Raw genomic sequence first — 59,367 nt, forward strand, 5'->3', positions numbered from 1 at the left:
TTGATTTTGCATCCTTATCTAAATGTCAGGAGATATGAAGGTACGGAAGCTTGCGCTCGCTCCTCTGTCAGCCATCCTGCAGATCCAGAATCTTCTTTGTGTATTTTGAAACTCTGCTCCATTGAAATGTTGTTCAAACCTCAACACTCAGAGTAAATACCTTTACGCTGACATCAGCTGTCACTGTGTACAAATCATCTCGACAACTCCCTCCGTCTTCCCTGCACACACCCAGCCTGTGAGAACCCTAACGCTTGTTTCAAACTAATGAGCAGTGACGGATGAGAGAACAGACCTGACTGTAAACACATGAGGTGTGTGAGAATGTGCTGCATGCTCGGTGTGTTTTAGAGGTGTGTCACAATCTGCACTTTAACATTTCTCTGGATCAGATTCATTCAGATACAGAAATCTTTATTCACTCTACAGAAGAGGTTGTTTATGTTTATGTCTGCATGTTATCTTTGAATCCACAGTGTAGGAGTCAGGCAAGCAGATTAAAGCTCCTGTGAGGGGTCTTACCTGATCACACAACAGACTTATATTTATATTTATGCCCCTATATGACTTTAAAATTAAAACAAGACCGTCAGCATGTTATTTATTATCATTAAGGGTTCCCAAACTTTTCAACCCACAACCCCCAAAATAGCAGTGCCAGAGACCAGAGACCAGAGACCAGAGACCAGAGACCAGAGACCAGAGACCAAAGACCAGAGACCAGAGACTCACACTGACCCCTGAGGAGGTTAAATGTTCCTCACTGTGAAGTTATACACTTCCAATCTAAAATGTACAAAATTGAAAAATAAAATAAAATCATTACAAAAAAATCATTAAAATAAAATAAAATAAATACCAGAAAATAAATATAAAATATAGAGAAATAAAATGAATTGAAATAAAATAAAAATAAAATAAAATTAAATTAAATTAAATTAAATTAAATTAAATTAAATTAAATTAAATTAAATTAAATTAAATTAAATAAATTAAATTAAAATAAAATGAAATAAAATAAAATAAAATAAAATAAAATAAAATAAAATAAAATGATGTTAAAACTATGGTCATAGTGGTTATAATTCAGTCCAGGGCTATAATTACTCAAAGTTAAAAACCAGATTAAAAGCTGAGTCTTAAGTTGCCTTTTAAAAACACCCAGCGAGTTCTCTGTTTTAGTGTCCAGAGGCAGAGAGTTCAGAGTTTAGAAAAGAGAAAGCTTTCTCTCTCTTTATGAGGAACTTTTAAAAAGGAAGCATTCAAGGACCTCAGAGATCATGCTGGAACATAAAAAGACAGGAGATCTGTGATGTATGGAGGAGCTTTAGAATCAAGTGAAAGAAACAGGTAACCAGTGCAGAGTTTTAAGACGAGGGTTATGTGATCAGATTTCTTTCTCGCTGTTTAAACTCTGGCAGCAGCGTTTTGAATGGGTTGCAGTTTTTCAGAGACTTTTTTCCAGTGCTGCTGTAAATTAAAGCTGTTGTTAATCTGGCATAGTCCCTTCAGAGGTCATGTGGCAACAAAGAAAAGTCAAAACCAATATATGTATTTTTTTATTTGCATGGTTTAGTTTAAAATTCAACCACTATTTTCATTCCTACTTTTAGAACTACATATAAAACATACCATTTCAAATTATTTATGAAATAGGGAGGCATTCGCGACCCCTCTATCAGTGTTTCATGACCCCTCAATGGGACCCAACCCTCACTTTGGGAACCACTGATCCAACATTTGATCCTCTATGTCTCTGTTACAGAGAAAATTTAATTTCACAGCATAAAAATGTTGTATCGTTTGAATGATCTTAAAGTTTTATTACATTTTTCCTCTAAATTCAGTCTGAATCAAAGCCTCTGCTTGGATCTAGATTGTCTGGATGTTATCTGGATGAATTTATCCCAATCTGTCTCAAAGGTTGAATAACTCAAACCGGGTCTATTTTCTAAAGAACTCCACTTCTCAAGATATGAACCGACCCGATGGCGTTAATCTGATACCGTTTAAAGATCTGGGTCGTGGCGTGTTACATAACCTGAAACAGGAGTTCCCTTCTCTTTGACTAACCTGTGAAACCTTTGTGTTCAGGTGACTGCTGGCTCCTTGCAGCTATCGCATCCCTGACCCTCAACAAACAGGTTCTGGCTCGTGTCGTCCCCCACGACCAGAGCTTTGACGAGGAGTACGCTGGAATCTTTCACTTTGAGGTAGATAATAAGTGGACACACTTCAGTCTCATTCTCTCAGAGATGAACTCACACATGAAGGTCTGACTCTTCTTTGTGTCTCTCAGTTCTGGCAGTTCGGTGAGTGGGTGGATGTTGTGGTTGACGACCGCCTGCCGACCAAAGATGGAGAGCTGCTGTTCGTCCACTCTGCAGAGGGTTCAGAGTTCTGGAGCGCACTCCTGGAGAAGGCCTACGCCAAGTAATGACATCCCAGCTACACTTTCCTTTCAGTCTATCTACATGTTCCTATAACACATTAACCACTTCACCCTGCAGGGTCAATGGATGCTATGAGGCCCTCTCTGGAGGAAGCACCACTGAAGGTTTCGAGGACTTCACCGGAGGGATCGCAGAGAGGCACGACCTGGGAAAGGCCGATCCCCACCTCTTCCACATCATCAGGAAGGCCTTGGAGAGAGGCTCCCTGCTGGGATGCTCCATTGATGTATGTTTGAGCTTTCTGGTTCTCTTTTTTACGTCGTGTGGTTGGCTTCCTTTTTGCTCTCACACTTTTCCTTTTTACATCCCAGATCACGAGCTCGGCCGACTCTGAAGCCATCACGCATCGGAAGCTGGTGAAGGGCCACGCGTATTCAGTGACGGGAGCCGAGCTGGTGAGGAGATACTCGGGTCTTTACATCACCCATTAGTTTGTTCGTCTGCCTTGTTGAAGCCTTGAGTTCAGCCTTCCTGCTGCTTTTCTGGAGCTAAACAGAGACCATGTTTGGATAAGAAGTCGGCCTATAAGATATGATACAATCGACATGGAACAAAACAACCCGATACGATCCTGTTCAGTGAGATATGATAACATATGATATGATGAGAAAGAGTACAAGGAGAGAGGAGACTTGAGAACAAACTACTTTGAAAGCCACAGAGAGAAATGTTTCTAGACTGATTAAATCTCCAAAAAGGAGCGACTGAATGACTGAGTTAGCTAGGGTGGGACCTTGCAGTACCCGCCTGTCACTTTAAGGAACCAAACCTCCAATTATCAATCAATCAATCTTTATTTGTATAGCGCCAAATCACAACAAACGTTATCTCAAGACGCTTTTACAAACATAGGAGGTCTAGACCACTCTATGTCAAATTATGAACAGAGACCCAACACCAAGACAGGGTAAGACTCAGTCTGACCCCACCTTAATCCATCATGAGCATTGCACATCGCAGTATTTAGCTAGTTACAGTGGTGAGGAAAAACTTCCTTTAACAGGCAGAAACCTCAGGCAGAACCAGACTCATGTTAGACAGCCATCATGCCTCGACTGAGTTGGGTCTGGAAAGACAGATAGAGGGGAGTAAGAGAGAGAGGTGATAGTGATGAGACGAGTCGTAGAAGCTGTTGCCGCTGGAGTCCAGCACGTCCACAGCAGGAGGACGTCTACGGCAGCTCAGAGGAATCTACGAGACAATGGAGCTCAGGGACTCCAGAAAGGTCTATGGTTAGTAACTTTAATGGGACAGGCAGAGTTAAAGTAAGTGATGAAGGGGTTGGGGGGAAGAAGGTGAGCTAGGATCCCAGTGTGTCAGTGTGCCAGTTCCCCCGGCAGTCTAGGCCTATAGCAGCATGACAAAAGCTGGTCCAAGCCTGATCCAGCAATTATGCTTTACTTTGAGCCTTTAGAATTTAAAAGGTCAAGTGAAATTTAATTTGTATAGCAACAAAGACTGAAACAGATTTGCAACAGGCCTTGTGGGGAATGACTCACTTTTGGAGGCAGCCTCAAGTGGCCACAAGAGAAACTGCAATAGATAATAGATAATAATAATAATAATTATACATTTTATTTATAAAGCCCTTCTCTGAATACTCAACCGTTTTCAAATGTTTAGTGGTAAGGTGTTCCAGAGGGTTGGGCCAACAACCAGGGCCTGGTCATGGAGGGCTTTGTGGGGGAGGAGGAGGATTTTAAAATGTATTTGCTGTTTGATAGGGAGCCAGTGGAGGTTTTGGGGTCCGGGGATGATGTAGGTCACTCGTTGAGCAGGTAGAGCGGGCGGCAGAGTTCTGGATATGTTGTAGTTTGTTGAGTTGTTTTGAAGGAAGGCCGTAGAAGATGCTGTTACAGTAGTTGGGTCTGGAAGGTGGAAGAAGGTGGTTTTGGTGATGTGGTTGATGTTCCAGACTGAGATGGGAGTCCAAAATAATACTGAGGTCGTGAACATGTGAGGACGGAGTGAGGGAAGCGTGGATGGAGAGGTTGAAGTTGTTTTTGTATGGTGAGGGATTTGGGGCCGATGATTTACTTGTGTGTTGGAAGTCGGTAATAGATAATAAATTAATAAATTAATTAATTAATGAATAATAGTAGGATAAGATAGGATGGGCACTTTATTGACATTGTAAAAAGAAGTACAGCGAGACTTTGTTTGGCAGCTTTTCAGTCTGATAAAAAACACCTTAAAATATAAATATACCCATAAAAATACAAGTTTATTTACATTCTGGCTTTTAAAAAGACTGACAGTTATGCACAGATGATAGTGATAAAGTAGCTGGAGTTTATTTAAATGTATGAATAATTTTAAATAAATAAATTAACAGTTATTTCTAAGTGAGTGAATAAATGAACAGTAATTAAATAAATTAATTAACTGTACAGGTTAGTAGGAGGCAGCGTCTAGTGATAAATAGAGAGCGTTAAAATGAAGTGAGTATAAATCCAATAACCTTTGTGAGTAAAGCTGTAGCTATAAATGTTAAATTACAACATAAAGGGAAGGAGAATTGTCTTCAAGTGTTCTTTAAGCAGCTTCCTTTGAGCCACATACTGAAGCAGAAAATCAGAGCGATGAATCCATAACTGAGACGCCATCGATGCTGCGCAGGCCCTTTTGACCTCCTTCACCACACCTCCTGTTTTTGATGTCTCTTTATTGTCTCTTCAGGACTAAACTAATCAACACTTTATGTTTTTGTCAGGTGGAGTTCAGAGGGAGGAGGGAACAGCTGATCAGGATCAGAAACCCGTGGGGTCAGGTGGAGTGGAACGGAGCCTGGAGTGACAAGTGAGTACGGCTACACTTCAGTAAATATACAATAAAGTACACTACCAGTCAAACGTGTGGACACACCTTCTCATTCAATGTTTATTTATTTTAATTATTTTCAACATTGTAGATTAACACTGAAGACATCAACACTATGAAATAATCTGGTTTAACCATAATCTGGATTACAACAGGATTCAAATAGGGCTATCCATTGTGTACTAACCCTACCTCTGAACAACACAACTGATGGTCTCAAACACATTAAGAAGGCAAGTCATTCTACAAATGAACTCTTGACAAGGCTCATGTTATTTAGAAACCATTCCAGGAGACCACTTCATGAAGAGGACTGAGAGAAACCATTCCAGGAGACCACTTCATGAAGCGGACTGAGAGAATACAAAGAGTGTGCAAAGATGTCATGAAGGAAAAAGGGGGCTACTTTACAGAATCTAAAATCTAAAACAGATTCTGCTTTATTTAACACTTTTTAAAAAATTAAATAATTCCATATATATTCTTTCATAGTTTTGATGTCTTCAGTATTAATCTACAGTGTTACAATAATTAAAATAAATACAAACCCTTGAATGAGAAGGTGTTTCCAAGACGTGAATGTGGATCTCCAAAAACCTGACTTGAAGAGAGACTAAAGGAGATTTTTAAACCTCTGCCTCTGGTGTTGTTCCAAAGAGGACCCAGCCTTAATGAAGCATGAGTGTGGATGTGTGTCTGTCACACACAGAGACAAACACACCCAGTGGAATGACTCGTAATACCTGTGGTAGATAATCTGTTTCACACACTCAGGCTCTATAGTGTGTTATGTGCATTGTAAGTGTAGGACGTCCTGTTCAGTCAGGGTCTCTAGTTCATGCACAGGCTATCAATCAACGACAGTCACTAGTTAGTCGATGTTGTTAGGTTAGCATCTTGGTGGTCCCCATGTTGGTTTTCTAGCGTCTGACTTGACAAAATGTGTCCCTGAGGGTGGAGCTGGAGACGAGTGAATGTCAGGTAACAAAAGGTAAACACTCTGTGCCTGTGGCTCATTCCTTCACCAACAATGAGCAAGTTAACCTTCCTGTTTTCACAGAATGATTTTTTTTCGGGGGAGTCAGAAAACAGAACTTGAATGTGTAAAAGATAAAATCTGCAAAGAGATTAAAGGCGTCACAAAATCAATGCATCCAGAAACAAAACAAAGTAAACTGCATCAACAAGGATCTTTAAAACAACCAGACTTCTCCTAATCCCAATGTCAGGGTCGGGGGAAAGTGGGATGCAGTTGTGTGCCAAGGAGTTTTAAAAGTTGTCCTGAAGGAGTAACAACTAAACTGCGAGCAATAAGAAGGATTGAGGGACATGACAAAATATTGAGCCGAGACAAATATGCTCCTTAAAAAACAAAACTCAGAGCAGCTGACCAGAACTCAGAGTAACCACTCCTTATACAAAACAAAGGTGGCACAAAATACACAACAAGGTTGGGGATGAAAAGAGACCCAGTGACAACAACTACTGTCTTAAAGAAACTGGAGGCTCAAGCCAAACACAGGGAGACACAGAGGGAGGAGTGGTGCTTCAGCAGAGAACCCTCTCTCACTACCTCAGAAGGCGAGTCAACTGGAGCACAAGAGTATATATAAGCTTCCCACACCTGCAACAAATCAGAGGCAATCAGACACACACACCTGACCCTGCTCTGGGATGATTACCTGACCTCACCTGACCAGACTGAGAGCCCCTCACAGTGAAGTCTTCTCTGCAAACAAAAGCCCAAAACAACCCAGACGATTACTTACAGAGAAGCAGGATTATTAGTAAAGTCAAACCAAACAGCAAGTATTGATCTGACGTTTGCAAAGAACACAACAAACACAGCTGATAGGTCAATAAAATGAACCATGTTTCTAACTATTCCGGACTGTAAGCCTGAACACAGTAATATAAGAGGATGAGTCTATATAGCATAATTCTTTACTGCTGTAAAGATACATTTCTCACTATATGTATTATTGGGGATTGACTCACTTTGAGAGCCAGCCTCTAGTGGCAGCTGAAGGAACTGCAGTGTGGAGCACTTCATGTTCTGGCCTGAGTTAGTTGTGGAGCTTTTTTTGCCTTTGTTAGATTGGACAGCTGAAGAGAGAGAGGACATGTGAGGAGGAGAGAGTGAGGGAAGCCATGCAGCAAAGTGTTGTTGTTGGGAGTTGAACCTGCGAGTGCTGCAAGGAGGACTACGGCCTCTGGAGCACGCGCTTTAACTGCTACTCTGAACCTGGTGCCTGAACAGTTCTAATCCACACTGTTTGTTTCTCCAGGTCTTCTGAGTGGAGATACGTGAGCAGTGATGACAGAGAAAGGCTGGTTAACCGCTGTGAGGATGGAGAGTTCTGGTAATCCCTCTTCAAGCTCCTCCTAACGTAATCTGAACGTCTGCGTTGATAATCTGACGACAGGAACAGAGGATTTAAAGATGAGTGCTGTTTTCCTCACACAGGATGTCCTATTCTGACTTCCTGCGTCAATACTCTCGTCTGGAGATCTGCAACCTCACCCCTGACGCGCTGACCGGTGATGACTTCAAGAAATGGGCGGAGACAGAATTTGAAGAAACATGGAGGAGAGGAACGACTGCTGGTGGATGCAGGAACTTTCCGAGTAGGACCAGTTCTTCAATGGACACTAAATCTGAATCCAGCTTTGTTTTCAATCAATCAATCAATCAATCAATCAACCAATCAATCAATCAATCAATCAATCAATCAACCAATCAATCAATCAATCAATCAATCAATCAATCAACCAATCAATCAATCAATCAATCAATCAATCAATCAATCAACCAACCAACCAATCAATCAATCAATCAATCAATCAATCACTCACTCACTCACTCACTCACTCACTCACTCACTCACTCACTCACTCACTCACTCACTCACTCAATCAATCAATCACTCACTCACTCACTCACTCACTCACTCACTCACTCACTCACTCAATCAATCAATCAATCAATCAATCAATCAATCACTCACTCACTCACTCACTCACTCACTCACTCACTCAATCACTCACTCACTCACTCAATCACTCACTCAATCAATCAACCAATCAATCAATCAATCAATCAACCAATCAACCAATCACTCACTCACTCACTCACTCAATCACTCACTCACTCACTCACTCACTCACTCACTCACTCACTCACTCAATCAATCAATCAATCAATCAACCAATCAATCAATCAATCAATCAATCAATCAATCAATCAATCAATCAACCAACCAATCAATCAATCAATCAATCAATCAATCAATCAACCAATCACTCACTCACTCACTCACTCACTCACTCACTCACTCACTCACTCACTCACTCACTCACTCACTCACTCACTCAATCAATCAATCAATCTTTATTTATAAAGTGCCAAATCACAACAAACGTTATCTCAAGACTCTTTTACAAACAGAGCAGGTCTAGACCACTCTATGTCAAATTATGAACAGAGACCCAACACCAAGACAGGATCAGACTCAGTCTGACCCCACCTTAATCCACCATGAGCATTACACCTCACAGTATTTAGCTAGTTACAGCGGAGAGGACAAACTTCCTTTAACAGGCAGAAACCTCCAGCAGGACCAGACTCATGTTAGACACACATCTGCTGAGACTGTGTTGGGTCTGGAAAGAGGGATAGAGGGGAGTAAGAGAGAGAGGGAGAGGTGATAGTGATGAGATGAGTAGTAGAAGCTGTTGCCGCTGGAGTCCAGAACGTCCGCAGCAGGAGGAGGTCTACGGCAGCTCAGAGGAACCTACGAGACAAGGGAGCTCAGGGACTTCAGAAAGGTCTGTGTGTGCTTTTATAATGCTAACCCTTCTCTTCCACAGATACCTTCTGGATGAATCCTCAGTTTGTCATGAAACTGGAAGAGGTGGATGATGACCCTGATGAGGGTCAGGAGGGCTGCACCTTCATGGTGGGTTTGATGCAGAAGAACAGGCGCAGGATGAGGAAAATGGGGGAGGACATGGAGACCATCGGCTTCGCCATCTATGAGGTAGAAAACTTCACTTAGACTATAACTTGATGTTTGAATGAATGATAACTATTCTAACATAGATCTATACTGTGGTGGTTTAGGTTTAAAGATGAAACAGCTATGAGTCTGAAACACCTCCTCCCTCTCTAACTCTTGTGTTCTGTCTCTCTTCCAGCTGCCTGAAGAGGTAAGTTCACTTCCTTCATTCTTCCTCCTGAATAAATATTCAAGGTTCACTCAACAGGTAAGGACCAATGAGCGTTCTGTGTCCCTCTGCAGTACTCTGGCCTGAAGCAAGTCCACCTGAAGAGAAACTTCTTCCTGAGGAACAGCTCGTCTGCTCGCTCCGAGACCTTCATCAACCTGAGAGAGGTGAGCAACCACTTCTGCCTTCCCCCCGGAGAGTACCTCATCATCCCGTCCACCTTTGAGCCCAACAAGTCCGGAGACTTCTATGTGCGGGTGTTTTCTGAGAAACCGGCAGATTTCCAGTACGTCATCTTTTTATAAGTGGAATTGAATCTTTAGAAATCATTATAGATTATTAATGATCACGTCTTTCTGCTTCTAGTGAGATCGATGATCCTGTTGAGAGCCATGTGGAGGAGGTAAAATACATCCTGTCCCTTTTTTAAACACTGACATCTAAACACAGAAGATGAACTGACCTCTCCTTCATCTCTAGTCTGACATCGATGAAGACGACATCAGCGACAGATTCAAGAAACTGTTTGGACAGCTTGCCGGACATGTGAGTACGCTACCATTTAACTTCTTATTGAGTCAAGTCAGTGTGTGTTATAAGTCACAAAGTGTGTGTGTTGTGTTATAAGTCACAAAGTGTGTGTGTTGTGTTATAAGTCACAAAGTGTGTGTGTTGTGTTATAAGTCACAAAGTGTGTGTGTTGTGTTCTCCTCAGGACGTGGAGATCTGTTTGTTTGAGCTGCAGAAGATCCTCAACAAAGTGGTGACGAGGAGTAAGAGAAGTCATCCTCTCCTGTCTCAGACTGATGGAGTTTTCTAAGAGCAGTCATGTGACATTAATCTGTTTGGTTCTTCTTCTTCTTTTCCAGGAAAGGATATCAAAACAGACGGCTTCAGCCTGGCAACCTGCCGTAACATGGTCAATCTGCTGGATGTATCCTTCCTTATGATGCTTCTTTACTGCAGGAGAAATCCAGCGTATCGGTCACCTTAACTCATCCTGTGTTTATCTTTATTTCCCCTTGCGAGGAACAACGAGGCATCCTGGAGAATGTGCTAGTTTAGGGAAACAGCTTCAAATACCTTTACTGAGTGAGTCTAGTCCTCACAAAAACCTCAGTGTAAAACAAAGTTGACGTACCCAGTCTAAGGTCACTGACTGGTTTGTGAACCTCTGTTAACATCCTCATGTTTCACCATCGTCATCTCGTACTTCTTTTTGCAAGTAGCTGATTTGTCTGCTACCAGGAACTTCTCTTCAAGGAACTAAAGGTGCATTTGGACCAAATCTTAATTTTAGCCCCCAGAAATACTTTACAAGGTTCCTGGTCCCCCATTGTTGTCTGCGTTTCGACCACAGGCTGAAGTCCCGGGTAGATTGTGTAAATCAGGCCAGTGACGTATGGAGGAAAAAAAAAGTAAATGCACTACACCACCAGACCAGTAGAGGGCAGTAACACAAAGAGGAATGCCATTCATCACAGATGACACCATAGAAGCAGACGGACAGGCAGGTATCATTCTGAGCAACACAACAGTTAGCCTGTTAGCATGAAGAGACTCAGCTGGTCTGTTTTAGATGGCGCTATATTTCATCACAGATGGATTCACTGAATCAACACGTGAGAGGAGATAAGCGCGAGTAGCAAAGACGTTTCAACACGGCTTTAAAATCCTTTTGAACTCAAAAAGCCGTGATCGCAGAGATCGGCCGGTGTTTTGGTTTAAACAGCGACCCTGTTAACTGGAGACTCCAAAGATTGACAAAAAAAAATTTGACAAAAAAAATGGACAAAATTTTTTTTTACAAAATAATTTTTTTTTTTCACACAATAAAAAAATTTGACAAAAAAAAATGTTTTAAACAAAGTTTTAAAAAAAAACTTGGAAAAAAAAAATTTGAAAAAAAACTTGGAAAAAAAAATTAGAAAAAAAGAAATTGAAAAAAAAAATTGAAAAAAAAAAATTGAAAAAAAAACTGAAAAAAAAAAGTTTTTTGCAAAAAAAATGTTGACAAAAAAAATTGACAAAAAAGTTGAACCTGTCGAAAAAAGTTAATTTTCCTCAAATTTGAAATTGTGCTCCAAAAGCAGAAAAACATGAAAAAAAGTGAAAATGTTGTGCCTGAAGTTAAAAACATGGAAAAAGCAAAGAATGAATCAACACAACAGTTAGCCTGTTAGCATGAAGAGACTCAGCTGGTCTGTTTTAGATGGTGCTATATTTCATCACAGATGGATTCACTGAATCAACACGTGAGAGGAGATAAGCGTGAGTAGCAAAGACGTTTCAACACGGCTTTAAAATCCTTTGGCACTACACCACCAGACCAGTAGAGGGAAGTAAAACAGAGACGAATGCCATTCATCACAGATGGAGAAAACAATGACTGTGAATGGTTTTTGGAAAAGTTTGAAAAAAAAAATATCGAAAAAAAAAAAATGTTGAAAAAAAATAATTGGAAAAAAAAAATTTTGAAAAAAAAAAAAAGTCAAAATTTTTTTTTGAAAATTTTTTTGAAGAAATGTTTTTGAAAAACCATTTTTGACAAAAAAAATTGAAAAAAAAAAATTGACAACAAGAATTTGACAAAAAATTTGACCCGGAGCCTGTCGAAAATATTTATTTTCCTCAAATTTGAAATTGTGCTCCAAAAGCAGAAAAACATCAAAGAAATGAAAATGTTGTGCCTGCGGTTAAAAACATGGAAAAAGCAAAGAATGAATCAACACGTGAGAGGAGATAAGCGCGAGTAGCAAAGACGTTTCAACACGGCTTTAAAATCCTTCTGAACTCAAAAAGCCGTGATCGCAGAGATCCACCGGTGTTTTGGTCTAAACAGCGACCCTGTGCTCTCCTGTTTTCAGTGTGTTATATATCATCCTTAATGTTTCCTTCAAAGAAAGATGGAAGCGGCAAGCTTGGGCTGGTAGAGTTTAAGATCCTGTGGACAAAGATTGAGAAGTTTCTGGTGTGTTCCTCGTCTCTAAATGTTAACCTTTAATAAGAGTTTATGAGGAGAGGTTCTAACTCCTGTGTCTGTGTTAGGATCTGTACAAAGAGAGAGACGTAGACCAGAGTGGATGCATGAACTCCGCTGAGATGCGGATCGCTGTGGAGGCTGGAGGTGAGGAGTCTCTTCATCATGTGCACACACACACACACACACACACATGTGTCATGTGGTGTTACAGTAAAACATTACCTCTTTTGTTTAGGTTTCTCTCTCAACAACCCTCTGCATCAGATCATCGTGGCCCGCTACAGCGACCCAGACCTCAGCATTGACTTTGACAACTTTGTGTGCTGCCTGGTCCGCTTAGAGTCCCTCTTCAGTATGTTTTTAACATTAATACCACTTTTTAAAATCTTAAATCCACATAGAAATGACATAAAGGTATGTGTTCTTTCTCTTCAACAGAAACCTTCAAGGGGCTGGACAAGAATGGGTCTGGTGTGATAACGCTGGGATTCATGGAAGTGAGGCTAACTGTGGAAATGACACACAAACACAAAGCAGGAAGCAGCCATTCATTGACCTAACTCTGACTCTGTTTCCATCCACAGTGGCTGAATCTGTCGATGCTGTAGACGAGCTCTCAGCGGTCAGAGTCAAGAATCCAAACTTCTGATGAAGAGTCGAGTTACCTGAATGTTTACGGTGTGTTTTAGAGCAGCTTCTGGTTTGTAAAGGTTAATCAATGGATGCAGGACTTGAGGGCAAATAATTTATGAGCGATTCAAATGAAGCAACAAACAAGAATAAACAAATAAAATGCAAGTCACTTCTCTGTGTTCTCTCTTTTCTCTCAAGCACAAACTTCAGATATTTAACATTTCATGCATTATGTTTCAGTCGTTCTAACATAGAGCGACAAAGTGGAATAAAAAGTGCTGAAATCTGCTGGGAAGGAATAAAGTGACCATTAGCTGTTTGCTCTATAGCTTAGCATCAAGGTGCATCAACCCCAGATTCATTTCCAACTCTAGCCACTAATGTCATCCCCTTCCTTTCCCACTTCCTGGTCTCCTGATTATGAAATGATTATCTAGAATTAAGTCATAAAAAATGAAGCAAGACTTAAAACAATTACCAAAGTCCATCAATGGATGATAAAGGAGTAAGACAGCTGATGTGACGACTACTTCTGTGCTGATGGTGCGTGAGAGGTCAGTGACAGGCGCAGAAAGAAGGTGAGATGATCAGCAGGAGCTGTTACATGAATCCTGCGTGTTAGACTAGAAACCTCTGCAGCAGAACGGAGAAAGAAGACATATTCAGACTTCTGACTCCAAACTTCTCACTGATCTAAAAACAGGGGGAGAGGTGGAGCTGAGGTTACAGATGAGTTGAGAGAGATCACAACTATTATTGTGCTAGGCGGTACACATGTTTATTTCTGCAGTGACATCAGTTTTAAAGAGGCCTCCTGGGTTTTTGGAGCGAGCCTCCAGTGGACACTTCAGGTACTGCAGTTCTTTTTTGGAAGTATGCATTGACTTCATTTTTTTTTTACACAAATGTACAGAAGAGGAGGAGGACCACTGGACAAAAATAAATAAAGTGCAATATTTTTTTTGTATTGTGAGGTTCAAGTCATGGGCTGCACGGTGGTGCAGTGGGTAGCTCTGTTGCCTCACAGCTAGAAGGTTCCTGGTTCAAATCCTTCAGTTTTGCCACATAAACCCCTTCAATATGTAGCTTAGTTTCCCAGTCAGGACTCCAGGTAGCTTCTTCTCCATCCACTATCCTGACTACAGACATTGGGCCTCACACAACCCTACTTAAAGTATCTGAATGTTCCTTTGTATGTGGGATTCTAACAAAGCTGCAAAATGCTCCCTAAATAACTGCTTTATATTCTTTCTAACATGCAGTATGTGTTCGTTTTTGTTCAAGCTGTCACCACTGATCCAAGAGGGAAGCCTCATGAAGCCTGACTATAAACAGGGCCTTCTTTATTCCAGTAGATGGCAGAGTTTTCACAGTTTTGGGTTTCCTGCTTTGACGTCACTGACCGGGTGTTACCAGTACTTGTGCCTGCAGCAGCTCGAGGTGGTATACTGACAGAGTTATGCAGCAGCCATTTCCTGCTCTGCGTGGTTCAGGCCTGTGTTTCCTCTTTTCCTGCTTTGTCATGTAGCTGCCAGCCAGTAACCAGGCCCTATCCCTGTTACTATTACAAACCCTGAGGTCACTAAAAAATGAGCTCTCTCTGTACTCGTTTTTCTCCTCACACTGCCAGCTCTCTGCGTTTACATAATACAGGATCCCTCTCTTCCTCAAGTCACTGATTCAAGTGGCTGCAATAAAAGCACATAGCAGGCAAGCTATGACATGTGCTGACATTTCTGCAGGAAGCTTTTTGCAGCCGAAGCGAGTCCGGATGTTGGGCGGGACTCTAACTCTGAAAACCACTAATCCACAGAGAGGGAGGAAAGCCACTGTGATGCTGAAACAGAGTATCTGGATTTAAAAATAGTCGCCGTGGAGGAAGGGTCGAAAAGAAAAGGATCTGTGCGTCATCTGAAAATGTGAAGAACATCACTCTTCAATGAGCCAGTTTGACAGTTCAGTAGTTCAGTCGCTGGTAGTTGTAGTATTCATGTATTCAAACACAAGGGACATAAAGCTGAGGGAAACACTTTGCACATGAAGAGAGATCTGCAAGTTAAATCAGAATCTGTAGGCGTGGGGGAAGAGTTATGGTGTCCCTGGCATGCTGATTTCTTAGTGCAATATGAACACAGTGTAACAGGGATTCAGCCTGTCTGCAGGAAAACAGTCTGTGTGGAGCAAAAGAGGCAGAAACCATTGACAGGAAGACAGCCCTAAAACTCATGCCATTGTCTGAGCAACATTTCCCTGATCATTGTTTTCAGACAGCTGAGCAGAGGAGCCAAGGAAAACAGAATCTGCATCGTAAACAACGAGAGGCCGACTAGAAAGAGTGAAGAGCCTTCACAGAAACGTTCACATCCCTTGATTGAATCATTGATTGTTAACTCTTTGAATCGATGCATTGATGACCTTTGGCCTCTGACACTAAAAGAAGAACCTTAGACTGTGTTGAAGTACAGAAGCCCTGAAAGGACTTGATTGAATACATTTAATTTTCACCCTTTCCTCGTTATCTCGAGGAAACAAAGCTTGTTATCTAAGTTGGGAGAGGGGGTCTGCCTCCCGGACCCTGTCTGGTACATGATTCCAAAGGAGAGTGGCCTGATAACTGAAGGCTCTACCTCCCATACTAGGGTGTCTGACCATTAAGAGCTTCGTAGGTCAGAGGAAGGATTTTAAATTCTAGATTCTATGAGGAGACAAACACGACTGGGTTTGAATGTATCACTCTTCCTTCTTCCCCTCTGTTGTGTATCCTTGACTTTTAATATTTTGAATCAATGCAGATTTTTAAAGGCCTCACACTGACAGGATATATATTTATAATTACACTTCTTCCTGAATGATTCTGTGCTCATGAGAGTAAAAGAAAATCATAAACTGCACACTGAGTGTTGTACTTCAGCATTTTGGCTGTCCTCATAATCAGAATGATAATAATGCATTTTATTTATAGAGGGCTTTCCAGAACACTCAAAGACACTTTACAGATAAAACTACGGAAGCCCTGAAAGGACAAGATTAAATGCATTTTATTTTCTCTGTTTTCTTGAGATAATGAGTTCATTTCACTTGTTTTGTCAAGATCTCAACGTATACAAGCTTTTTTTTCTCAAGATAACGAGAAAAATAAGGTCTGCAATTTGAGAAATAAAATGTATTTAATCATGTCCTTTTAGGGCTTCCGTACATACGGTAACCAAGTAACATCAGGTAAAAGGAAAGGCCTGTTTTCAGTTTCTTTAACTGTTTTGTTTTCTTGTTTTTTTCACAAGCATTGTTATTAGAAAATTTTGCCTCGGTATAGAATAAAAATATATTTTATTCTCTCACAGGTTGAAGATCAAAAACACAAAACTGAGCTTTGCTCTCTGGATAAGACGAGATCAATGATCTCAAGGTAACAAGCTTTGTTTACTCAAGATAACGAGGAAAATAAAACCAGAAAATTAAGAAATAAAATGTATTTAATCTTATCCCTTTCACAGCAGTACTGATATGACCAGTGTACACACCTGTACAGACACACAGTGCAATCAATAATATAAACAGTGCAATTTATTCTATTCTATTTTCTTAATTCATTTCATCATTTTAGAGCGCCTTGTTTTTATTTCTATTGTCATATTGTGTTTTTTAAATGTTAGATTCTGTGCTGTTATTTTGAAGAGGTGCTAAACGACCTTTCATTGTTTCACAACAAGGACTATAAAGATCTATTCTGTCCTTTTAGGGCTTCTGTTCACATGGAAACCAAGTAACTTCAGGTAACAGGAAAGGCCTGTTTTCACTTTCTTTAATTGTTTTGTTTTCTTGTTTTTTTCACAAACATTGTTATTAGAAAATTTTGCCTCAGTGAAGAGTAAAAATACATTTTGTTACGAGACATTGCAACACAAAAACTGAGCTTTGTTCTCTGGATAATACGAGGTAAATGATCTGAAGGGGCGCTGGTGGCCTAGTGGTCTAGGCGCCCCATGTATAGAGGTTACAGTCCTCGTCACAGAGGTCGCCGGTTCTATTCCCAGTGGGTCGACCATGTGCTGCACGTCTTCCCCCACTCTCTACTCCCCACGCTTCCCATCTTTCTACAGCTGTCCTGTCAATAAAGGCAAAAAAAGCCCAAAATATAAATTAATAATAAATGATCTCAAGATAACAAGATTTGTTTTCTCCTGATTAGACAAAATGAACTCGTTATAGAAAATAACATGTATTTAATCATGTCCTTCCAGGGCTTCTGTACAAAGACATTGTAAGATGTATAAATAAATGTTGTGTCTGCTGGGTGTCTTCCTTAACATTTCCTTATTACCGCTTCCTGATTATCTCACTCCTTGTGTTTTATGTCCTTGGTCACTTTCTCAAAGACGGTCGTGTCATCTCCTGATGTAGCTGTTAGTCATTCTAATCATATGCTGCTATTTATACTTTTCTTTTCTTCTTTTCTCTTTTTGTTGTTGTTTGTGTTTTAGTTTCTCCCCTCCCTTCTTATTCTCATTTACTTTATTTCATTTTTTTGTTAAATCTTGATCTTTTTAGGAAGCCTTTTTTAACATCTGGGAAGGGACTACAGATGTAAACTAGCCTTTTGACTAATTCTGGCATATTAACAGAAGTGTTCATTAATATGCACGGCCCTTTTAAATGAAAAATAAATAAATAAATAAATAAAAACATTGTGACAGTGTGTAAACTAAACCAGAGATGACCAAATGTGGACATGAGTGTACACACATTGCTTCACTTTAATCCTAATAATCAATCTCAGGTAGCCCCACCCTGAGGCTCACTGTAGGAGCCATAGCGTGTTTTTCTTTGGCTGATTGTTAATCATGATTCTTTCCTTTTATGGTTATGACTTAATTTCCACTAACCCTAACCCCGAGCTGGACTTTAACACTCTTCCCTGTTGGATTATGTTTTGATGTGGCAACATCCAGGCGTTGAATAAAGGTGCCAATGCTGAAAGGCAAAAAAAATGCAGTGACCCAAATGTGGCTGTCTCAAAGATCCATAGACAGCCTCGGTGGAGTTCGTATGGAAACGTCCTTTGTGCATAATTAGGCATAATATGGGGTGTGGATGATTTGACTCACAGGTGGATGTGGTGTAGCCGTGTGTCAGGCTGCTGGGCTATGACTAAGGATGTAACAATTAAATCTCATCACCCCAGCAACGTCACTTAAGTTTCCACCAGTGTTTTTGTAGGCCTGTTATATAGTCATATGCTGTGTTATGGCTACAGTGCTCTACTACCTGGATGTAAACAAACACAGATGACAGGTGGCGTCTCGTAGCGCAGCGTGGTTTGTCAGTCTTTGATCTGTATGGAGATGAAGTTGTACGCAGGCTGTGTCTTGTTAACTTGAGCAGAGGAGCCTGAAAGGACGACCGAAGGTTTGTGGGGCTAGCTCTGCTAACTGTAGCCACCCTCACAGACTCCGTGATCCTGTGTTTAGCTGCGTTACATACATTGTCGTTTTAAGTTTTTTGGAACCTTAAGTCTGAATTAAAATGTGCATGATGAGGAAATGAGTCGCTTTTAGTTAGTCAACACCAAACGGCAACCTCCGGTCTAAAAATATGAGTCCAATGTGGAAGTGTTAAAACTGCAGTTCATGGAGGATCCACTAGAGGCTGGCTCTGGAAGTACAGGAAACCACACACACACCCATTCAAAGAAGCCGATATTCACAGCAGAAATAAACATGTTTACAGCCTGGTTCAAAAAACAAGTGGAGTCTGGATAGATCATTTCTCGATCGGCTCACACTGTGAGGGGGGTGAGGTAAAGATATTGAGATTACAAGTCTTCCAATGAGAGGCACAGCTGACTTGATTGACAGGCAGGAACACTGTAGCTTATGGCGAGGAGGCTCAAAGCCCCGCCTCTTTACACCACAATCTCTCGACAGCAGCAATATGGCTGCCGCCGCCGACTAGCCTCAAACAGCGCTTCAGAAACAGATGGGTGACGTCACGGAGACTACGCCCATATTTATACAGTCTATAGTTAACACTTACACTTTTTAAAGCTTGATCTGAAAAGGCGACTGCATCAGATTGAAGTATCAGGACCCCGGATGACTAAGAAGCTTCAAAAACATCGCTCAGACTTCCTTTTCAATGAGTGGTGTCGCCCCCTGCTGGTCATAAGAAGGTTGCATGTTAAAGACTCTTCCACATTGGTTATATTTTCGGCTATTAAAGGCCATGTCCCTCTCTTATTCACAAGTAATCAGAGCAACAAGCCGGCGATGAGTCTGCATGATTACTTTGTGCACTCCTGTGTTGTTTCTTTGTAAATGAAATAACTGACTCATCCTTTAAGTGAGACCGTGATGCTCTGACTAAGATACCAAGCTGACATCCTAAACTTGCACTTTAAGTTCCTATCATCTGACTAGTCTGGGAATGTGTAGTCAAGACTTGATTGAAACTAAAACATGATTTTTTGCATCTTTATGGATAATAAATATTGGAATCCAGTCCAGGTGCACCACCTGTCCACATATGTAAGGATAAATCCTTTTGACACATCTATGCACTCTTTCTAACTTTTACCTTATAAGGCCACTGAGCCGCCTCTCCACAGCAGATTAGCTCAAAAATGTGGACAGGTTTGTTCTCCATATATGGATGTTAAGTGCCGCTCCCACCTGTGGCTGTCTCATGCTCACCTGAGCTTTCACCTAAAGAAGCAGACCTCTACCTGAAGCAGATTTTAGAAGAAGGGTACGAGGGAAAACTGTTTTGTTTTGTGCCAGACAAAGAGCCACACGGATCTGTTGTTTTTAGCCTTTAGATATGATGTGATTAAATGCAAATGCTGAGGTTGCAGCAGAAACTGCCACACCTGAGAAGAGGGGGCGGAGCCTAGTTTGGAGGTGTGCTCATTTACCCACAGCTCCTCCTCTATGAGTCAACCTGCTCTCCTTACTTATGACCCTTCAGCAGTTTGGCTGCTATTGCCACTTCTCTCTACTGCTTGTTTCCTCCACACATCAGAGGCAAAATGGTGAGTAACTTCCTCAGAGAGCTGAGCTGTGCTGAATTGTCAGTTAACAACTTCTTCTTTGTGTTGTGTGTGCCACTCTGCTTGTGTAATCTTGAGCTGCTTCAAAAGTGCCTCAGCTTTGTTTTAAAACGGGAAAGAGTGTAACCTCAGTGGAGCCTTGTTGTAAATCTTTCAGGAGAGCAGGATTCTGACTTTATGTGTCTTTGAGGGAGCAGTTTGCCGTGTGAACAGAGAGCTAAGTGTTAGTGAAAGGGCTTGTTCAAGGTGTGGTTTTGCCTCCAAAATGGAGGGAGCTTTGTCTGTGCTTCAAACTTGTTCTGAGACAATCCCTCGGGGCGGTCTTTCTTGTGCTAACTTGTTCCACAATGACTGGAATGTGACACAGCCATGGCCTTGCGAATCACAGGGAAACTACACCCAGAGCATGTTGCTGCTTCAAAGATGTCAGAAAATGTGCACATTGAACAGCTTAAAGAGTGCTAAAACTTCTCTCCACAGCCTACTTTTGAACAACTTCCTGTTTCTTAATCTTTCTGTTCTGCTTTTAGTCTCCAAACTAGAGTGCACAAGAGCAACATTTGTTCAGGAAGAAGCTCAATTACTTCCAAACTTTTATAGCTGCGCTGCTGTTTTTAATCATTCCCCCATTTTAAAAGAATGAAACACTGCACAGACAAATTCAACTCCGTCTCATTGAATCACACGAGCAGTCTTCACAGGTCGGAGCTGCTTTTTCCTCCTTTTGAGTTGAGTTGAATGAAATCACTCCGTTTAAATCCTCTCTGAAGTAAAGGGATCTTTGTTTAATGTCAGTAAATAAGACCCATGCTCTGATTCACTTTAAACACTGTGACCACAAGTTACAAAGCAATTCAGAGCTGTCTTTTTTTGGTCTGTATTTTCCGGTGTTCGGTTTATCTAATTCAAAATGGATGGATCTTCAGAAACCGTTGCAATTCATTAGCTCAAAACATGTGGGGTAAATATCTCCCAAAGGTAGCACTAATAAAATGTCAGTGAGGCAAGACCAGTCAGTAGTTTTGTCCCATTTCTCTTAACCCAATGCTGACTGCTCTTTTTGTCTGTTTTCTCCAAAAAGGCATCCGGAATAGCTGTCACCGACAAAGTGAAGACCCTGGTCGAGAATATGAAAGTGGTCAAAAGTAGTGACGATTCAGCCCGGCGTTTGAGAATTGCGACATTTACCATCCAGGATGAACAGATTGATGTGGACAGGACTTTCAGCGAATGCGACCTGGACGGACAGGATGCCTTCCAAGTGTTCAAGAGTCTGCTGACCGACAAAAGCTGTTTCTACTTTCTGTACGACTGCCACTTCGAAACCAAGGAGGGAATTAAAAAAGAGGAGATGGTCTTTGGGTCGTGGTAGGTCCCTGTTTTGGATTAGCCCGTCTGAATCCTCGACTATCTTCAGACTGTAGAAAAGAACTGTTTATATAATCTGTGTGTAGAGCTTCTTGTATTCAGAAGTAGAGTCTTTATGTTGGAGGACACTTAAGTAATGATTTTTCTTTCTACCAGGGTTCCTGAAGACACTGTGGTCAAATTAAGAATGAAGTACGCCTCTTCAAGAAGTTCAATAAAGAACATAATGAAGGGTAAGTTTGTTTTCTTAATATTTCACACACATTGAAAACGTCCCTATAGAAGTTGAATGTGGTTCCTTCCTTGTTAAGCAGCTTTAATGTCTTCCACAGGTACGAAACATGATCTGCAGATGAACGACCCATCAGATTTCCAGAACAGGGCTGCATTCGCCGAACTGTTGGAAAAAAATGCACCGGCTATTAAAGAGATCGAGGGCATTGCACTGTGAGAATGAGTGTGGTCGCAACCAAACCAAATCCTTCCCTCCGTTTCATCACAGGATCAATTTAAAGGCAGTTGAGAGGCTGGTTTCAAAGTTTGAAAAGGGCTCTGTTTCTTGGATGGTTCAAAAGGCCTGAAAGGGAAGGGTTGAGTTCTGTCAGTCATATTCAAATGTCTTTTTTTTTTCATTCATTGCTATACTTACATGTCAGTTTGGGATTCTTGGTACATTTTTATTTCTCAAATTAGTAATCTGCTATTTTTTTTGTAGTTTAAAGCACCTGTGAGGAACTGTTGGTTTGTATTAAATGTGCTGCCCCATGTGGACAAAGTTGTCTTTGCTGATTTTGTCCTGTTGCACGTTTAGTGTGTCCTGACAAAAAGTCTCATCCAGCTTCGTATTAACAACTAAAAGTATCATCAAAATTGGGGGGCTATATCATCAGCCTGCGGTGCATCACTGTGACTGACACCTACCCCTCGTCAGTGGTTTCACCCATTTAAACGTAACCATAGAAACAGTCACTCTTCTTATTGATGGTATGAGATGATGCTTTTCAGTCATGTAAACACTTCAGTAATAATTTCATAACCAACTAAAGACTCCTCACAGGAGCTTTAAATACAAATGTTTGGATCCCAACATACTCAAATGTGCATCTTTTTTTCTTTTTGATTGGTTAACCAAGACAGAAAAACTAAGGCTATTTATTGTTAATAGATCAAAATGTTTTGGCCTGTAAGTAATCAATCTGTTTTTCTGAACTGTTATACTTCAGAGGACATCAGTAAGAAATTGTTCAACTTTTAAAAAGTCATATTTCACTGAGAATGCAGCAGTCGTTGCACTGTTTTTTCAAAATAAACTCATTGCAATCAACCGCCCTGTCTTTTCTTTTCCACTCTGAGGCTACACATGTTGGCAGGATGGTGTTTGCATCCTGATGTGGTAGAGTTCCAGCTTTCTCCTGCTTGCTGGGAGTAGTTTGGATAAACGGCAGGTACCTGTTTAGTTGTAAATTTAGCTTGCATTTGCATGAATCACATATTTCCACTCAGTTCTCTTTCAATAAGCCTTTCAAAAAGGCTTTTTAAGTCTCACTGACTTCAGACTGACACACACTCGTGGCTAATAACTAGCAGTAGCAAACAGCCAGTTAGCTAAGAGATCTCTCTTTGCCCTTATCATGCCAGAATGTGGCAAGGTGGAGAGGGGGGGCGGCACTAAGGGTTTGCCCTAATAATAAAGAAAAAGTGTAACTGATTGGACAATGCCACCTGGGGAATTTCACCCCAGGAAATAACAAACACCTTAATAAATAAATGTATTGATAATTTAAAATGGGAGTATATGTGAAGAGAGGGGGGTTAGTTATTGCAGCAAGGAGGTAAATTAGTCTGTTGGGGGAATGTATTAAAGTTTATTACAATATAATTGATTTTATCTTAAGACACTTCCAATCCAATGGGATTTAAAAGTAGCAGCATGGGAGGGGTGCCAGCAGAGAAGAGCTAACCTGGCTTTGTCCAGTTTACCAGAATCAAGACTACACTTGATGAAGTAATTTAACAAAACATAAAATAATCTGTGAATTTTTGAAAACTGGGGAAGCTTTACTTTTACACCTGAAACTACAGTTAGTGAAAAATAATGTGCTTTAAAGTTGAGTGAACATCAAACCATTTCTATTCAGTGTGGGATACATATACATAAATCAATCTCTATTTTAATACTTTTATGGATATAAAATAACTTTGTTTATTTGGAAACTTGATACTGTTGATTATTACATCCATGGACCGAATGAGCCCTTTGAACCAACCGGCCCTGGTTGAGTCGGAATCAGCCTCAGACGGTGCATTAATGGACTGTCGGATAAATGTATTTCTATCTGAGAGGAAGTCAAGTTAGAGCTTTCTCTATCTATTCATCCATCCAGTATGTTTACAGCTTATCCTGTTCGGGGTCGCAGGGGTTGTTGAAGCCTATCAAGGTGGAAAAACAATCCTGATTGATGTTTGATTTTGCAAATACAGGGTAAAACAAGGAACATGTCGGCTGTATAACATAAGGAAATGTGAATCCCTTTTAAAATATATTTCTTTCAGCCTGTTTGTTCCCCTTCACGTGATATATGAAGTTATTTATAGTTATTTATATTCCACGGAAAGAGAACTTTGATAAAAACATCTTGTTTTAATGGCGGAAGTGATGTTTACGCAGAACAACTTGGATCTCGTGAACGCACCACATGAGGATGACGAATGCGGAAGTAAACACGAAGGAGGATGTTGTTCCCGCCTTCCGCGTACGTCGAAGTTGTACCCGGAAGTCAACAATCCTGTCAAACCGTTCATTTCTTCCTCTCTGCTTTAACTGTCCCCACCAGGTCCCCTCTTCTTTATGCTGTGTGTTGATTTAAAACCCTCCCACCACGAAGAAGAAGACATCTTTAATGTGTCCACCATAGACCCACCCTGTGACTGTGTTCGGTTTATGTTAGTGGGTGTGTCAGGCAGGGTGTCACAGAGAAACACGGATATAGAAACACGACCATACATGGCTGTTTTAAAGCGAGCAGCTCGTCAGCTCCACCTTGTATGGCTTTCTCCTGCGTATCTGTCTTATTGACAAATCTCACATCCATAAAAGCAGATTGAGTTAAACCACACCTTCAATCTGTTGTGTATTGAAATCCAACAGCCTTATAACTTTTACATAATAGCATCATAAATAAAGACAGTTAGGAATTTAGATAGCTGCTAAATTACATAACTTTAACTTAAATTATTGTGAAAGACAAATACTCTGCTTTTGACTTCACAACATTTTTATGAATATTCTGAATGAAATTTCTTGAGTTTCTTTTTTTCAAAACCCAATCAGAAAGACGGTGGCTGTTTTCAAAACCGCCTCCCTATACTAGCAGTGGGTTACCTAGCCTTCTGATTTGGCCAAAATTCAGTAGACTATGTAGAAAGTAGTATGTGGAAAAAAACAAAATCTGCTGTATGCCAAAAATACCCGGATGTCGTACTGATTTGGGAACATTTCTCAGTGGCTGTTTTCGAACCGACCTGCTTCATACTACCTACTAATGTAGTATACAGTAGGTACTGCCTACTACATACCTACTAATGTAGTATACAGTAGGTACTGCCTACTATATACTACCTACTAATGTAGTATACAGTAGGTACTGCATACTATATACTACCTACTAATGTAGTATACAGTAGGTACAGCCTACTACATACCTACTAATGTAGTATACAGTAGGTACTGCCTACTATATACTACCTACTAATGTAGTATACAGTAGGTACTGCCTACTACATACCTACTAATGTAGTATACAGTAGGTACTGCCTACTATATACTACCTACTAATGTAGTATACAGTAGGTACTGCCTACTACATACCTACTAATGTAGTATACAGTAGGTACTGCCTACTACATACCTACTAATGTAGTATACAGTAGGTACTGCCTACTATATACTACCTACTAATGTAGTATACAGTAGGTACTGCCTACTATATACTACCTACTAATGTAGTATACAGTAGGTACTGCCTACTATATACTACCTACTAATGTAGTATACAGTAGGTACTGCATACTATATACTACTTTCTTATGTAGTATACAGTAGGTACTGCATACTATATACTACTTTCTTATGTAGTATACAGTAGGTACTGCATACTATATACTACCTACTAATGTAGTATACAGTAGGTACAGCCTACTATATACTACCTACTAATGTAGTATGTAGCCTACTACATACTACATTAGTAAGTAGTATGTAGTAGGTACAGCCTTCACCAGTGGTGTTGCCGTACCTGTATGTCGCACGTCTCCATGATTGAACCAAGCGGCAACCTCCGGTCTTAAATATGAAGCTCATGTGGAAGTGCTAAAAACTGCAGTTCATCGAGCGTCCACTGTACGGGGGCGAATGTTTTCATAACGCGTCAGTGTCGAACAGAGAAGGATGACAATTCTCCACCTGAGCCCTTATGGCCATATCTAAAGCTTATATAGACCTAGGAAAAGAGAGCATAACTCTCCAGTGTTATCCTCTCTAGACTGCCTCCCCATAAAATCTAGACTAGAATTTAAAATCCTTCTTCTGACCTACAAAGCTCTTCATGGTCAGAAACCCTCGTATCTTAAAGAGCTCATAGTGCCCTATTACCCCTCTAGACCTCTACGCTCCCAACATGCAGGCCTGCTCATCGTACCTAAAGTCTCTAAAAGTAGTATGGGAGGTCGAGCCTTCAGTTATCAGGCCCATCTCTTTTGGAATCATCTACCAGTCAGAGTCCGGGAGGCAGACACCCTCTCTACTTTTAAGAGTAGGCTTCAAACTTTCCTTTTTGATAAAGCTTATAGTTAGAGCTGGATCAGGCTTGGACCAGGTCTTAGCTATGCTGCTATAGGCTTACACTGCAGGGGGAACTGGTGCAGCGACACACTGGTACTTACTTTAACTCTTCCTGTCCTATTAAAGTTACTAACCATAGACCTTTCTGGAGTCCCTGAGCTCCCTTGTCTCGTAGGTTCCTCTGGATCTCTGCTGCTGTGGACGTGCCAGACTCCAGCTGCTACAACTACTACTATCCGTCTCCCCACTATCATCTCTCTCTCTCTCTCTTCATCTCCCTCTATCCCTCTCTCCAACACGGTCTCAGCAGATGTGTGTCTAACATGAGTCTGGTCCTGCTGGAGGTTTCTGCCTGTTAAAGGAAGTTTGTCCTTGCCACTGTAACTTGCTAAATGCTGCAAAGTGCTCTGCTCATGGTGGATTAAGATGAGATCAGACTGAGTCCTGTCTGGAAGATGGGACTGGATCTGATCCGGTCTTGATGTTGGGTCTTTGTTAATAGAACATAGAGTACGGTCTAGACCTGCTCTGTTTGTAGAAGCGTCTTGAGATAACATCTGTTGAGATTTGGTGCTTTATAAATAAAGACTGATAGATATATTAAATACTCTCTGCTTACACATGATGAATAACACACGGTCACTGTTTCTGCTACCTTTAATTTGTGTTTAGTTTGAAGCATTACAAAGCCACATTTTCAATACGTCATGTTTTCACAGAATAAAGAACCTCGAGTTGGTCACAGTGAGAATTTATGGCCTCCATTTTGCTGTGTGATGATATACTGTCAGGATGTGGTAACACTTCCTGTATGAAACCCCATGTGCTCTCTACACAGCAGTTAGGAAACAACTTAGAACAGCTTTCTTAACCGAACTGGATGGTGCAACTTCTTTTTTCCCCATCATAAGAAAACTTTTAATCTCTTAGTGACACGAGGAAGATATAAAACGCACATGTATGCAGATTTGCTGCTTGATTCTCGACTGATGTGAATCTAGGTCAACATATAAAAATCTTCACACGGCTTACTTACTTTGCTTCCTGGTTGAAGTGTTGCACCCTGACTTTAGCAACTGTGACACAGACACTGAGCAGACATGACATAGAGCTACACTGTAGTTTATTCATTCATACAAATGTGATGCATGGTGTTGGCAGCCAGCTACAGAGGAAAGCAGGCTCTAAAGGTAATGACACATTGAACCATAAAATGTTCCCACCATTCAACCACATAGAAAAGACATACAAAGTAATTGCACAGGTTGATGTACGTCGGACGCACAATCGGTTTCCCTTTTTAACACTGAACTATGGGGAAATGTTTGGAATATAAGGCAGGGGATAAATAACTCCTGGCATGGCCAGAATCATCGTAGATGGAATGTGAGTTTCAATAAAGATTGTAGCAGGATCCTCTCCTCTAATCCTACATTGAAATGTTCATAATATCAAACATTTGATTCCTACAGTTGCAACAGATGCAATCAACTACAGTACAAGAAAAATAGTTTTGGAATGCATAACTATGGTAATCATAAGGCATATTTGGCAGTTTTTTGTAGTGTCTGCGGTTAACTTCTCAGACGGACGTTCCTTCCTTCAGCTCCACATATTCTCCCTGAGGACAGAGACACAAGAACACGGTGAGTACAACAGAAGAAGAAGAACACTCTGAGCGGACCAGGGAGAGTGTGTGTGGTTACCTTGCCGTCCAGGTGCTCCTGTAGTGTTCTCACTGTGTCTCTCTCTTTGGTCAGCTGCTCTTGAGTGGCTTTGAGAAGCTGCTGGAGCTTAGTGGCCGCCTGGCCGAGGTCTTTGGAAAGCTTCTTCTCCTTCTCCAGACGTTCCTAACGCCACAACAGAAACAAGCGTCACTCTAAGAGCTGTGGTTTTCATCACTGGGAGAAACTTTTAATGTTTTGTGTCTGATAGAAGCAGGACCACCTGCTGAGATCCTCGGGCAGAGGTTTATTGTGCATCCCAATTACAAAAATGAAAAGGAAAGGGGACAGGGTGTTCACAGTGAGGGGACAGACCCCCTGGAACCATCTGCCCGAGGAGACCAGGTCTGCTGAGTCAGTTTTAAATCTCTTCTGAAAACAGACTTTTATCACAGAGCCGTCCTGGATTTTATCTGAATATTATTTTAACTGTCTTAAGAAATGTATTTTGAAATGATTGTACTCCTTTAGAGTTCTTTTAGGGGAATTTTCTGTCTTTTAAAACATGTTTTATTTCTTTATCTTGACTTGTGTGTCTTTATAATCTGCCTGTTTTATTTCACTGCCCATGTTGAAGCACTTTGTAACTCGGTTTTTGAAAAGTGCCCTAAAAATAAAATCCTTATTATCATTACTCTGCAGCCAGGTTAGGCATTGGAAGGATTTCATTGTTACTTGGGATGTGTGCGTTTAGTCAACCAGACAATGAATCATCCTCATCAGAATCCTAGACGGTATAAAATCCAGAAAAAGGGGAGAACCTTGAATCTAGGCTGTGTTTGCACAATCATGAGTAACCAGCACAGACATGCAGATGTTCTCCTGCAAGGAGATGTGAAGGCTGGTGGTCTCTGATGACACTTCAGTCCCAATAGGATATTATGGAAGTTGTAAACATTGCGCAATAATATGCCAACAACAACATGAATGTATGGGAAGCACTTCAAAAGTCATAATTCGCTGTGTACTGGGTGCAGCAAAGTGGCAACCTCCGGCCGCAAGAATTGAAGCCACTGCAGAAGTGTTAAAAGCTGCAGTACCTCGAGTGTCCACTTGAGGCTGGCTCTGGAAGGACCAGAAACCACATACACACTCTTTAGAGCAGATATAAACATGTTTACAGCCTGGTTTACAGCACTGTATGGGGGGCAAGTGTTTTCAGAATCAAAGATATTATGAGAGGCACAGCTGACTTGATTGACAGGCAGGAACACTGTAGCTGTTAGCAACAAGGCTCAAAGCTGGCCTCTTTACCTCACACTAGCTCGACAGAAGTTAGGTTCAACATTTCCAATATGGCTGCCGCCGCCGCCGACTGGCTTCAGGAACAGATGGGTGACGTCATGGATACTACGTCCATTATGTATGCAGTCTATGAGTGTCTGAGGTAAACTTCCACACACCTTAAGCTGAGTGACATCCTCTGTGTCTGCTTGTGGTGACTCAGCAGAAACCTTCAGAAGATCCAGCTGTGCCTGAAGTTCTATTAAAGTCTTCTGAGCCTGGAAGTTGACAACACAACACACACGTATGATTATTTAATCCATGGAGTTTCTGAGTCCCCCTTCCTGCACTAAAACAAACACATGAATGATCATCCCTACCTGCTCAAACTCCTCTGAAAGCTGCTGCCTCTGAGCCTCCTCCTCCTGCAGCTTCTCAGTCGTCTGACTCAGCTCCTTCTGGACCTGATGGCACACAAAAACAGCAAAACGCACACAATAAGACAAACATCCCAGACGTATCCGAGTGTGTGCAAACTCTCCTGTGACACACCCACACACACACGAAAGCTGCTGGACTTGTGTGCTATGTTAGCTTCTTCTTGGGCTACGTCAGGCGAAAGTCAAACAAAGTTAGTCCGGTTGTTAAGATTGGAACAAACAAACAAACATCTGAAAACAAAGGAGGGTTAGGTGAGCATGCCAAAGAAAATAAAAGGTGAGAAGAGCTGCAGTTAGATTCACGTCCACTCAGTCAGTGCAAGAAGTGGTAAGCATGATCAGCTGCTGTGTCAGAGGAGTACTGGAAAGACTGGAAATGCAGCTCTGCTTCACACGCGTCATGTGTTACCTAGTATCCGTGTACTGGGGCAACATCCTGATTTAGGACGTGGGTCTGATTGTGCGTTGACCCAGATCACAGAGATGATGTTTTCAATTATAAAGAATCAGAAATTAACTAATGTATCCTCAAAGAGCAACGTGCAGGTTGGAGTTCTGACTTGATTTTATGATTTTAGCAGGTTTTGAGCGTCACCACCTTAATCATGAGGTCCAAAATTAGCATGCGATTTTGCTGTTTTGTCCCTTTAGGTGCACCGTAGTCGCTGCCGCACCATCTTCCTGCTTCCTGCTGCTGTGATGGAAAATAATGCCATTCCTGTGCTTTTGAATTCACATCTAACTCTCTCAGGTGACAGGTCTCAGTGACCGAATGTTTCCAAAGTACGTCGAGTTTCCATCCAAGAGCTAAGCATTCAGGTGCAGCTGATCAGACTGATGTCATCGGGGGTAGCTCCATCACACGAGCTGTCAGAGCTCTATTCTAAGTGTGTGAATCACCACAGAGCTGAGGATGAAGCCGTCTCCTCCCTTTGAGTCACGGTTTGAGAGCACACCGGTGCAGCAGTGCAGCACTTATTTGAATAATAAACCTAAAGTCATAAAGTTCATTGCATTCATTTGATTACCAAATCAAAATGTATGAATTGCTTTAGGTTGTTTATATGGAGGGATGGAAGGATACACTCAACCCATGATTCCATTTGAATCCTGATTTTTGGTTCACTCACGATTTCAAGAAAACTGGATTGAACTCAAAATTTAAATAACTCTTATTTTATTTCAATTCTCAGACATGGACAGTTGTAATATATATTTCTTCTCTTCTCTCTTTGTAAACAAAGTAATCCTTTTTCATTTTTAAGATGTTGTAACTCAAATTAAACCACTGCACACTTTTTTCAGCAACTATATAGAAATGGAAAGTGAAGGATTCCCAAATGAAAGTATTAAATATTAAAACAAATAAATGTCTTTAAATTAGGGATGTCAATTTAAAGTATTGTCAGTGATCGATCTTTGGAAATGTTAACCATCAATTATCGTTTAATCATTAAAAAAACAAACATTTTCCATGTTAAAAATAATGCTAAAAATCTTGGGTGTCCCTTTTCTGTTAGGGTAAGATATATCATTGCTGTTGTCTCTCTTGTGTCCCACAGACGCATTCTTCTACAATGGAAGGATCCTAAATTGCCATCTGAAAATCCCTGGCTACAAGTCCTCATGTCCTTCCTCTAGTTAGAGAACATTAAGTTTAGTTCTAGAGGTTGTTCAGATCATTTTAAAAAGACCTGTAGTCCTTTTCTGTCATTTGTAAATTCTAATCCCTCTCTTGAGGATTAATGTGGTGTATGTTCGTGGGCCAAGTTGTGGAAACTCATTTCAAGATTTTGTTTGTGAGAAATCATTTTTATTTTAATTAATATTATGTTGTTGTTGTTGTTGTTGTTTATTTTGTGTATCATGTCTTCTTTCTGATTCGTGAGTCCTTCCTGTTTTCTTATTTTCAGATCACATTTCAGAACACATTGGATTGGACTCTAGTGGTCGTCATTGTATGATGTGTTCTTGTTTGTCTGTAAAAATATAAAACTGGGTAACATGCACTTTTTGAATGATGAAGACAGCAGGAAAACCTAATAAAAATATATTAAAAATAATAATAATAATGCTGAATGTGTTTTTCCCCCTGAATCAAATGTTCCTTCCTGACACAGTGTACATAACGGACGATATTAAACAGCTACAGATCATACTGAGGTGTTCAAAATGTTAAACACGCTGAATATCAACGTGAGGAGCAGGTTTATAAATAATCTCAGTGGACTCAGACTACAACATGTGGATTTACTGCAACAGGACGACTGAACAGGATCAGATTTCAGACTCAGGGTCCAGTTTTCTCTCGTTCTTATTGAGAAAAATAATCATGTGAACATGGTCAGGTGTCAGCCGGGAGCTAAACCGGGTCAGAATCAGTCCGTCGGAGGAGAAACAAAGCACTCATGGAGACCTGTCACTCAGCTGAGTGTCTCCGCTGTGAGCAACACCTTCAGTCAGCTGATCCTGAAACATACTCTAAAGTTAAAACACCTCCACTCAGCGAGGGATGAGAGAGCAGGAGACTTCATGATGTTGAACAAGCAGAGTATAATGCAGATAGCGCCTCCTACTGTAAATGTTGTTGAATGGATTTTAATCCACCCTTATTTGGATCGATCTTTAACTGTCTTGTGATATATCTTTACATCCCTCCTCTTATGAAGTTTAAAACTGTTGCAGAATAATGGGATTGATAAAGTGTGACAGCCCTAAGATTCACTTTATCAGGATTTTCTTACATATTGATTCACCAGGTCTCCAACCTTCAAGTTGCTCTTTGAAAACTCTTATTAACTTGAGTCACGCTCAGATTAGATTACAGATTATTCCTATTTTCCAGTGGCTGTCCAGTACCCCCCCCCCACAGACCGTGAAGGGTGCCCTGTGGTCTTTGCACCCTGACCTGACTGTGTTGAGCCTCAGCCGGGCCATTCTGCTCTCGCTGAGCCCTCATCGTGATCTCACCCAGCTGCTCTCTGACCTGAAACAGGAAGCCGTCACTGGTGACTTGGTTACAGAACTTGTTGTGACACACGACACCTCACCAAACCGGTCGTGTGGGTTCAGGAATGATTTATCTACACATCCCATGATGAAGTGACATCTTGTTATTATGATCTCACTAATGAGGTCTTCATCTCACCTCAGCAGGATGCATTGAACTGCCCTGAGGATGAAAAGTGAAGGTACCTGTGTGAGCTCCTCCTTGTGTGCCTGGACCTCCTTCTGGGCCAAATCCAGCTGGCTCTGACTCTCGGACAGCTGCAGCTTCAGCTACGAGCAGAAATCAGAAGGTTAAGATTTCCATACACACAAAATAAACTCTGAGCATCAGTCCAAGCCTGATCGTGTACCTGCTCCGTCTCCTCTGAGGTCTCTTGGTTTTCAGACTGCTTCTCTAGCTGGGCTTCCAGAAGCATCATCTGTTCCTTCAACTGCAGAGCAGAACAAAAAACACAAGCACAGTTTTTTAAGCAGCAGAAGACGACACTCGCTTCCTGGATCACCTGAACAGGAGATTTAAACAGAGTGAGGAGACGCTCTCACCTTTTCTACACTTTGGTTTTCAGCCTCCAGTTTGCCGACCTTCTCTGAAGCCTTGAGGGGAGTGAAAGGAGGATGTTAGGAGATTAAAAACGTTGAATAAGAAGGTAAAATGATTTAAAATCAGGTGTTTTAACATACCACCCTGAGCTGTTCCTCTAAGTCGGCCATCTTGGACTTCCATACAATCTCTTCCTCCTCCACACTCTTCTGCAGGTGTTTCAGCATTCCTTCCTGAGAGAGAGAACTTCAATGAGCTTTACATCTTAAACAACACAAACAGAAACCCCTCTCTGTCTGAACCACTTACAGTTTCTCCCAGGACTGTCCTGTACTGGTCACACTCCGCCTGCAGTGACCCGTGGCTCTCCTCAGCCTCCTTCAGTTTCTCCAACAGCTCCTGAGATACAAAGAAAAACACAGTCAAGACTTTGTTTCTTCTGGGGTTGGTTTCACGCAGGTGAAGTATGAAGACGTGACTTACAGACGGTGCTGTGCTCGACTGAGACTCCTGGCTCTGCTGGCTGAGCGCCTCCTGAGCGCTCTGTGTGAATGCTTGTAACCAGTCGGACTAAAGAAGAAGAAGACAGGTAGAAACACCTTTTTAAAAACACGTCATTATGTCTGATATTTCAAAAACAGATGAGTCAAATGATGTGGATTCAATGTTTGTGATGGAAGATGAATATAAGAGATGCAGTCATCTGATTTAACGGCTTCTTCCTGTTCCGCTTGAGTTTAAACTGGGCTAAAATTATTCTGCAAGTCTTATGTGAAGAACTTTAATACCATGTGTTGAATTTTGGAGTTCCTTTGTTTAAATCAAAGAGTTTTTAGACATATGGTCAGACATGTTGCCTGACCATAAGACCATAGTTAGCTTCCTGGACACTGCTGAGGTGCAAGGCACAAAACCTGGTGCCAATCTAAAGGCAGCCCCGTCACTCTGACTTCTCTCCATCAGTGCATGTTCATAGGATCCTGTTTGTGCATCAGCATGTGTGTGTGTGTAGCATGATCTAACACTTGACTTACCTCCTCTGTCTCTATGAGTATCTGTGGGAAGAGTGTCTTTAGAGTTTCTTTGGTTTGAGTTTGAAAAGCGTTCAGTTCTGACACAGAGTTCTGCTGAGAGAATGAACAACAGAATCAGGAGGGTTATTAGGATTGAAGTTTCCTCAGTCAATAAGAGTTAAAAAAATAAGATCTTACTGCATCAACTTCTGTCTTTTCTCTCGCTTCTCTCAGCTCCTCCTGTAGAGATGTGACGAGGGCATCCTTCTCTGTCAGACTAGAGGAAGAACAAAAAGACAAAAGAGAGATCAATAACCAGACTCAAAATATGTGAGACATCTTTTCCCCCACGCTCTGTCTGCATAGTTACCTCGTCTGTAGTTGTGCGACCTCTTCAGTGTTATCTGCCTGCTGAAAAACCACAGGGTGAGATTAATGTTTGGATTGGAAGTATAAAGGTCTAACACGTGGAGAGGCAGACTCACTGGTGTGCTGGTTAGTTGTGACATCTCTTCTTTGAGGTTCTTCAGTTCTTCCTGAAGCGATGTGATGAGGCCGGCGTCCTCACTGCAGAGAGGACGAACACTAACAGTCAGCAGAGAACGAATAACGAAGAGTAATATTTGAGTCCTGAAGACGAGGAGGAGAAAACTGGATACCTTTTATCTGTCTGCTCTTCTTCAACGTTAGTGTTCTCCTGGGAAACCTGCAGAAGATTTGTTGTTAGCACTTCTGTCCACGTCTTTGTAGGAATAAAAAGTGTGTAGAATAATAGAAAACAACTGTTGCAACACTCACTGCAGCTTCCTGCTTTTCCTGTAGTTGTTTAAGCTCATCTTGAAGTGTGCTCAGCTGGTCGTCTCTCTCCTGAAGGCTGCAGAGGAGGAAAGCATCAATGAATACATGCGGCAGGTAATTACAAAGAAGGGTCATAGAGCGACAACACACTACTCTTTAAAAGCCTCATTAGTTCAGCTTTAACACACTTTGAGGAGTTCTGTCATTTGTTTTTATTTTGCATCACTGCATCCTTTCCCAAACTTAAAGATTCAGAGTATTCATTTATCAGATGCTAATAAAAAAAGGAAGTAAAATGCAACTTTATCCGAAGGTCATGCAATAAAAACACTTAAGAATAAACTCTACAAGACACATAAATAAAGTTAAAATGTAAAATAAACAGATAAAAAACTGAAGAATATAATAAACATTGAGGTAAAAGACAAACTGATTTCAACCTGAATGGAAACAACAACCAGAGAAAGAGGAACTATTTAAAGGGAGTTGTGTTGTCTCTGTTTGTTCTCTTATTTTATTATTTATCATTATTATTGATTTTAATTAATTCATTTATTTTATGTTTTTATTTGATTTATTTAATTTTAGTATTTATTCATTATTGTTTTTTTGTGTATTATTTTTTAATTATTGCTTTATTTTATTTTAATATGTCTAGATTATTTTTTATTATTTTTTTCTATATTTATTTTACTTTTAATTATTGATTTGTATTTATTTTTAAATGTATTGATTGTTTTGATTTGATTATTTATTGACTTAATTTATTATTTATTAATATTTTTTCTTTCGTGTATTATTCTTTTATTTATTGATTTATTTTAATTTTAATATGTATTTATTATTCTTATAATTTATTTCTTTATTATATATATATTTTAATTATTGATTTGTATTTATTTTTTAAAATGTATTGATTGATTTGATTGTTATTTTTGTATTTAATTATTATTTTATTTACAGATTTGTCTTTATTTATTTTTTATTCTTTATTAAAATTATTTTACTGTTTTTTATTTTTATTTTGTACAGTGGTTTATGTTCTGTGTGTTTTAACTTATATTATATCAGAGTTTCAACTGTTTCACTTTAACCTCATGTGAAAGAGTTAAATCAGAACATCTACTTAGTTATTTTCTGTTCTTCATCTCAGGTAAAGAATGTAACCTGACACCTCTTAAAGTTAACACTAGAGACTCCAACACTCACCTGAGCTTCAGCTGCTCCAGCTCTGCAGCATTCACCTCCTGAATCAGACATGACAAACATCCTCACAGGTTAGTGTGTGTGTGTGTGTGTGTGTGTGTGTGTGTGTGTGTGTGTGTGTGTGTGTGTGTGTGTGTGCGTGTGTGTGTAATCAGGGTCAGGTCATTTCAGAGAAGTCACACTGAGTCCTACCTGATTGTTCTCCTCCTCTTTTTTGGTCTGACTAGCTTCCAGCAGTGAGTTGATGGAGGTCACCTGCTGTTCCAGCTGGCTTTTCTCTGCCTGCGTCTCCTCCAGCTGAGCTGTGAGGGCTTCAATCTGTGCAGAGCGCTCCTTGACTTCAGTCTCCAAGCTCCCGATGGTGACCTGAAACTCTGCAGGGACGTAGACACTTTCAGAACACAGTGCTATAAGCGAATCTGTATTTCCTAATAAATCAAAACACCTCATCTCCTACTTTTTTATCTAACACTTTATTTTCCTCCTCTGACCTGAGAGTGAGCCGCTGTCCTGCTGGGCTGTGTCCACAGTGGCCTGCAGGCTGCTGTTTTTGCTCTGTGTTGCTCTGAGCTCCTCACAGACCTCCTCCAGTCTCCTCTGTAGCGCCTGCTCGCTCTCTGCCTGGCTGGCCTGGACACAAAAACAATCAAATGGTGTCAACAGATGCAGCAGAGGGCAGCAAAGACTCACATCATCATCATCACACTGCAGCTCTGATGGTAACACGAGCTCCTCTCCTGGTTCTTAAAATCTCATGCTGCTGCACCTTCAGATTTTTCTCTTAACATGTGGAAACATGATATTCAAGCTGATGTAAGAGGTATCACACCTATAGGACAGAAGACCATGCTTCACAGTGAGAGGTTCACTGTTTCAATCCTCAGATATGGACAGTTGCAATTTATATTTGTTCTCTTATATTTCTTTGTAAACAAAATCCTTCTTTTTCATTTTTAAGGTGTGTTGTAACTCAAATAAAAACTACTGCACACTTTTTTTCAGCAGATTGCAAAAAAACTAAAATCACTGTACAAAAATGTCATTTTTAATGCCTTAAACCACTCAGAGGGGGGTAGGTGTCAGACCACATGATGACATTTGGCTTTAAAAACATCCTTTTTCAGCTGTTTTCATGGCAAATAATCACAGAGTGATAAATCTGTCTGTTTAAAGACAGCAGGGTGAGGTTCTTGTTGAAACACTACTTTTGCATGTACAGAACAAGAGATAAGAGGGATCACTTTGTCCACAAGGGGGCGCCAAAATGGATATAAATCAAAAGTTCCTCACAGCAGCTTTAAATTAGGGATGTAAATTTCAAGTATTTACCATGATCGATCTTTGGAAATGTTAACAATCAATTATTGTTTAATCATTAAATAATGTTTATGTTGCGGGTCAAATTGACCCATTTTAAAGCTTAAAAAAAAATATGTCAAAAGTATTTTTTTCGGTATGCAACTTCTTAATTAGCGTGAACAACATATAAAATGAAAATAGCTCATTTCACACATTTGCAACCTCCCCTGCATGTTTATATTACATAGATAGGCTACTGTTCGTGGGTCAATTTGACCCTGCAGTCAAAGTGGAGGCTGAAAGGAGTCAGAAGTGTCAAATACTAAATGTTTCTTTGCATCTGTGTGACATATTTCTCCCCAATCACTTTCCAATGTACATACAAAAAGTTTTAACATGAATTATCCTCATTGAACTATGATCTATGAGAATTAAAGAACACCAATGCACTAAATATTGATTTAAATGGTTAGTAATGGAGTTCATAAGGAGATTTATTTTGAGGTTCTGACACTTTTGAATCACTGAATATTCCCCGGGTCAAGCTGACCCTAGAACATTATTGCTGTCCCTAAAAAATAAAGATAACAGGAGGGTTTAAAGGAAGTTTGTCCTCTCCTCTGTAACTAGCTAAATACTTTGAGGTGCAATGCTCATGGTGGATTAAGGTGGGGTCAGACTGAGTCTTACCCTGTTAATAACTTGACAGAGTGGTCTAGACCTGCTCTGTTTGTAAAAGCGTCTTGAGATAACGTTTGTTGTGATTTGGCGCTTTATAAATAAAGATTGATTGATTAAAACAGCCAGTTTCTTTAGACTTGATGTTTTCTTTCGAGGTGATAAACTAGAAGTCTCAGACGTTTCTTTGGACCTTGTTCAGATTGTCTTGCAGGAAAAGCTTCAAACTGAAGGAGAATCTTAAGCTGAGTTTCCCTGTGTGACGGTTTTAGTGAAAGCAGCTCCTCATCGTGCAGGAACACGTCCTTTCAAGCCACACAGCTGGAAAACACTGATGCATTGCCTGTGCATGTTTCTATACTGACTGTTACATAAGATCTCTGAAGACTCTGAACTGAAGGAAAGTTAAAAAATGATTAACCAACATGAACGTTCAACTATCAGCAGCTGTGACTCACTGGCTTCATAATCTCCATGAAGCAGAGAGATCTGTGATCTGTGAGCGAGGGCCTGAGTAGGCTGAGCAGCACATCCACAGAGAATGTCCCGATTGTTCTGGGACTGGCGTGAAGAAGCGTCAGACTGTTCTCGCTCTTAAACAGCCGGTCGCAGAGGCCTGCAGAAGAGAGGTGCTCGGACACGCACACATTCCAGCTGTTACTGAGACGCTGCATGTTCCCTGCAGCCCCGTTATTGTATGGCTGCATTCCAGTCTAGCCCTAAGCTCTGTGATTACCAGGCAATTAAACCTCCCATAACATTAGAGGGCTCGCAGAGAGGCGGAAAAGAACTCTGCTTGTGATCTTGCAGAGACTCTGTAACCGGGTTCTCAAACTAAACGGCAGAATACTGAACATTTGGAAGTGAAAACGCAACAAGAGAAGGCCGTTTGGACTGATTACACCGTACAGTCTGAGCTCTCATACGTTCTTTGTTCATGCAAAACAAAAACATCACATACACTTGAGGTCAAAATGATTACCCCCCTTGTGAAATCAGATAAGACCCTTAATTCTTCATGAAAATGAACGTTAAAAACAAGTGTTATAGTTAATTTCCAAAATAAGTAAGTAGTCCATAGTGCACCCTTTCTGAGCCACACCTGACAACAACCTCTTCAAGTAGTTCTTTAAAAAGGTTGGCACATGTCTCTTCAGATATTTTGTCCCTTTCTTCTAAATGTAAATTGTTCCAGCTGGTCCAAAGCACATGGTTTCTGAGCATGGACATTCACTTTGAGCACCCGCCACAGATTCTCCACAGGATTGAGATCTGGGCTCTGTACGGGCCACTCCAGGACCTTGGTTTAGGTGTCCTTTAAGAACTGTTGGACCAATTTTGAAGTTTGCTTTGGGTCAATGTCTTGTTGGAAGACCCAGCGCAGAGTTAAGCCTAGACTAAGAGCAGAGTTCTTCATATGATCCCTCAAAATGTCAACACAACTTTCTTTCTTTGACTACTTTCCTCTCCAGAGTTCTTGAAATCTTGCGTTTCCACGCCTAGGTTTGTTTCTAACAGAGTTTGACTCCTTGTGCTTTGCAATGATGCAACATACAGCTGTTCCAGACACTGTAAAACACCTGGACATGATAGTTTAGCCTTCCTCCCTATTATCAGCCTCCATTATCTTCTGTCTGAGCTCAAGACTGATTTCCTTTGTCTTTTGCATTGCTTAGTATAAGTAGTCTCTCTCAATAACATGTTCAAGTGTCCTGTTTGGAGTCCCAAATTGAGTAAAAGTTTTGAGTTTTATGAATGATGCAAACATTGGGCAGAATTTAAGGGAAATGTTCCAGAACTCCTGGGGGGCTGATCATTTTGACCTCAAGTGTATATAAAGGAGAGAGAGAACAGAGAGGATGTGTGGCCATGCTCACCTGCAGCAGGGAGAGCTGTTGCTCAGTAGCAGAGACCTTGGCCTCCAGCTCTTTCTTGACGCTCTCATCAGCGAGCAGACTCTCCGTCTTCTCTCCAAGGTCTTTGGTTAACTTTGTGCATTCCTGACGCAGCTTGGCCAGCTCTGCGTTCTGTCTGTGGACGGGGATGAAAGAGAGAAGAACAGAAGTCAGGATGCTGCATGTCTTTACGGATCACTGTGTCTCATTTACTGCTGCAGGAGAAGACTCACTTGCTCTCGGCCTGGCTGGTAGCTTGGTTGAGTGCGTCACGGAGGATGGAGTTCTCCTGCTGCAGACGGGCCAGCTGGGCATTCGGGCCGTTCTCCAGCTGATCCTGCAGACCGAGGATCTGTGGAATGATGATTTTTTTTTAGAGCATTATCTCCTCTAATAAGCCGCCTGATCATGAGTTTAAAGTGTCACTGTGTGAGCTCACCTTTGCATTGAGCGCCTGGGTCTGTGCTACATGGTCCTGGTAGCTGGCCTGCATGCGAGCCTGCAGAGCGATCATTTCCTGCTCCCTCTTACTGAGCTGGGCACTCAGCCTCGTCTCCACGCTGGCCACCTTGGACTTCTCAGCAGAGAGTTCCTGATGAAACAGAGAGCACAGTCAGGGACAGATACCTCTGGGACATCAACATCAGATTAGACATCCCTCATCTGCCTGAGGATGAACTTGATTCTCCATGATTCATTATTTTGAGTGAGAATTGTCTGTTTTTTATGGATGCAGCCTCCGTTTGGTGATCATCTTGATAACGTTCCTCTAGCGCCACCTGCAGGAATGTTTAAGGTTCAAAAAGACTACAAACTCCTGTTAAAGTTGAGCCTTTAAAGACAGGTAACAGAATTGCTTATTCCTCTGCTGCCACCTGCAGGCCAAACTGAGACATCATTCATTTACTGAGTTTGTCTTGGATGAGTCTTCCTGCAGAAGCAAGAGCCTTTTGGAGGTATTCTGTGCATTTCTACAACATATCAGAGTCAAAAATAAGACCTGAGGACTTTATTTCATCTCTACACACACAGAGGGTAAAGGGAATTAAGTATTCGCAGCATTGAGAGGGCTGAAAAGGCAGCAAACAGTCTCAGGGAAGAGTCTTAACGCCAAGTTTCAGGATGTGTTAATGAGTCAATGAAGAGTGACGCAGCTGAAACAAACAACATGGGTGTAACCTCTGAGGACTCGTGTATGAGAGGTGTGGCTTCCTCACACGTCAGCAGATTGACTTCCTCATCTCAAGACCTTTAAAAGGAACCTTTATTGAGATTTTTAGCCTTAGTTTTATTTTAAACTCTTATCCTTAATGTTGATGCTTTAACTCATTTTAATTACACATGTTTTATTGTTGGTGTGCATTAGTCTCTATTCTATTTTATTATATTTTTATTTGCACTATTTTTACTATTATCTTCCCCTAATGTGTCTTGCCCTTGTTTTATTTCTGCTTCTTTCTTGTTTTTAAGTCGCTGATAAGCTCTTTGGGTTGCATTTAATTTGTATGAAAGCTGCTCTATAAATAAAGCTTGACTGATTGATTTTAGTCCCCTGAGAAGTGACTCCAAAGACAGAAGGACCCTGGTGCCAAGGTGGTTTTGGGCTACACTTTAGGGCTGCCAGAATAAATATATTAGGGGTGTAACGATTCATCCACTACATCGATCTGTGCTCGGCAAGTTGGCCTTCCAGACGTCATTTAGGGATCCAGACTGAGTCAAGACCAAGACATTTAGGGATTGGGACCGAGTCAGGACCAAGACATTTAGGGATTGGGACCGAGTCAAGACCAAGACATTTAGGGATCCAGATAGATTCAAGACCAAGACATTTAGGGATCAAGACCGAGTCAAGACCAAGACATTTAGGGATCAAGACCGAGTCAAGACCAAGACATTTAGGGATCAAGACCAAGACATTTAAGGATCCAGACCGAGTCAAGACCAAGACATTTAGGGATTGAAACCAAGTCTAGACCAAGACATTTAGGGATTGAGACAGAGTCAAGACCAAGACATTCAGGGATCCAGACCGACTCAAGACCAAGACATTTAGGGATCCAGACCGAGTCAAGACCAAGACATTTAGGGATCAAGACCGAGTCAAGACCAAGACATTTAGGGATCGAGACCGAGTCAAGACCAAGACATTTAGGGATCCAGACCGAGTCAAGACCAAGACATTTAGGGATCAAGACCGAGTCAAGACCAAGACATTTAAGGATCCAGACCGAGTCAAGACCAAGACATTTAGGGATCGAGACCGAGTCAAGACCAAGACATTTAGGGATCAAGACCGAGTCAAGACCAAGACATTTAAGGATCCAGACCGAGTCAAGACCAAGACATTTAGGGATCCAGACCGAGTCAAGATCAAGACATCAAAGGAATCCAGACCGAGTCAAGACCAAGACATTTAGGGATCGAGACCGAGTCAAGACCAAGACATTTAGGGATCGGGACCGAGTCAAGACCAAGACATTTAGGGATCAAGACCGAGTCAAGACCAAGACATTTAGGGATCAAGACCGAGTCAAGACCAAGACATTTAGGGATCCAGACCGAGTCAAGACCAAGACATTTAGGGATTGAGACCGAGTCAAGACCAAGACATTCAGGGATCCAGACCGACTCAAGACCAAGACATTTAGGGATCGGGACCGAGTCAAGACCAAGACATTTAGGGATCAAGACCGAGTCAAGACCAAGACATTTAGGGATCAAGACCGAGTCAAGACCAAGACATTTAGGGATCCAGACCGAGTCAAGACCAAGACATTTAGGGATTGAGACTGAGTCAAGACCAAGACATTTAGGGATCCAGACCGAGTCAAGATCAAGACATCAAAGGAATCCAGACCGAGTCAAGACCAAGACATTTAGGGATCGAGACCGAGTCAAGACCAAGACATTTAGGGATCCAGACCGAGTCAAGATCAAGACATCAAAGGAATCCAGACCGAGTCAAGACCAAGACATTTAGGGATCAAGACCGAGTCAAGACCAAGACATTTAGGGATCAAGACCGAGTCAAGACCAAGACATTTAGGGATCCAGACCGAGTCAAGACCAAGACATTTAGGGATTGAGACCGAGTCAAGACCAAGACATTCAGGGATCCAGACCGACTCAAGACCAAGACATTTAGGGATCCAGACCGAGTCAAGACCAAGACATTTAGGGATCGAGACTGAGTCAAGACCAAGACATTTAGGGATCAAGACCGAGTCAAGACCAAGACATTTAGGGATCCAGACCGAGTCAAGACCAAGACATTTAAGGTTCGAGACCGAGTCAAGACCAAGATATTTAGGGATCGAGACCGAGTCAAGACCAAGACCAAGGCAGGTTTCGACTGGTCTTGATATAAAATACTGAGTTCGCCCAGTCTGAGACCGAGACAAAACCTTTAAAAAAGGATCTCGAGACCAAGACCGGTCTGGAATACTACAACACTAAAAGCTGGCGAGCGAGGAAATGATCAGTCCACCATGTCGGTCCAGTGTGTGGAAACACTTTCAGCTTTTACAAAGATGGAGATGTTCTAAAGAAGTCGCTCTCTGTTTGTAGGATATGTAAAGGTCAAGTTAAGTTACCACGGCAACACCACAAATCTATCCAACCACCTACTAAGGCGCCATGGGATTTCACACAACGCCGCCCGTCCAGGCGGCTCTTACAGCGTTCATCAAGGTAACATCAGCTCTGCAGAAGCCTCAGGCCTCACCAGCATGTTCATCAGAGACGAGGACAAAACTCAACAACAGGACTCTAGGACTGTCCAGGATCAAGGGGTTTATCTCACACTCACACTGGATCAACTTTTGGATAAAAAGTCACTGAATAGATCAGATGATGTGTTGTGATGGGACATTAACACCATCTGTGTCTTTGTTAACCTGAGTCTCACCTTGGTGAGTTCTCTGAGGCGGTTCTTGGCTGCAGAAGCATCCTCCTGCTCTGCTGCCAGCTGTTTCTCCCTCTCCTCCAGCTGCTTCTTCAGTACGGTCACTGGGTCTCCTTTCTGAGTGGCCTGAGGAAAAAACAACAACACACAAATAAACAGACAGCCTGCTTAAACCAGCTCAGCCTCATGGATTGGGCGGTCTCGTACCGTGTGCCAGGTGTCCTGAATGATGCCGGCTTTCTCAGAGAGGATCTCGATGAGCCTGTGCGCCTCTGCCTCATTGAACACCATGCTGCTGACAGTGGACACCAGAGTCTTATAGGGCAGGTAGAGAGGGGCGTCAGCAGAGTCCACGGCTGCCACTAAAGAGGGAGACACGAAGGAAACAAGTGGTGTGTTAGAAGTGATTACATATCTCATGCTGAACTCTGAGAGGGTTCTGAATTCCTGCACGCACTCAGGAACAGCACAAGGTTGCGACTTGTCTTGTGGGTCTGCAGCCCTGGCAGGCTTCGTGTGTTAAAATGATGGGGCACTGTGGCACCAGGCGGAGACAAGCCTCAGGCAAAGGAGGACCCAGCCCCCCCCCGCCTCCCCACCCCATTGTCAGGGCACTGAGAGCCTTTGTCAGCTAACAAAACAGGGCAGTGGTGTTTGGACAAGCTGGCGTGCTCTGTGCCCGACGTTACCTCCAGCTGCCACGGGCGCTAACTTCAACGGATACACAGGGAGAAGTTCATCAGCACTGACAGGGCGCGATCGCCGGCGTTACAGCTGAGTTATCACTGAAGTGTGCAAGCTCACGGTACTTATCAGACCTCCTCGTCCAGGAGAACCTTTGGAGAGCTCTCAGATGAAGTGGTTATGGATTACTGACTCATCCTAGACCTCAAACTAAACTCTGATGATGCTTTAAAGTCAGAGATCACTTTTCTAATCCAAGCTTAAGACCTTCATGTTGCTCTTAATTCTACCACACATAGAGTTTCACACGAGGAGAGCATCCAAGCACCCAAAGTAACAAAGAGTGGTGCAGGATTTATGGTGCCTTTAAGGACCTTAAGGTAACTGCAGACTGACTGTTAATACTATTTGATGTTATATTGCATTCTGCACCAAAATTCGGCCCAAAAGTGCATTTTCAGACTTTTATCACCGAAACAGAAAGTTGTGATGACCGGCCAGTAAGTGCTTCGTCTGGATAGAGGCCAACATGTCTGCGTCCGTTCTTCCTTTAACTGAAGCACTAAAGCATCTTCTAACCACAGAGTGAACACAAACAAAGTTCACTCTGAGAGTCTGTCAGCACACGTTTCACTGAGATCTATTCAGATCCTCTGCACTTCATCGCGACTGTACTTGATCCACATTATAAAGGTCATTACTTGGATGTGGGAATAAAGCAGCGTGCATAAGAAATGATCCAGGTCGCGATGGATGTGGAGAACCCGCTTGCAGATCTTCCAGCAGGTCCCTCTTAGAACTCCCAAGGGCGAAGTTAAAAACCAGAGGTGACCGGGCCTTTCAGTCAGGGCCCCGTCACTCTGGAACGACCTGCCAGAGGAGATGAGGCGAGCTACATCCTTATCCTCTTTTAAATCTCTTTTAAAAACGTATTAAATGTGCTTTTATTTCTTAACTCATCACTGACTTTCTATTATTGTTTTTACTGAACTATATACAGTTGTGCTCATAAGTTTACATACCCTGGCAGACTTTATGATTTCTTGGGTAGTTTCTGTTATAAAAATCAGCCCCACAAATTCTGCCGGGTTATGTAAACTCATGAACACAACTGTAAATAAAATGTATTATTATTATTAGAGATGGAGAAGCGCACAGTGCAGGAGAAGGAGAACAGAGAGCACCCTCACTGTCTGATGTGTTCAATGAGATCCTTGGTTTCAGTGAGGTTAACACAGTCAGAGACATGAATGCAATGGGACTAATAATTGGCATAATCTTTACTTTCGGTGTTTTGGTTTTCGGCCTTGGTTTCCTCATTTTCGGTTTTTGGTTTCGGCCAAGAACTTTCATTTCGGTGCATCCCTAATTCTAATGTATTGAACATTATCAGAGGGAGCTAGCTACCTTCCAGTACTCAAGACTCAGGACAGGAAACTGCATCAAGAGATAGCATAAAATAGCTTGGAAAAGGACATTTTTTGCAGACTTTATTCTGAAAAATGAATTTTGTGTGTTTTTTTGTTATATTAAAATTCTGGAAACATGTCCTGTTTCATCTCCACTTTATAACTGGCAATAAAAAGATGAAATCAGACGACATAATAAAAGAAAAGTTGTCATTTATAACTCGAGCAGTAGACCCCATATGTTGATGATTGTACACGTTTAAATAAAGGTTGATTCAAAAATAAAAGCGCTCTGCTCACCTGGCTCAGCCTTCTTCTTGGACGCCTTCTTCTTGGGCTCCTGGGTTTTTCCTCCAGCGGCAGCAGCCGGCTGAGATCCTACGGGGGGCACCGCCAGCACCGGGACTTCTTTAGCGACGGTCTCCAGAACTGGGGCGGTCTTGGAGGGAGCTGATGCGGACTTGGCCGGGGCTGCAGCAGACTTCGCTGGTGCAGGGGCAGACTTGGCGGGTGCAGGGGCAGGTTTTGCAGCTGCAGGGGCAGGAGCAGACTTGGTTGATGCAGGAGCAGCCTTTGCAGCGGCAGAGGATTGGGTGGCGGCTTTAGTTGGGGCTGGGGCTGCTGCGGGTGCTGCAGAGGACTTGACTGGTGCAGGGGCAGGAGCTGCTTCCACCTTGGCTACCTTCTTCTTCTTCTTCTCTTTAGGGGAGGGTGCAGGTGAGGGATCGGCAAGAGCAGGGCTTGGTTCAGCTGCAGCCTTGACCTGGGCTTCTACGGGTGATGGGGCTGCAGTCGGTTTCACTTCCACAGCAGCGACGGGCTCGGGGGCTGCAGCAGGTGGAGCAGCAGCAGCTACAACAGGTGCAGCAGCGGCAGCCTCGATGACCGGTTCCACTTCAGCCTCCTCTGGGATTCTTTCCGGCTCTGGGATCTTTCCGTTTGGCTTTTCGTCTTTCTTCTTACCGCGGCTCTTCTTCTCGGACACTTTGTCCTTCTTCTTTTTGTCAGAGCGGCCGGACTGGATCTTACCCAGCTCTCTTCGCTGTTTGGCCAAAGCCTCTTCATACGAGGTCTCCTTCATGGAGAAAGTGGAGACGAGGGCGATCCCCAGAGCAGAGATCACCATGAATCCACCAAACACCACTATCCCAAGCGTCTGGGGGTCGTAGATATCCATCATTAAGTTTCAGTCGACCTGAAAGAGAGGAGGGACTTGTCAGCACAATTTACCACAACAGATGAGTCCAAACTTTATAAGCTGATCTGAGAGCAGCTGTGTTTAAAGAGCTGTGACTGAAGCTGCATGGAGAGGAAGCCTTTCCCTTCAGCAGCCTCAAGGTGTCACTGTTCAGCCTGTGAGCGTCTGCCACGAGGCTCCCTGCATGAAGCAAAGGGGGCGAATCTTATCAGCACACAAGTAGACGAATATCAGCTGCTCAAAGCCCACTCACTATACAGCTCACCACTCAGGATGAAACACGTGTCCATGCAGCCTAAATCTACACTCACAATTTCCTGACTGCTTAACTGTGAAGAGTAACACTAACACAAACTGTGCCAAAGTAAACACTGAATCCGATAACAGCACCAGGATAAGAATCACCCTCCCTGAAAGTATACAACACACAAAACTATCGTCTGCCTCTTTAACTGGATTCACTTTAGAGGATGTCTTCATCATCTTCTTCTCTTTGAACATTAAACAGCTGCTGTTTCAAAGTGGCACAAAGATGGACTTCTGTTACATTATACTTTAATAAAAACTCAGAAAATAAATCAAACACTCGCCAAATAATAGTGGGAAAGTATTAAATGCATCATTTAGATTTTGTGCAAGAGGAGGAGAATAAATCAGCGACTTGCTCAACTCTCAACTCAACTTTACTTATAAAGCACCTTTCAAACATGCAGCCCAAAGTGCTTCACAAAGAAAAAAATATATAAAAGGCATTATTATAAATAAAATACTTAAAGATAAAATGAAATCAACACAGTAAAATTAATAAAATAAGTAAGAGAGGAAAGATAAGTTGAAAATAAGGTAGTGTTGATAAGATCAGATGAATAAAATAGATAAATAATTAATTAAACAAGATAAATAAAAGTTAAAGCAATGATTAAAATAATATTAATGCAGTCCAGGGCTTAAAATAAATGCCTCCAAATTAAAAAGCTGAGTCTTAAGTTTCCTGCTCAAAGCTGAAAAGGGAACACAAAGGGTTAAAGGCAAAATTGGGTTGAGTACACAAAGTTAGCAGCAGCTGCCAAACTTTGCAGCACTTGGCTCTTTTTTGTGTTAATTTCCTGCACTGTGTTTTAAAAAAACGTCACTTAAAGCGTCTTTAAATCATCCCTTTAAGGCGCCTGTCAGAAACCCAAACCTCCAGCATGCAGGGAAGTAAGGATTTTATTCAAAGGGAAGTATGAAGACATAAAACTGGGCTAAGGTTGTGCTTGTGAGTTTTAAAAGAAACCCACGCTGTGACATAGTAAAGAGAAACTGCTGAGCTACTCTAAAGTAATCAAAACAGAGTCCAGAGTCCTGTTTCATTGCGGGTTTGAGAGCTGGAAGCCAAAGGGAAAAGTTTGAAACGTCTCCTTATCTCTGAGGCCACATGTCAGTGCGTCTCTGTAACACATCATCTGAAGAGATTTAACATTTCCTTTAGATTTGTTACCATTTCTAATTAAAAGGACATTTAAATTACACCATTACATTCTCTAATTTAATGATATATTTTTATAACTTATTAAAAATTAATAATAATAATGATTTGTGTGTATTTTTACAATTTATTTTGGCATCACATTTTGTGTTTTTTAAATTGTATTTATTGATTTATTTTATTGGCTTTCACAGGATTATACAACAATGGTATAAACACACTTTTTAAATATTTTTTATATCTAAAAAATGTTCCTAAGACAAGGTACTATTATCTCTGGTAAATAAAATAGAATGCAAAAAAATCCTCATAGATGTTTTAATAACTTTTACTTTATTTTATTCATACAGCTCTTGCATTCATATTTAAATTCCCTAATTGATCTCACTCCTCATATCTTTTATAAGATGCACATATTTTGAATTTTGCAGTCTTACAAGTTCTTCTATTTAAATATACAAACATAATAAATATGTAAGATATGTGTGGGGTAAATTATAACTTCCTGCTTATATTCTGTACAAGATGAAGAGCTGTTTTTACTCCTTTAAAATAAGAAAGTAATTCTAATTTGGATTCCTGTAGATTGGCAGAATAAGATGAAGTAGTTTTTTATAGTCTTAAATATTTAACTTGTATCCATGGAAAAGAAGAATCCACATTGGTGCATGAATACATACAATTATTTTCAGCAAAGTAACAAATTCACTGACTTTATTATCTATATAAAAGCATTGTCTCTGTATTAAAATAGCTTCAGATATACATCAGAATCAGCTTTATTCGCCAAGTATGCTTGAACACACAAGGAATTTGACTTTAGTAAACTGTGCTCTCTTTGTACAAGGCATACGAATAGGAATAAGAATAAGAACCACAATAAAAAATAAAATAAAAATATAATAACAATAACCTTAGCTATAAATACAAAGAAGCAGAAATATAAGGTATTAGTTGTCAAAATTAACACACATTAAATCTAATATTAGCAATAACTTCCAAACACTTCAATGAAAGTTTAATATTATTATTAAATATGACTAATATAATTATGAATCATCGTTATTCATTCAAACACAAAGATAATGTTTTCTCTTTTTATTTATTTTATGAATTATTCCTTTAAATTTTCTCCCAGTTAGCATTCCAGCTAACACTTTGAATCAATGAACTTGGCTCTGGTCCTGCTCCCCATGGGACAAAGTGTCTGTTAGCATCACAGACCCTTGCTGTAGAAGCTTTAATAAGACTCTATATTAAAACTCTGGGGATGAAATGAACCTGTGGGGATTTTATTTAACTTTAATCTGCTGAGGGTCTGTAGTAGTAGCTGAGGAGTTAGCTTCCCATGCTAGCTGAATGGATAAATAAACACTCACCTCTGTGTGGTGGAGCTCCGAGCTGCTTCAGAGGAGATAAAGAGAGAGAAGAAGGTGAAGAGGAGTCTATAAAGAGAGTTTGATTCAAAGCTAACTATGAGTCCAGGTTTTCAGCTCCCTAGCTTCCTTTTCCCAGTCCTGTCCCCCTCCTCTCTCCGCTGCTGTGAAGTCGTGGCACTCCGAGCTGGCTAGACGCGCTGGCCCCGTGCCCCACATAGCTCCATATATCCAGGAGGCTTCTGATTGGCTGGGATGTGTTCGACCCGGAAGTGGGCATGCTGGGAGTTGTAGTTTCCACAAAGAAGAGCCTGATATAGTTAAAATCTGTAAATTAAAACACTTCTACACTTCTCTTAGTAACTCAGAGACTATAAAGACCAGACCAGACAGACTTTATTATATCAAACTCACATATGTCTGCTAATTTACCATTTAAAAAAAAAATGTAACCTTTATTTACCAGGAACAGTCCCATTGAGATACCAAGTCTTGTTTACAAGGGAGTTCTGGCCAAGGCAAGGCAGCTTTATTTGTATAGTGCATTTCATACACGAGGGCAACTCAATGTGCTTTACATTAAAACATTAAAATTAATTAATGTTGAGAGTGTCTCTCTTTACATTTTAGTGTAAGAGAATCTATGGTGGCCCTGAGGGTCAATTGCAGAAAAAATGTATGGTATTTTTTCACTTAATACAAAGAACATTTCATCAAATTGCAAAAAATCAAAAGTTATACAATTTGTAGTACCAAAAACAATTCCTGAAAACATCAAATTATTTCATGACACACAAATATTTCATTGAACAAAAAAAATTTTTTTTTACTTGGACCCCAAATGTTATCTCACAAAACATTTTTTTAAATCATGAAATTAAAAAAATATATACTTGTGTTTCTGCACTTCTTGAGAAAATTTCTATTTTAATTTATTTTTTTATTTTTTTTGCATGTTATGAATTATTTTTACATTTTAGTATTTATTATGAAATGTATTTTTTGTTGGATTAAATTTTGTGTTAAATGAAAATGCTTTTTCTGTACACTTGAATGTTCTATAGGGTCATGAGATGTTTGTGAAATGAAACCTCAGGGCTACTTGAGGACGCAAATAATAAATCAACTTAACAAAGTTTCATTGTGCAAGAACCTTTCAAGAAAATACATGCTTATGATTTTAGTCAATGTTTATATATTCACTTCAATCAGTAAATTCAGTTTCACCTGCCACTGTGAAAAGATTCATTTATGAATCATGTTTATGTCTGTTTATGTTACAGGCATAAGTAATCATGGTTTAACCAGAGTCAAATCAAGTCAACTTTATTTATATAGCACATTTAAAAACAACCAGTGTTGGCCCAAAGTGCCTTACAAGATAAAAAGTACATGAAGACAACAATAAACAACAACATATCAGGATATTAATGTCCTCCTCACGAGGAGAAAGCCAAAGAGAAGAGATGTCTTCAACAAAGATTTAAATATTCATCAGAGGGGGGCCGATCTTAATTGGAGTGGCAAGCCATTCCAGCTTGGGGGGCGCTGCTGCAGAGGCTCGGCCCCCCCGGGTTTTAAGGCGACTTTTCGGCACATCCAGGAGCAGCTGGTTTGTTGACCTCAGTGCTCGGGCTGGGTTATGAACATGGAGAAGATCAGCCGAGTAGGATGGTGCCAATCCATTTAGGGCCTTGTACGTCAAAAGTACAACTTGAAATCAATCCTGTGACGGACTGGGAGCCAGTGAAGAGCACGAAGCACAGGTGTGATGTGCTCCCTCTGTTTCCTACCAGTCAGGAGGCGAGCAGCAGCATTTAGAACAAGCTGCAGGCGCTGAATAGACGCCATGTCTAAGCCCACATACAAAGAGTTACAAGAAGTAATAAAGGCAAAATAAAGATGCAAACAAAAAGTTTCTCTGATACAAATTTCCTCCAAATCCAGCCTGATATGTTTTATCCTCAGTAAGTTTGGAAATGTATATTTTGTGCATAAAAACATTGACTCAGTACTTATCCCTCCTTTCACCAAAGTCATCTTCATACCTGTCAAGTCTCCCGTTTTGGCCGGGAAACTACCGTATTTTACCCCTCTTTCCCGCCGTCCTCCCGTATTACTATTTTCCCGTAATTCTCCCGTATTAAGAAAAAAACATTCCTCTGCCTCTGCTCCCGTCACTAGCCTCGCGAGAACTGCCACATGCAGTCGCCTGGGTGGCAGTTGTCGCGAGGTTAGTGACGACAGCGGGTCGAGCGGGAACAACAAACCCGGGACAACAGAGGAGAGAGATGAATGAGATGATGGATGAAAGTGAGGAGAGAGAAGGCATTCCTGCCAAAAAAACAAAGAAGTCATGTAAATATCTAGAAAAATGGGACAGCGAATTTACATTCCTAAAGAGGAGCAGGATGGGGCACAGCCACGCGTTCTGCAAGATTTGTAATTGCGACTTCAGTGTCTCCCACGGGGGAAGGAACGACGTAAGTCAGCACGAGAAATCAACCAAGCACAACCGCTGGCTAGAGGCACAGAAACATTCCCAGGCGATGTCAACATTTGTGACTAGGAATACCACCGAGGCAGACCAGGTCATAAATGCGGAGGTTAAAATGGCAATGTTGTGTGCCAAAAACAACGTTGCTTTCAGCTTCTGTGACGACTTCAGATTCTGATCACCTAACTAATTAGTAAGCTGTTGACAAGTTGTTTTTTTAGATATCTTGTACTCCTGTCTTAAAATGTAAGGGATACTGGAGCTTGGTTGGGGTGGTGGGACAGCTCACAGCAAGCGCTGGAAAATTTCCCTTATTTTCAAATCCAAAACTTGACAGGTATGCATCTTTTGACAGCTTGACGTTTATTCAAAATGTTTTGCTGTTGCCTCTGTCATGTTTTTGCATCAGGATCATTTCATAACCAAAAGTTATTCATTCAAGCAAAACTGGAGGCCTCCTTAAAATGATTATCATCCGCCAAGCCTAAATATGCAAAAAATTCCCCTTCAAGTTGCTGGATAACATTGTTTGAAGCAGTGACGCTCATGCACTGACGGTGTTATTTTTGGGGTTTGTTAACCACACCTCTCCTTAATTCACCGCCTGAAAACAAACTAGTTCAGTGAGATTGTGATTATATTGTTTGATTGTGTTGCACTAACACAAAGTGAAGGTGTCATATCATTGTGTGTGAGCTATTACGTGACGTGTGGGATTACTTCAGTAGAAATATGCAGCACCTGTGTGCTATTAATAGAACACTTCTTTGTCCACACCTGGGTCGTTCATCTGAAACTTGACTTCTCCTCAAACTGATGAATGAAACGGTTTAAGTGGACGTGCTTGTTGTGCAGGTCAGGTAACAGATTACACTCGTCTGTCGTCATCACCAAACTGCCCTGACAAAAAGGTTCATAATTATCACACAATATTAGAGACAACCACAGGCCTCTGTGTGTGGGTATATGTTGGATATTTGTTGTACAGATAGAGAGATGTCTGTCCACCCCTACCTATGGATCTGGTATTGAGTAATATCATCTGAAGCTGTTCTTTGAGCATCTGTTAAAGCTACATGTTTGAGTTTTGTAGGACGAGTGTTTCCTCTCATTCACCTGAAGCCACTAAAGGCTGACATATTTCCAGGTTAGTGTGCCCTGCCCTGCTCAGGCTGTCATTTCACTTCATGCACAAAATGCAAACACAAACTCAGCCCAGCCTGCAGAGGAGTGCAGGAACAGGATCCAGTTCTGATTGTTGAAGCATGTCAAAGTCAAAAAAGTCTTCTTTATTGTCAAAAACTGCAGTATGCACCAGACATACAGAGGATTTGATATTCTCTCTCAGACGCCAGCAACGACAACAACAGATACACATAGGAAAGAGCTAGAAAAAGATAAACTAACATTAAAAAGAGTAAGCTAATAAAAATAATAAGATACAGTTTGAAACAGTGCAAAAACTTTGCTATAGTGTAATTTAAAATCAAAGTGAGTGTGTGTGTGTTTCAGTCCTGAGGATGACAGACCTCAGAGTTGATTTTGGGGGGGCTTCTGGAAGTCGCACAATAATGTTTTATCTTATTCTGATTTGGGGCCAATGATTAAGAGGTCAGATTTTTCACAGGTAGTTTTTTTTGCATCCAGGATTTAATTTCAGTCAGTCAGGGTGAAGACCCATAGGAAAAGAAATGTAGAGAGGAGATCTCAAAGTGTTTAATTTCTGTCTCCTAGACAACAAGGAGATCTGTTTGAAAGCAAAATGAGACTACAGCTTATGTCTCCTGTTTCTCATTCTTGCCTCCAGAAAAAAAGTTGTAAAAAGTCTCAGCTTAGTCTCCCTTTCAGTTCAAAAGGAGATCTGGTCCAAATCTGAAATGGTTCTCAGGTATTTCTCAGGTGTTGTGACTCCTTTTGAGCTCAGGTGGAGAAATCAGGGAGCTCTCTCAATTGTCTGGTGGCCTAGTGGTCTAAGCGCCCCACATACAGAGGCTACAGTCCTCGTCGTAGGGGTCGCCGGTTTGATTCCCGAACGGTCGACCATTTCCTGCATGCCTTCCCCCGCTCACTACTCCCCACATGTCCTGTCTCTCTTCAGCTGTCCTGTCATTAAAGACAAAAAGCCCAAAAATATATTTAAAAAAAGAGAAGAAAATGAGCCTTTAATGAGATCTCTCATTTAAGTCTCAAATAAGACTCATGTCATGGTTTCAACTATTTCTCCTGGTGAATTTTAGAAGAAACTAATGAGAACAATTTGAAACTTGAATGAGGCTGAAGTGAGAATCTTAATTTTGTCTCCAGAGACTTAGAAGAGAAAGACTTGAGCAGTAAAATGTTCCTCTGGGGAGGGTTGGAGCAGTTATGGAATTGATGGAGATGTAAAGTTGGATGTCGTGACGACGGATGATTTGACCGATTGGGAGGATGTAGAGAGTAAAGAGAAGGGGACCAAGCACACAACCCTGGGGGATGCCTTGGGACAGGGGAGCTGTGGGGGAGGTGCAGTTGTTGGTGTCTGTCTTTGAGGTATGGTCTGATCCAGGAGAATGCGGTGCCGGTAATGTGTAGAGTTGATTGTAGACGGGAGAGGAGGATGGTGTGATTGATGGTGTCGAAGGCCGCGGTGAGGTCGAGGAGGATGAGAATGCTGAGGTGTCCGGAGTCTGCAGAGAGGAGGAGGTCCTTGGTGACTCTGAGGAGGGCTGTTTTGGTGCTGGGTTAGGGTCTTATGTTTGTATGACACCTAAAGCAAAGGAGGTTATGATTACAAACAACACTTCAGCCACTCAGATGTTACGTAAAAGCCGTAAAGCTGTCGTTAGCTTTGTGTGCGTTGTACAAAGGTCTCACTTTGAGGAGCAGGAGCGTGTTCAGAGATAGAGAGTTGTGCTCATTCTAGGAGATAAAGGGTTTCTCTTAGAAGAAAGTTAATGTGTAGTTATCCTGAAGTTCAAGCTGACACTCTGCAGGAGAAATGATGTTGAGTCAAAGCTGTCCACCAGTATTCAAGCAAGTTACATCAGCAGGGCCTGGAAGTGCCCTTCTCTCAGCAGAGAGTCCCTTCAGAGGACACGGTTTCAATACAAGGAGGGTGTCATGCTTCTTGCCTCTGGTCCTGCTTCAGGGCTTCAGTCTGCGATCATCACGAGCTTACAGTTCAGCAGAGAGGAGCTGTGGGACTTTACACAGGTGCTTTCAGAGGCCCCCTCATCCCCTGTCCTTGACCTCAACCAAAGACCGAGACACTCTTCTAGGTCTCTAGATTGTGCTGTGCACTCTGTCCCATTAAAGTCACTAACCACAGACCTTTCTGGAGTCCCTGAGCTCCCTTGTCTCGTAGGGTCCTCTGGATCTCTGCTGCTGTGAACGTGGTCCAGAATCCAGCTGCTAAAACTACTACTATCCGTCTCCCCACTATCATCTCTCTCTCTTCATCTCCCTCTATCCCTCTCTCCAACACGGTCTCAGCAGATGTGTGTCTAACATGAGTCTGGTCCTGCTGGAGGTTTCTGCCTGTTAAAGGAAGTTTGTCCTTGCCACTGTAACTTGCTAAATGCTGCAAAGTGCTCTGCTCATGGTGGATTAAGATGAGATCAGACGGAGTCCTGTCTGTAAGATGGGACTGGATCTGATCCGGTCTTGATGTTGGGTCTTTGTTAGAACATAGAGTACGGTCTAGACCTGCTCTGTTTGTGAAGAGTCTGAGGAGAACATTTGTTGTGATGTGGCGCGATATATAAATAAAGATTGATTGAAATATGCAGACTCGTACTGACCCCCTCTGCTGGTTTTTGATGTCTTAAACTAAGTCTGTTTAATCGACCCGACACTCCATGTCTGGAGTCCCTGAGCTCCCTTGTCTCGTAGGTTCCTCTGAGCTGCTATAGGCGTCCTCCTGCTGTGGACGTTCAAGACTCCAGCTGATACGGACGTGCTGGACTCCAGCGGCAACATCTACTACTACTTGTCTCATCACTATCACCGCTCCCTCTCTCTCTTATTCTCCTCTATCCCTCTCTCCAGACCCAACACGGTCTCAGCAGATGGGTGTCTAACATGAGTCTGGTCCTGCTGGAGGTTTCTGCCTGTTAAAGGAAGTTTGTCCTCGCCGCTGTAACTTACTAAATACTGTGAGGTGTATAAAAACAGTCTAATCTCTTCTACCATTGTTCCCTGTGAAAGTCATGTGTCTTTATCCTTCTTTAAACAGGTTCATGTTTGGACTCTGCTTTACCCTCACATTCAAACTGTCAGTTTACTCCACAGGCTGGATTAAAATGTAATATCCTCCATCTCTATCAATAAACTTAATTCAAAAAGGTCAAAATGCTTCAGCAGGTCGCTTCATTCCTCTAATGTTACAAAGCACACCCCTACCATCCTTTTGATCCGCTGTTGTTATTCAGTCTTTAATGCCATGCCTTCACTTTCTGTTTGCTCTGATCCTTCTTGGCAAACTCTTTTGTTTGAGCTGATAGTGTGTTACCGTGTCATTGGCTCCAGTCTTTGGTTTCGTCCAATCAGTGGACCCGAACCTTTGAGTCAAAGTGCCTGCACTTTGGTGGGGTCAATATTGACACATCCATCATGAAGAGGTACGGTATATTCTGCCCGCCCACGTTAAATGATGTATGTTCTCCACGTCTCAGTCAGGTGGGACCTTCCCCAGATGTAAACGTGGAGTTTAATGAATCGTTAGGAAGCATTATAAACTTGTAGCATCATAATTTCTCCCATTAGAGTGTGCAATAACACATACAAGGCTTAAAAATGCTCCACATGTATGACACTTTTTGAGATTACAACTGTCTACATATGTATAAACCAGCTCAGGTTGCATTAGCTATCACACAGAGACTTAAACTGATGAACGGCTTGTTTTCTGTTGAGGTCATGTTGCTAAGTGATGCTCGTGAAAGCACCACTTCAAGTTTGCATTATGATGGTTCCCTAGAGCACTATGGCATTTCCTACGGCCTCACACAGTCCCATCACAGCATCCAAGCCGGTCAATGGATTTAACACAAACATGCATACAGCTGTGTTTAAATTCAAGAGCCTGCAGCACTGAGGAGTGGAGACTCCTTATGTCCTGTTGGACGTTACACTCCTCAGCTGGTCCAAAACGCTGCAGCTCAAGCCTTGACTACAACTAGGACAAGGAGCACATCACTCCTGTATTAGCTTCTCTCCACTGGCTCCCCATGAAATCCAGAATAGACTTCCTCCTTCTGACCTAAAAAGCTCTTCATAACCAGACACCATCATATCTTAAAGAGCATAAAGTACCCTTCTTTAAGGACACAACGCTCCAAGCATGCAGGCCTGCTCATCGTACCTAAAGTCTGTGAAAGTAGTATGGGAGGTGGAGCCTTCAGTAATCAGGCCCCTCTCCTTTGGAATCATCTACTGGTCAGGGTTTCAGGAGGCAGACACCCTCTCTATTTTGAAACTCTCCTTTTTTGATCAAGCTCATAGTTACAGCTGGCACAGGCTTAGACCAGCTCTAAGTCTTGCTGATATAGGCTTAGACTACTGGGAACCTGGCACACTGAGCTCCTGTATTGCCCCCTTTCTCCTTCATCTATCTGCTCAACCTCTCCCCCTCTCTCTCTCTTTTTTAAACTCTCCTTTTTAATGAAGCTCATAGTCAGAGCTGGCACAGGCTTAGACCAGCTCTTAGTCTTGCTGCTATAAGCTTAGACTAGTAGGAACCGAGCACACTGAGCTCCTGTATTGCTCTCTTTCTCCTTCATCCATCTGCTCAACCTCTCTCTCTCTCTCTCTCTCTCTCTCTTTTAAACTCTCCTTTTTGATGAAGCTCATAGTCCAAGCTGGCTCAGGCTTAGATCAGCTCTAAGTCTTGCTGATATAAGCTTAGACTAGGGGGAACCACGGACACTGAGCTCCTTTCTTGCCCTCTTTCTCATTTATTCCTCTGCTGACCCTCTCTTTTTTTAAAAACTCTCCTTTTTGATAAAGCTCATAGTCCAAGCTGACTCAGGCTTAGACCAGCTCTTAGTCCTAATGCTATAGGCGTAGACTGTTGGGAACCTGGCACATTGAGCTCCTGTATTGTCCCCTTTCTCCTTCATCCATCTGCTCCACCTCTATCTTTCTCTCTTTTTTAAACTCTCCTTTTTGATGAAGCTCATAGTCCAAGCTGGCCCAGGCTAAGACCAGCACTTAGTCTTACTGCTATAGGCTTAGACTGTTGGGAACCACGGACACTGAGCTCCTTTCTTACCCTCTCTCTCTCTTTTTTAAACTCTCCTTTTTTGATAAAGCTCATAGTCAGAGCTAGCTTAGGCTTAGACCAGCTCTTAGTTTTCCTGCTATAGGTCTGCTATATATAGAGCTATATATATATTGCTCTTCTTGTCACAATTACAGCCTGAATCATTGAATTTAGTGAGTTACCAAATATGTTAAAGCCTCCAAAATAATCTATTAATCATTGTGAAAGAATAAAAATGTCAATGCCAGGAAACAACCAGATCATAGATGTGTATCAACTTAAAGAAAGGAGTCTGGTACATTTATAAAGTTCATGATTCCATCTCTTCCTGTTGACCGTTAGGACTCTAAGACAGGAATATTACTCCAAACTTTAGATTCACGGTTAATGT

General features: G+C 41.5%; 3 protein-coding genes across 6 annotated transcripts in view; 2 read left to right on the plus strand and 1 right to left on the minus strand.

The window, feature by feature from the left end:
* The window catches only part of LOC117811580 (calpain-2 catalytic subunit-like), a 14,151-nt gene extending 870 nt beyond the window's left edge, over window positions 1-13,281 (plus strand). Inside the window, exons 3-21 of the mRNA XM_034681936.1 lie at window positions 2,095-2,213; window positions 2,300-2,433; window positions 2,511-2,679; window positions 2,765-2,848; window positions 5,167-5,252; window positions 7,562-7,636; window positions 7,741-7,901; window positions 9,144-9,313; window positions 9,471-9,482; window positions 9,575-9,786; window positions 9,867-9,903; window positions 9,981-10,046; window positions 10,216-10,273; window positions 10,370-10,434; window positions 12,403-12,471; window positions 12,549-12,627; window positions 12,719-12,835; window positions 12,922-12,980; window positions 13,068-13,281. Of these exons, the coding sequence (XP_034537827.1) occupies window positions 2,095-2,213; window positions 2,300-2,433; window positions 2,511-2,679; window positions 2,765-2,848; window positions 5,167-5,252; window positions 7,562-7,636; window positions 7,741-7,901; window positions 9,144-9,313; window positions 9,471-9,482; window positions 9,575-9,786; window positions 9,867-9,903; window positions 9,981-10,046; window positions 10,216-10,273; window positions 10,370-10,434; window positions 12,403-12,471; window positions 12,549-12,627; window positions 12,719-12,835; window positions 12,922-12,980; window positions 13,068-13,091 (1,796 nt within the window). The 3' untranslated portion in view covers window positions 13,092-13,281. The remainder of the gene's footprint in view (window positions 1-2,094; window positions 2,214-2,299; window positions 2,434-2,510; window positions 2,680-2,764; window positions 2,849-5,166; window positions 5,253-7,561; window positions 7,637-7,740; window positions 7,902-9,143; window positions 9,314-9,470; window positions 9,483-9,574; window positions 9,787-9,866; window positions 9,904-9,980; window positions 10,047-10,215; window positions 10,274-10,369; window positions 10,435-12,402; window positions 12,472-12,548; window positions 12,628-12,718; window positions 12,836-12,921; window positions 12,981-13,067) is intronic.
* Window positions 13,282-20,011: 6,730 nt separating this feature from the next.
* LOC117811499 (cofilin-1-like) lies at window positions 20,012-22,854 on the plus strand. The gene is made up of 4 exons (XM_034681817.1): window positions 20,012-20,143; window positions 21,243-21,529; window positions 21,686-21,762; window positions 21,862-22,854. Exons 1-4 carry the CDS (start codon window positions 20,141-20,143, stop codon window positions 21,978-21,980), a joined length of 486 nt encoding a protein of 161 aa, XP_034537708.1. The 5' UTR covers window positions 20,012-20,140; the 3' UTR covers window positions 21,981-22,854.
* A 4,154-nt stretch (window positions 22,855-27,008) lies between these two features.
* rrbp1a (ribosome binding protein 1a) lies at window positions 27,009-50,447 on the minus strand. Of its 4 annotated transcripts, none has more exons than XM_034681543.1 (27): window positions 50,242-50,447; window positions 46,497-47,391; window positions 44,311-44,465; window positions 44,107-44,229; window positions 40,636-40,788; window positions 40,430-40,548; window positions 40,179-40,332; window positions 36,816-36,954; window positions 36,517-36,698; window positions 36,328-36,365; window positions 35,119-35,194; window positions 34,980-35,026; window positions 34,806-34,887; window positions 34,691-34,728; window positions 34,519-34,597; window positions 34,342-34,434; window positions 33,791-33,877; window positions 33,617-33,706; window positions 33,448-33,540; window positions 33,310-33,360; window positions 33,117-33,197; window positions 32,953-33,036; window positions 32,666-32,743; window positions 29,698-29,781; window positions 29,497-29,595; window positions 28,076-28,219; window positions 27,009-27,990 (listed from the first exon to the last, which is right to left on the minus strand). In XM_034681543.1, exons 2-27 carry the CDS (start codon window positions 47,374-47,376, stop codon window positions 27,952-27,954), a joined length of 3,288 nt encoding a protein of 1,095 aa, XP_034537434.1. In that variant the 5' UTR covers window positions 47,377-47,391; window positions 50,242-50,447; the 3' UTR covers window positions 27,009-27,951. The 4 variants fall into 4 exon arrangements, with proteins under 4 accessions (XP_034537434.1, XP_034537433.1, XP_034537432.1 ...); XM_034681542.1 differs by having other exon boundaries at window positions 34,342-34,431; window positions 34,691-34,731; XM_034681541.1 differs by having other exon boundaries at window positions 34,691-34,731.
* Between the last annotated feature and the right edge of the window lie 8,920 nt (window positions 50,448-59,367).

The sequence above is a fragment of the Notolabrus celidotus genome, chromosome 4, assembly GCF_009762535.1.
Source record: "Notolabrus celidotus isolate fNotCel1 chromosome 4, fNotCel1.pri, whole genome shotgun sequence".
In the NCBI taxonomy this organism is placed as follows: domain Eukaryota; kingdom Metazoa; phylum Chordata; class Actinopteri; order Labriformes; family Labridae; genus Notolabrus; species Notolabrus celidotus.

Bases quoted from the DNA above. Each gene is read 5' to 3' on its own strand.
- LOC117811499 (XM_034681817.1), top strand. The intron at 21,530-21,685 runs GTAGGTCCCTGT...TCTTTCTACCAG, and splicing joins GAGATGGTCTTTGGGTCGTG to GGTTCCTGAAGACACTGTGG. The intron at 21,763-21,861 runs GTAAGTTTGTTT...TGTCTTCCACAG, and splicing joins AATAAAGAACATAATGAAGG to GTACGAAACATGATCTGCAG.
- rrbp1a (XM_034681541.1), bottom strand. From the start codon at position 47,376: ATGATGGATATCTACGACCCCCAGACGCTTGGGATAGTGGTGTTTGGT. The intron at 40,549-40,635 runs GTGAGCTCACAC...ATCATTCCACAG, and splicing joins CCCAGGCGCTCAATGCAAAG to ATCCTCGGTCTGCAGGATCA. The intron at 27,991-28,075 runs GTAACCACACAC...CTCTGTCCTCAG, and splicing joins AGGAGCACCTGGACGGCAAG to GGAGAATATGTGGAGCTGAA.